This window comes from Rana temporaria, chromosome 7 (genome assembly GCF_905171775.1).
Source record: "Rana temporaria chromosome 7, aRanTem1.1, whole genome shotgun sequence".
Lineage (NCBI taxonomy): Eukaryota > Metazoa > Chordata > Amphibia > Anura > Ranidae > Rana > Rana temporaria.
This window is the reverse complement of record NC_053495.1, coordinates 150,992,096-151,064,184: the sequence shown is the minus strand read 5'-3', so window position 1 is coordinate 151,064,184 and position 72,089 is coordinate 150,992,096. Positions and strand designations below refer to the sequence as shown.

Below are 72,089 nucleotides of genomic sequence, written 5' to 3'. Positions count from 1 at the left end.
GAAATGAGCAGGGAGGCTCTAGCAGCTACGATTATAGTAATTCCGAAGGAAGGTAAAGATGAAATGCTTTGTTCTGGATACAGGCCGATTTCGTTGCTTAATGCAGACACTAAATTGTATGCGAAAGTATTAGCAGAACGAATGAAAGGGCTGATGACCACACTGGTCCATCCGGATCAGGTGGGATTCATCCCTGAAAGAGAGGGGAGGGACAATGGGGTGAGAGCATTGTAACTCCTCAGGAAGTTGAAAGAGAATGGGTCCCCAGGTCTACTCCTGTCGATTGATGCGGAAAAAGCATTCGACAGGGGACTCATGATACAAACTCTGGAAACCATGGGTATTGGACCTAGGATGATCCATTGGATTAAAACATTGTACCACCACCCATAAGCAAGGATAAGAATAAATGCTAGGTTATCCCCAGCATTCGAGATGAAAAACGGTACGAGACAGGGGTCCCCTCTCGCCGCTCTTGTTTGTGTTGTCTCTAGAGACCCTTCTGGCCAGTGTCCGTAATAGCCCCGATGTGAAAGGTATCAAAGTAGATGAAGATGAAAATAAACTTTGCAGATTATGTATTGTTCTACATCGTCACCGCTAGGACTACAATTCTGAATTTATTAAAAATCCTTAAACAGTATGGGGAGATCTCAATTTTTAAAATCAATAAAAAAAAAAAAAAAAATCAATGTAATTAAGACCGAGATCCTAAATGTAAATATCAGCAAATCAGAAGAATGACTCTTAAGGGTGGAGTTTAGGTTTCCTTGGCGGAAGGAACTTAAATACTTAGGAATTAAACTCGCCAATTCAATTAAGAAAGTATATAAAATAAATTATATTCCCCTACTAGACTAAATTAAAACGGAAGTCAAAAGGGTAATAAACAGACCAATTTCATGGCAAGGACGAATTAATATCTTGAAGATGGTCCTCCTTCCAAAAATTCTGTATAAATTTCAGATGATACCAGTAGTATTGCCGCAACCTTATCTTAGAGTACTCAAAACTTTGTTAATGAATTACATTTGAAAGCATAAAAAACACAGAATCTCCTTCCTGGTATTAAAACAGGAAAATAATATGGTGGACTTGCGGTCCCAGACATCAGAAAATATTATAATGCGGTGGTGCTGTCTCGGGTCGTGGAGTGGGGCAGAGATAATCAGGAAAAAAGATGGGTAAAGATAGAAAATGCACTATCTAAGGCAAAATTGGGAGGCATAATTTGGAATACCCCTCAGTTTAGAGCACTGGATGAGAATACTCACGAGTTAACACGTAATGCACTTAAAATATGGGACATGTTGCACAAACAAATAGATAATTCACCTCTCATAGAGTTAAAGGAAAATTAATGATTTGCACCAGGAAAAAAAACAGAGGGTGGAACTGGATAAAAAAAGATAAAGCACAGCTAAGGGATATAATAAAAAAAAAGGGAAAATTACACCATTGCAGGAATTAAAACACAATGAGGAATTAATGGTAATCGATGAGTGGAGATATCGACAGTTGTGCCACTTTGTCCAAAATTTACCCCAACTATTAAGGTCAGGGGAACAGCTTACATCATTGGAAAGGTTATGTACTACGGATAAATCTAAAGGCATTATATCAAGGCTCTATAAAATATTATTGGCAGTGGACGAACTGGAGATGCCCCCATTCTTCAAAAAATGGGAACAGGAGTTAGGAACACAGAAGGATCATTTTCACAGTAGGAACATTTTTAAAACTGACCTACAGTACTCCTCGGCCGTGGACAATAGGACCACAGAAATGAATTATAAGTGTATATCAGATAAATGGGAACATTAGAAGGAATTTAGGAAAACTTGGAGCTATGCAGAAAACCTAAGAACCTAGACCTGAACAGGGGTCAGAGTAGGAAGGAATAATAACGTATGGTTGTAAGAATCAAAATCAGGAGGTAGCAGGGGGCGGAAGGCAAGGGGGGGGGGGATGAGGGTTAAAACAGGGATTTTTCTTAAATGTTCGTATATGGTCATTTATTTGATATTTTTATACTTTGGAATTGCATTGGAGTAATTACGACCAGAATTTTTTGATAATATATAAAAAAAAATAAGAAAAAATAAAAAAAAGGGAAGAAAGGGAAAATGAAAAGTAAAAAGGGGAGAAAAACCCTGCAAATAATGCAAAAACGTAGCAGAGACGACATAAGCAAATAAACTGTGAGTAAGTCTCAAAAGAAAAAGAAGAACAAGTGTCATATAGCGCTGCGTAAACTGGTGGCGCTAAATAAATCCTGTATAATAATAATAAAAAAAAAATAACAGCACAGCAATATTAAATCCTGGAATCTACCATTTTCTCTCTCATTTTCAAACTGACATCACACACCAGTCATGGGCCCCCTGGAGCAGAAAACCGGGCGGTAATGCCACTGAAATTGAGAAGCGGGGGGCTGCCACGAATTGAGAAGCGGGGGGTGCTGCCACCGCAAATTGTAGAGGGGGCTGCCATGGGGACCTCTGGGCCCCTTACAAAAAAAAAGAACAAAAACGAATATATAAAAAATAAAAATTATAAAAAAAGGGGGGGTTGCCATCTGGAGCCCTTGGGACCTCCAGGGCCCTGGAGACCTCTGGGCCCTTTAATAAAAATAAAAAATAAAAAAAAGAAATTAAAAAAATATATACAAAAAATAAATAAAAAGGGGGGATTGCCATCCGGGGCCCTGGGGACCTCTGGGACCTTTAATAAAAAACAAAAAAATATATATTAAAATCTTTTCTTTTTTTTTTTTATAAAAAAAAAGAAAAAAAAGAAGGGAGGCTGACATCTGGGCCCCTTACAAAAAAAAGGCGTTGCTATCCGGGCCCCTGGGGATCTCCGGGCCCCTTACAGGTGTACTGCCTGTATCCCCTGATGGCGGTCCCTGATGACACATATGTTGTTTGCTGCTAGGGTGATCACTAGGCAGTGGAAGAGTCAGGTAGAGCCCAATCCTTCAGAAACGATTGTATACAATAGGAGAGGTAACTGTCAGCGCAGATACAAAGTACATGTATGGATAGGAGTATGGTGATTAGTCCGTTGGAAATAGTAGTAACAGGTAGTTCAATGGTTAAAAATGCAGGTGATGTGGCTGTTCAATGGCGGCTGCTGTCCTCAGAGAGCTGACTCTGTGGTAAACAAAAAAGGGGTAGAGAAAGGAAGCGCCACCTAAGTGCAGTATTAAAGAGGTTCTTTTAATGACACATTGTACAAAACACACTTACAAGAAGGTAAGGAAAGAAGGCTCATCTGTAACATCCTGCAGTCCTCGTCCCGGATCCATGGGCTGCTTTAGAAGTGAAGAAAGCAGAATGTGTGGAGACTTCAGGCCTGTCCTGTGGCCTTCAGAATGAAGTCTGTTCCAGCCTCACAGGTCACGTGACAGGTCACGTGATTACTTCCAAGGAACACTTCCGGGAGGAGGGTCAGACAGGGAGAACAAAGGCTGATTGGGCTACACGCTCGTTGCCACTGCTCCTTCTATTGGCCTGCAGAAACGATTGAGTTGGTTAGGATCAATTTTGTAAATGGACCATTATTAGCCATCTGCAGAGGTAATCACCTAATGTTCTTATCAGCTTGAAACCCATGGATTATTTGGCTTAATAAAAAATGCTGCTAAAAACAGTAAGTAAACATAGTACTCTTCTTTCATATCCCTGATATGCTATGTGGTGCCTACCACTGAAGACCTGTTTTGAACATAGTTGTGAAAAATCCTAATAAAGTGATTGACAAATAAAAAAGAAAGTGTAGTATAACAGCTACCTTTCCGTTATCTAGCTAAGATAATTATTTTATACAAGTCCTAAATGTGTCTGTTGGTGAGCTCATGAGTCTGCATTGGGGCCCTGAACAGCTGAAAAGTAATAGGCAGGGCTTTTTTTCTCTGAGAAAAGGTGCAGGAACTCGACCCCCCTCCTCTAGGCCATTCCCATCTCCATCCCCTACCCACCCATAGAACCGCCCCCTACCCACCCATAGGACCACCCCTTGTCTCCACCCCCACACACCCCCTAGCACCACCCTCTTTAGAGAAAAGGTAACCAAGTATAATTTAGGGGGCTATATAAGTAATTTGTATGTAATTTGTTAATAAAAAGCAATGAAGTAAAATGCACAAAACATTTGAAATATCCAGCACTTACCAAGATAAGCTCAGAGGCACTTCCTTGCGATTTCAACAGGCCCCTATCCTGCAAAGAGACAGCCCCATATTCAGCAAAGGGGCATCCCAATATCCAGTAGAGAGACATCCCCATAGCCAGAAAAGAGGCATCCCCACATCCAGCAAAGTATAGCCCCATATGCAGCAGGAGTCATCCCCATATCCAGGAAAGGGACAAACATATCCAACAAAGAGACATGCCAATATCCAGCAAATAGACATGCCCATATCCAGTAAGAGACATCCCCATATCAAGAAAAGAGACAGGCCCATATCCAGCAAGAGACATCTCTCATATCCAGCAAAGAGACAGGCCCGAATCCAGAAAAGAGGCAGTCCGATGGACTTTTTTCATCAGAGAAAACGATCGTGTGTGGGCCCCAATCAGACTTTTTTCCATCGGTGTATAAAAATAGAACGCGTTTTAAATGTTTCCGATGGGAAATTCTGATCGTCTGTGTGGAATTCCATCGGAGAAAAATCCACGCATGCTCAGAATCAAGTCGATGCATGCTCGGAATCATTGAACTTAATTTTTCTCGGCTCATCGTAGTGTTTTACGTCACCGCATTTTGGACGGTCGGAATTTAGTCTGACAGTGTGTATGCAAGACTGATTAAAGTCAGCTTCATCGAAATTCTGACGGGAAATTCGATCGGATTTTATTCCATCGGAAATCCGATCGTGTGTACGCAGCATAAGTATTCTATCACTCCCTCTTCTTTCTCTTGGTATCTCTTCCAACACCATAAATTTAAGATCCGAATCTCCATATTCTAAAAAGTGTTTAGGTACAGGAAGACCTGACTGTTTTATACAGATAGAACTGCGATGTTGGGAGACCTGATCTTTTATTTTTTGTGTGGTTTCACCCACAGAGATAAGATTGCAAGGACAGATCTATATCTATCACATATGATGATTGGCAGGTGAAAAATTAATTGATGTTATATTTGTATCCCCTTATAGTGTGAATAAAAAAGTCACCTTTATTTAAAGCGGTTGTAAACTCAGATAATGTTACCCCAAATCAGCAATATGCAATTTCATCTTGCTGTTTAGCAGCTATGCGCTACATACGTTATACAAATAGAACGCTCTTACTTGAAAAAAATGACTTTTTATGCTCGCCTTTGCTTGTACTCAGCCGCTGCCATTATGACTCCTGTCTTCCGCGTATCAGTAGTATTTTATTTCCGCCCTCACTCTTCTTCTGTGTCCATAATCCCGCACGTGCGCATTCCTTCCTGAAGCCAAGCCTCGTTTTCGTTTCAGACAGACAGGTTCTGTCCTTGGCTCTGCGCTCCAACCCCTGTGACATAGCGAGTCACATGGGGTTAGAATCAGCTTCTCAGGGAGGGAGTATCGCGGGATCTCAGGGCTGACGTCAGTCAGAGGAAATTACGCAGCCCTGGCAAGTACACAGTTTTCCGGCCAGAAGAAGAGCCGGCCGGAAAAACGGCACTAACTGCGCATGTGCCGATTACGTCATTCATTCAAAGATTACAGATTACACAGAAAGGGATAAGGTAGGAAGCGTTTTACATAGAGCAACTTGTTTATAAGGTAGGAAAGGTTGATAAGGTGGAAATAGCACAGGAAGGGTTTACAACCACTTTAACAGGTTGAAGTCTGCAACTCAAACGTGGAAAAATTCAATTTCTTCTACTACCCAAGAAGGTCATTCTCTCTGCCTGTTTGTTTATTTTGCCTTCAGAATGTATCAGCATATCATAAAGTGTTTATTATTTCTACGAAAAGCTTCCATGAGGGCCTGGTGAAAGGAATCTATTTCTGGATAAGATTTCTGTAAAAGGGGCCCCCGGCCAATGTTTTTTGATTATCCCAAAGATATCTTGACTATAGCTATGGTATTGCATTACAGATGGCAATTGTTTGTTGCAATCTGTACGGCTATGTGGTCTAACCTGTCTGATTGATTTTCCTCACTTCTTGTTGAATGAGATAATTAGGACAGTTAAGATTTTTGAATTTTTGACACAGTTCATTGATCCTCTTTTTACATCACAACTTTTCACCTACAATCCGTTTTAATTCTACAAAATTGTCTACGTATTATGGACTTAAACACATGAGGGGAATAAAAGCTGTTATATAACTGTAATTGATTCCTGTCAGTTATAAACAGATCAGACTCAATCTGTCCATTCTAAAAGTATATGGTTGTGTCTAAATAAGGAACCGATTTTCCCACTATATACAGGAATACCCCACTTTTAAGTACACAATAGGGTTTATTTACTAAAGCTGGAAAGTGCAAAATCAGGCTCACTTCTGCACAAAATACAATGAGCTTCCAGGTTTTATTACCAGGCTTAATTGAACAATCTGGCGTTAGAAGCTCATTGGTTTATATGCAGAAGTGAGCCTGATTTTACACTTTCCAGCTTTAGTAAATAAACCCCAATGTGTACTTAAAAGCCGGGTATGCCTGTATATGTAGCGCCTGGTTACTTCAAAGTAGCGGTGCTATTTAAATTTAGAGGGAGATCAGAGTGTTAGTTAAACTCTGATCTGGTTAATGTGTTCAAATATGGGTCTCTGTCTCAGCTTGGCTGTTCTGTGGGCTCATTCTGTTGTTGGTGGGCTGCTCTTCCCACCCCAGGACAGTAGGTGGCAGCAGTGGAGTCAAAGTTTGGGTGCTCTTCCCCAGCAGCCAATCAGGAGGGTTGGACCTTGCTGGGGGAGGGTATTTATGGGGCAGACGCCATTGGTTCTGGGTCTTCTTCTTTAAGTGCGGCATCCACCTTTAGGGTGTCTACACCACGGCGCCCCGGCGTTATGGCCTACCGGGCCGGGACGTGCATGCCACGCAGAGTTTCTGGTTCTGGGACCATGTTGGTCTGGAACAATTGAGCCATGGTGGGGAGCCCAGTGGTCGACTGGGTTCCCAAATTCTGAAGATCCCAAGCGGTATAGCTGTTCGGTGGGGAGTGAAAAGAGCCAATGAGAGGCTGGCGATCCAATAGGGTCTCGACAAACCACCTGGGATCGAGGTATCCAGACACTGAGAGGCTGGTCACCTGTCAGTCGGTACCTGAAAGCAACTTAAAGAAGATCCAGGTGTAATTCTACCAAGGAGGTTTATCTCCGTAACCACAATCAGGAGTGCCTGTGGCAGGGGTTTCTCTCTGAGTCCATTCCAGGAGGGTCTGTGGCAAAGACTTTTCCCAAAAAGGTTCCAGTCTATTCCAGGAGGGTCTGTGGCAAAGACTTTTCCTTAAAGGTTTGAGCGATACTCTGGCTGCCAGGTCAGTGAGAGAGGCCTGTCCAGGTACGCTATTCCCACTCAAGCAGGAGTGACGCAAGAAGTGTTACACGTGGGAGCAGGATTGTTTGCCTATTGCTACGCCCAAATTTGCTATTCTTCTTCTCCTTTCAACTCTACCTTCCTCGCCACAAGTTTTTTTGTTTTTACCCGGCTGGCCAATAAAGAGCACAGCAAAAGACACCTGTCGTGGACATTCCGTTACTACTGCTATATGCACCATACACCCCTAAGATGGCGGAGGAGCAGTGAGGTAACATGCCACTCAAAACAAACCAGCAGCTCCTTCAGGGGTAGTGCTACATATATATATATATATATATATATATATATACTGAATAGTACTGTACGGTATTCATTCAGGGCCACCATGTGATGCAATGAGTGAGAAGCAATTCATTCATATAGATGTACTTTTTCTTAAAATAATGCATGTAGGTGCAAGTGAATGGCGGAGCCACATTGGAGCCCATTGCAACTCCTCTGAGTTGTAAAAAGAAGCTGTCCTGATACAAAAAGAAATTGTTACTCAAAACAAAATCAAATAATTCCTTGAATAAATTAATCTGTGCCTCTGTGTATAATTCTCTAATGAGTTGAAGAACAGCATTGATACTTTCACCTTGAGGGGTCGAGGTATACAAGCTGTTCACATCCCAAGCGACTAAAACTTAATTTTCCTCACCCAATGGTAAAGAACATATTTTTTGGTAGAAAATCATTAGTAGCCCTGATGTTGGAGGTAGTTTTAGAAACCAAAGGGGATAAGATATTGGCCCAGATTCAAGAAGCTATTGCGCCCGCGCAACCATCGGTTGCGCAGCGCAATAGCTGTTTTGCTCCCGCGTAGCGAATGCCCCTGATTCAGGAACATCGCTACGCGGACTGCAGCCTAGGATATGACAGACATAAGCCTCCTTATGCCTTCATATCTCAGGCTGCATTCTTGCGTTGGCCGCTAGGGGGCGCGGCCATTGTGATCGGCGTATAGTATGCAAATTGCATACTACCACCGATTCACAAAAGTTGCGCGGGCCCTGCGCACGCAAGGTACGGAGTTTCCGTACGGCGACTTTAGCGTAAGGCTGCTCCTTCTCATAGTAGGGGCAGCCAATGCTAAAGTATAGCCGCCCTTCCCGCTCGTGAAATTTAAATTTCACGTCGTTTACGTAAGTGATTCGTGAATGGCGCTGGACGCCATTCACGTTCACTTAGAAGCAAATGACGTCCTTGCGACATCATTTGCCGCAATGCACGTCGGGAAAGTTTCCCGACGGAGCATGCGCTGTTCGCTCGGCGCGGAAGCGCGCCTAATTTAAATGATTCCCGCCCCCGGCGGGATCATTTACATTAGGCGCCCTTACGCAGGGCTAATTAGCATAGTGCCCGGCGCAATTTACGGAGCTACTGCTCCGTGAATCGCGGGCAAATCCAAATATTTGCGTGGGCGCAGAGCAAAATCTTTGCCCACGCAAATATTGCGCGGATCTACCTGAATCTGGGCCATTGTCTATAAATTATGCACCAGGTACAAAGATAGAGTCCCTGCCTGAGACAATAGGACGTCCAGGGGGGGTCCAGGGGGTGTGTGAGCATCTTATGTATCTTAGGTAGTGTGTACAATACAGGGATTTTAGTATGATTTGGTAATAAAAACGGTGATAAGTCCCTAGTAATAGTACCCTCTTATATTGCTTTTTTTAAATAATGGTTTTCAATTTCTTTTGAATATTCTATGTGGGGTCAGATGTTAGTCTCTTATATACTTGTTTGTCTACTAACTGTCTGATAATCTTGTTGTGGTATGACATATCCATAATGACCACAGACCCACTCTTGTCAGCTGGCGTGTAGGGTTGTCCCGATACCGATACTAGTATCGGTATCGGGACCGATTCCGAGTATTTGCGGGAGTACTCGTACTCCCGCAAATACCCCCGATACCGAAATAGAATACTTGCCGCCGCCGTTACGTCGCATCCCGCCGCCGTTACGTCGCATCCCGCCGAATCCGCGCTGCCACCGACTGTTTAACACGCGCGGGGAGTGTAATGATTGGCGCCGCGCCGCGTATAGACACTCCCCCTTGCTCGGGTGAACTGTCCAATCCCGAGCAAGGGGGAGTGTCTGTACGCAGCTCGGCACGAATCATTACAGCTGTAATGATTGGCACCGCGCCGCATATAGACACTCCCCCTTGCTCGGGTGAACTGTCCAATCCCGAGCAAGGGGGAGTGTCTGTACGCAGCGCGGCACCAATCATTACACTACCCGCGCGTGTTAAACAGTCGGCGGCAGCAGCGGATGCAGGTAAGGGGGAGACAATGTCTGCATATGGGAGACAATGGCTGGATATGGGAGACAATGGCTGGATATGGGGGAAGACAATGGCTGGATATGGGAGACAATGGCTGGATATGGGAGACAATGGCTGTATATGGGGGGAGACAAAGGCTGGATATGGGGGGAGACAAAGGCTGGATATGGGGGGAGACAATGGTTGGATATGGTGGGAGACATTGCTGCATGGGGGGAGACAGTGGCTGGATAATGGGGGGAGACAGTGGCTGGATAATGGGGGGAGACAGTGGCTGGATAATGGGGGGAGACAGTGGCTGGATAATGGGGGGAGACAGTGGCTGGATATGGGGGGAGACAGTGGCTGGATGTGGGGGGAGACAATGGCTGGATATGGGGGACATGGCTGCATATGGGGGGAGACAGTGGCTGGATAATGGGGGGAGACAATGGTTGGATATGGTGGGAGACATTGCTGCATGGGGGGAGACAGTGGCTGGATAATGGGGGGAGACAGTGGCTGGATAATGGGGGGAGACAATGGTTGCATATGGGGGGAGACAATGGCTGGATATGGGGGACATGGCTGCATATGGGGGGAGACAGTGGCTGGATAATGGGGGGAGACAATGGTTGGATATGGTGGGAGACATTGCTGCATGGGGGGAGACAGTGGCTGGATAATGGGGGGGGACAGTGGCTGGATAATGGGGGGAGACAATGGTTGCATATGGGGGGAGACAATGGCTGGATATGGGGGACATGGCTGCATATGGGGGGAGACAGTGGCTGGATAATGGGGGGAGACAGTGGCTGGATAATGGGGGGAGACAATGGTTGCATATGGGGGGAGACAATGGCTGCATCTGTGGGGGGACATGGCTGCATATGGAGACACATTTAAAAAAAAGTATCGGTATTCGGTATCGGCGACTACTAAAAAAAAAGTATCGGTACTCGTACTCAGTCCTAAAAAAGTGGTATCGGGACAACCCTATTAAACACAATGTCATTCCGTGTCCTAAGCTCTTATAAAGTTATTTTCTCTGTCTGTGAAAGATTATTGGGTACATGATCACGATAATCCAGTTCAGATACAAAGGACTGTACATCTCTGTACATCTCTTAGGCCCCATACACACGATAGAATCCATCCGCTGAAAAATCCCAGCGAATGGGTTTCAGCGGATAGATCCTATGGTGTGTACACTCCAGCGGATCTGTTTCCGCGGATATTTATCCCCTGGGATGGATTTCCAGCAGATAAATATTTGATGACATGCTATCAAATCTATCCGCTGGAATCCATCCCAACGGATGGATCCGCTGGTCTGTACAGACTCAACGGATCCATCCGTCCGAAGGGATCCCCCGCATGCGTCGTAATGATTCGACGCATGCGTGGAATTCCTTATATGACAGCGTCGCGCACGTCGCCGCGTCATAATCGCGGCAACGGCGCGACACGTCATCGCCAGAGGATTTCGGCGCGGATTTCGATGCGATGGTGAGTACACTCTATCGCATGGAAATCCGCGCAAATCCTCGAGAGGATTTATCCGCGGAAACGGTCCGCTGGACCGTATTCGCGGATAAATCCTCTCGTGTGTATGGGGCCTTCAACTTGGTTTGTGTAGAAAATATACCTTCCATCTGATATTTCTAAAACCTCTGTATAGATCCTGGTCAAGGAGGATCCTATTTAAATGGCCGATAGGACAAAAGATAGTCCCTTGTGGAGAACTCCCATCTTTTCTGTAGTTAGGATCCTCGCAGAAATATTATGGACTAGGTTTCCCAATACCGATGTCTGTTTAACCGTGTATTGTGGCGTGGTTCGGAAATGGAAGCACCCTCCCTGGTTTGATATGATCGTGTCTGCAAGCGTGTAGATAACCCACGTTGGGCGCATGATAAAAAAAAAACAGCAGAGGAGGAATCTGTATCTGTGGCACCAACTGATGGCTGCCAGATTAGTTTCTTCTCATCTGGTTTTCATCGAGATGACCTCGTCGTGTATATGGTTGAGGCCATCTATGCACTTGATTGCGTTGGTAATCCTCACTATCACAGTCAAATTTCTTTCTTTTGCGTGTTTCCAATTTTGTTAGATATTTGGACATGTTCAAGTCCAATGTTTCTTTCAATTTTTTGAACCCTTCAGTAGTCACAGCAGTACTTAAATCTTCCTCAATCTGTTTCACTTGTGCGGAAACCACACTTAACTCTTTATGTATCCTGGAAACAGTTAAGGTGATTAAATCAAAAGAGCATTTATTAAGAATCTGCATACATGTGTTTTTATATTCTTATATTGAATATAATGCATACCCCTGGGTATGCATTATACTCAATGGTACTCTGCTAAGGTAGGTACATGTAATTCCAATGATATCTGCTTCTTCTGTACATTCTCCCATGCACGAGTATTGTGAATTGGTGTATTCTCAATCAGGAATTCTGTCGATCCAGCTACCTGAGACACAATCTGTGCAGATTCCTCTTGTGTGAATGAAAAAGTACTTCCCAAGTTTGATTCCATCTAATTAATGGTGATATACTCACACCGGAGTTTGTATATAAATGTACGTAGTTACCTTCTATGTCTCAAGCTGTGTGGCAGAGATAGTATCGATGGCGGGCTCCTGTTTATCCACCTTGAATCAATATTAAAAAATGAAGAATAATAATTATCTCATTCAACAAGTAGTGAGGAAAATCAATCAGATTCAAACACAGGTTAGACCACATAGACGTACACATAGATGTACAGATTACAACAAACGATTGCCATTTGGAATGCAATACCATAACTATAGTGAAGATATCTTTAGGATAATCAAAAAACAGAGATTTTATCCAGCAATAGATTCCTTTCACCAGGCCCTCATGGAAGCTTTTCGTAGAAATAAAACACTTTATGAACATTCTGAAGTCAAAATAAACAAACAGTGAGAGAGGATGACCTTCTTGGGTAGTAGAAGAAATTAATGTTTTCCATTGAGTTGCACACATTGCAACCTGTTAAATAAAGGTGAATTTTGTATTCACCCTATAAGGCAGTGTTTCTCAATTCCAGTCCTCAAGGTGCCCCAACAGGTCATGTTTTCAGGATTTCCCTCAGATGAAACGGCTGTGGTAATTAAAAAGGCAGTGAAACTGATCAAATCACATGTGCAAAATAATGGAAAGTCTGAAAACATGACCTGTTGGGGCGCCTTGAGGACTGGAGTTGAGAAACACTGCTATAAGGGGATACAAATATAGCATCAAGGGATTTTTCACCTGACAATCATCTTATGTGTCCTTGCAATCTTAACTATGTGGGTGAAACCACACAAAAAATAAAAGATTGTGTCTCCCAACATTGCAGTTCTATCTGTAGAAAACAGCCAGGTCTTCCTGTACCTAAACACTTTTTCAGAATATGGACATTTGTATCTCAAATTTATGGTGTTAGAGATACAGAGGGAAAGATGAGGGGGTGATAGAATGCTTAGACTTAAAGGGGTTGTAAATCCTCATGTTTTTTTCACCTTGATTGGATAGATTGATAGCAGTGCAGCCATTGGTTCCCACTACTGTCAATCAAATCCAATGACGCGGGCGCCGGGGAGCGGGGCTGAGTCTTGCTTTCTGTGTGAATACACGCAGAAGCAGGACTGAGAGCGCGCCCGCACCGCTGTCCACCAAGGAGAGCGCTTTTCTAACGTGGACATCCGATATGTGGAGGAGCTACCAGCACCGCCGGGGGCCCCCAGAAGAGGAGGATCGGGGCCACTCTGTGTAAAACAAACTGCACAGTGGAGGTGAGTATGACGTGTTTGTTATTTTAAAAATAAATAAAAAAACAAGGGTTTACAACCCCTTTAAACAGAGGGAAGTATGGTGGGTTCACGCTTTATATCGACATGGTCTTAACAGGGATTATGATCTATATTTATTTTTATGAATGTATTATCATAATCTGAATTTTGTCATATATTTTTTGCAGGATCAAGCTATTCCTGTAAGAAACATGATACTGACTGTCCAATATACAGCATTTACTATTCACAAATCTACTATGTAGATATTGTAAATATTTAGTGTATACTTATAACTGATGATCAACAAGTCTAACACGCCCCCACTTGAAGTCCCACCACTGCGACCCCTAGAAAAAGTGAATATTACCAATAATGCTGCCACTTTAAATAATTGGGGGTGTATAATAATAAGGGGGCTCTAAAAGTAGGTGATTAATAAATTCCAAATTCTAGCTTGAAACAATATGTTAACTATAAGGTCAACAATACAATAGTGATTTAAAGTGCAAGTGCTTATATGATAACAACATCAAAAAATAAGTGCAAACAGGTCCAAAAAATGCAACAATGGTCACTAAATGATAAGCAATTGGTAAGTCCATGCATCAAATAGTTAACTTGAGAGTAGACACCATCACCACGGAACAGATATCAAACTGGCGACACCCGGTGAGAGGTAGAGGTAAGTGCCTACTTACCAGACCACCATGACCCTTTGTTTTAAAAAAAGGATCAGGTGGAGCTTTAGTACAGTTGGTGGCCTAAGGTCTGTACTGGTACCTGGATCTGACTGGCCAGGAATGGACTCCAACAGAAGAAATTACCATGGATAAAATGAAGAAAAACGGGCCATAGTGAAGTTCCGCGATTTATTGTAAAACAGATTAAAAACAAAAGCCAAATGACCGCATACTTGTGCAAGTGCCGAGACCTTGGCACTAAGGAATCAAGCGTGATGAATCATGGCACAGAGAGGCGGTGGAACGCACGCTACACCTACCCACGAGAGTGAGACACAGTGCAGCCGGTGCTCCACGTCACATCTAGCTGTAACACGCTTGATTCCTTAGTGCCAAGTTCTCAGCACTTGCACAAGTAAGCAGCCATTTGGCTTTTGTTTTTTAATCTGTTTTACAATAAATCACGGAACTTCACTATGGTCCCTTTTTCTTCATTTTACCATGGTAATTTCTTCTGTTGGAGTCCATTCCTGGCCAGTCCCATCCAGGTACCAGTACAGACCTTAGGCCACCAACTGTACTAAAGCTCCACCTGATCCTTTTTTTAAAACAAAGGGTCATGGTGGTCTGGTAAGTAGGCACTTACCTCTCACCGGGTGTCGCCAGTTTGATATCTGTTCCGTGGTGATGGTGTCTACTCTCAAGTTAACTATTTGATGTATGGACTTACCAATTGCTTATCATTTAGTGACCATCGCTGCATTTTTTGGACCTATTTGCACTTATTTTTTTATGTTGTTATCATATAAGAAGACTGAAAAGCCGCGAATCATCTCTCACCAAACTTTTACTAACACGAAATTGGAAAAAGCAGCCCAAAGGGTGGCACCATCTGAATGGAACTTCCCCTTTATAGTGCCGTCGTATGTGTTGTACGTCACCGCGCTTTGCTCGAGATTTTTTTTTCACGATCGTGTGTATGCAAGGCAGGCTTGACACAAATCACGTCGAGAAAAACGTTGTTTTTTCCATGACATTAAAAACGGTCGTGTGTACACGGTATTAAAGCTTTTGGGATGGTTAGTGACATTTATGCATTTTTGTAAGCACTGATGACATTTTTTTTCCCCATTTTGTTACTGGAGGATTTGCCCAATTCAGCTGCAACTTTGCTTTCAACTTTCTTTTTCCTCTTTCTTGCACTATAGGAATACCTATTTTTTCCCTCTGACATCAAGATCAATTCAGGTACTTGTGCTAGTTGTATGTGAAGATGCATTAAATTGTTTCTAAAACATTACACAAAACATTACACAACTGCTTCTAATTGTGTTTTAGGTGTACCTACGTAGACTTCAGCTTCATCTCCATGCTTGGGAAAAGTCGTATAGTAAGAAAAAATAGCACTATCAAGCCACATGATCCTTTTTGCTTGTTGTTCTCAACACACCCAGATCTCAAGACTTGCAATTTGAAAGGGAGGAGCTGGAGCATGATGTAACTTTTAAACGAGGATCAGTAAGCTTCACTTGAGCGTATTCGAATGAGTGTTTGAAGTAAGTACATTGTGAAACAGCGATCTGAGTCAGATGTTTTAGAAAATACAATTTGTGGCTACATAATTACTAATTACTATAGTGCTATGTACATTTCACATTTAGAATTATGTACTTTTTACAAATGCTCTGATGAGTTCTATAGCTTTACTATTTTATGCTACTGACTACATAATTTTGTCTTTATATAAATCACTTTTAGTTACACTATATCAGTAATTATTTGTATATTACAAAACAAATTGGGAATTGTAATACTGAAAATCAGACTATAGAAAATAACTTAGTGGGTAGCAAAACTGACTCTGATTTATATATTTGACAAATGTATACATTTTATATGTTTTATTTAAGTATAGTAATACATAAGTATATAAAGGATGTTTGCATCATTTTATTTTGGAAATATTTTAAGAATTGTATATTTGTTTGTTAGACCTTTTATCTGTTTGTATATGTGTGAGCAAATGGTGGGGTTGATTTACTAAAGACATAGAACATATTCACTTTTCAAAGTGGATTTTCAATTTGCAAAGTAGAAGTTTAGATTAAGGGTGAAACAATTCATTTTACAAAGTTAATTTTGACTTAGTGAATGAGATGAAAGGAAGTGAATTTATTTTTTTGTAAAAAATACCCCCAAAAAAATCATGTGTAGGGAAAAAAAAAACAGGATGTTTACTTGCTAGTGATTAAATGATTAAACTCACAGCTTTACCTCAAGATAAGTTAATTGCACCTAGCTTAGAGAATGGGGGGAAATAAATGAAATGTGAATGAAAGTTCTGCTGGCTTGAAACATCCAAAAAATATGTGAGCAAGAATCTGTTCCGACTTTTTCCTGCAAATGATTGGGTGTTCTTTGGAAAGTAAATGTTTTATTCCATTCACTAGGATAACTGCAAGCTCACTTTGCAAAGTTAACATGCTGTACTCCTTTTAGAAAATCAGGGTTATAGGGGTTTATTTACTAAATTCAAATAGACATGCAAATGCACTCCATAAAGGCATTTGCTCCAGAGCTTAGTTAATGAATTGAAGCTTCACTTTGCAAAGAATACTCCATTGCGTGCAAGGAAAAATAAACAGGGAGTATTTACCGCCTCCAGGCAGAAGGGTCACCAGTGCCACAAGTCTGTTCTGGTTCTATTTAGAGTCAATAATCGGATCGGGTCATACTAGTACATTGTGGGCCCCTGGCCCTACTGTGCCCCACCCATTTTCCCCCGCCCAAGCAATGATTGGGATACAGTAGTACACTGTGGGTGGGGGGGGGGACTGGCTGCCTACGAAGTCGGGGCATAGTAATACACTGTGGCTGAGCACTCACTGGCACAGTGCACCTCCCACCTTTCCTCTCCGCCCCTTTCTGCAAGCAGATGCCATGTCCGGAGAAAGAAACTGGAGTGAAGGAGAAAGTCTGCTGATTAGCTGGTGACCCAGCAGAATGAAGGGGGAGAAGCTCTCACCTTTGTGAGGAGACGTGGAGATAGAGACCCCATGTCAGGAGAGAAGTTACTGGAGGCACATGAAGCCAGACTGAGAGAGCACTGAGAAAGGAGGGGAAATTGACTGGCGCTCAAAGCAAGTGAGTGCCAGTGTCATCATCCCATCCCCCCAACACCATCCCTCTGCCACTAATCCTACCCCCCACAGCTGGCACTGATCCCATCCCCACTGCCTCCCATTCCATTCCCCCCACCACTGCTGCCACTCATCCCATCCCCCACTACCACCACTGCCACTAATCCCACCCCTCCGCCACTGCTACCACTCATACCGTCCCACCACCACTGCTGCCACTAATCCCTTGCCTCCACCACTGCTTTATTTTTTGCTAAATAAATGAAAAAAGACATAAAATGTATTTGTTTCTGTTATAAAATTTGGCAAATAAATAATCTTTCTTCAGAAACTTAGGCCAAAATGTATTCTGCTACATTTCTTTGGTGAAAATAACCCAAATCAGTGTATATTATTTAGTCTGTAGGAAAGTTTTATACTGTCCACAATCTATGGTATATACTGTATCTGAAAATTGATCAATCCTGATGTACCGATGGCCCATCTCATTTCTTCAGGCCTGAAATGTCAGGACAGTACAGATATCCCCTAAATGACCCCATCTTGGAATGTAGACAGTCCAATGTATTTAGTAAGAGGCATGGCAAGTCTTTTGAAGTTGTGACTTTTTTTCATAATTTTTTGGAAAATGAAGAAATTTAAAAAGGGGATTGTGGTTTGTGTAAACTTAAATTATGGGCCTCATGAAATATTTGCCAAACTTCTCAGTGATGGCCCACACCAAGGCTAGAAGATCCAGTATGAATGAATTGTAGTTATGGGGGTTTCCCTCTGAGGGTCGGAGACTGTGATTCGCGTAGGCAGTCGCTCATTTGGATCTGTCCTGTTCCTGTACTAATACAGAACCCAACGCTTGTAGGCTTCCATATACATGTAAACCCAGAGGTGCAGATGTCAATCTCTATTTTAAGGTGTCAAAAGCATGTTGTTGTGGCTCATGCCATTGGGTTCTGATGGAAGGAAAAGATCACCCCTTTTGCTGAGGAGGTTACCTGCTCAGAAACTGAGTAAAAGGGTACCGCATATATGAGTGAATTTAGAGACAAAGCATCTATAGTACCCTACCAGTCCCAAAAAAGAACACAGTTCAGTCAATGTCTTTGGGGCGTTCTAATCTTGCACAGCTTGAACCTTGGCAGGGTCAGGAGATATCCCTCTTGTCCCAAGTATTGGATTCTCTGCCACATCAAGTGAAACTTGCTAGGCTTCAGTGTCAACCCATGCTATGAAAGGAAAGTACAGGCATACCCCACTTTTAAGTGCACAATGGGGTTTATTTACTAAAGCTGGAAAGCGCAAAATCAGACTCACTTCTGCATGGAAACCAATGAGTTTCTAACCCCTGCTTGTTTAATTAAGCTTTGGTAATAAAACCTGGAAGCTCATTGTTTTTTATGCAGAATGAAGCCTGATTTTGCGCTTTCCAGTGATAGTAAAAAAAAAAAAAAACATTGTGTACTTAAAAGTGGGGTATGCCTGTAAACACCCAGTCCAAATGTTGAATGTGGTTTTAGAAAGTTTTAGAAAAGATGATGATATCCTCCGGGTGGATCAGTACTGCTTTAAAGCTGTATCCTCTCAGACATCGCTCCATCAGTTTATGAAAAGTACTGTTTGCCCAAAGAGCATGCAATTGTTTTGTAGAGTCCCAGTGGTGTTATAAAAGCAGTTTTTTGTTCCCTTAGGAGCCACTAGCCAGGTACATGGTGGAGAAAGGTGTCCTAAGGCCATTAAGGATTCCTCTACCCAAGGCAATGGGTAGGCATCCCGATTTGTACAGGCATTAAGTTTCCAATAGACAACACAGAACCACAAGCTGCACTACTACTTGTACTAGAACAGGAGTGATCGAGGGGCTATGGCTCTCCTTCATTACCCTGTTTTGCAGCATATTGCAAATTAAATCCTTAACTTTTTGACACAAAGCAGGCAGTAAGTGCTCTCATCGCTCCCGGACAGGTGTGGCATTCTCTGTGTGGATGGGATGATCTATGGCTTTGGTACATCCATAATCCTCTGGAATAGTAGCAAAAAACAATATGTGTTTTTTCCAGCAGCTGATGGAGAAAGCGCTGCTGGGACAGAGGATAGTCCTGAGAGGGGGTAGACAACTGGTCAAGCAGCTTTTTTGCTTGATAGTGCTCTTTATTAGCATTGCCCTCACTAAAGATGAACACAGAGGTCAGCCAGGGCAGCAGCTTCCAATCGGACCGTTGCTCTCCTGATGACGTCTATGGAGGCTTCAGAGGAACAAAGCTCCTCTCAACCGTCATTCCCCTATACACAGCGGCCAGCTCAACAGTGCCACCAACAGTGGGGAGGATGAACTGCATCTGCCTACAAGCACAACACCCCTCATTTATTAAGCCCTGGAGAAAATGCTCTTCCAGAGTGCAATTGCACTTGGAAAGTGCACAGTCTTGCCTAGCCTTTAGTAAATCAACCCTATAGTGTTTAAAATGGTAGTTTGATGTCTTGCCAATGACCTTTAATGTCGGAGAAATGTGGAGCTAAATGTCTTATTACAGGTACCATTAAGATGAAGGTTGCTGTGATTGGAGCAGGGACCAGTGGGCTTGCATCCATTAAATGCTGTTTAGATGAAGGACTGCAACCTGTTTGTTTTGAAAGAAGTGATGACATTGGTGGACTTTGGAGATACACAGTAAGTTATAGATTTAATATGAAAAGTCGAAAAGGATTTTATAATAAAATATGTTACTTGCACTTTAAAGTGACAATAGAGTAGTAGCATTTTTCAAATAATAATTGCTTCAGTGCTTCATCTATTGCACCTCTCTTCCTTTTGATGGTAATATAGTGATCCTGGAATACACATGCTTGTGATACTTAAACACTCAGCGAAAATGTTGAGAAGTTTTTCATTTGGTAGACATGATCATATTCAACCCTGTGATTAGTAATAGTGATCACTGACTGTAAGGTGCTCTGTTGTGTTTTTTTCATTTTGCATATGTGTTTCCAGAATATTAATAGTGCAATAGAACAACAAAATTGTATGAATACATAAACCTTTTTTTCATATGAACACTTTCTTTTTACTTGTAGCCAAGGAGAGCAGAGAGAGGGAGTAGTTACTTAAGGCTTGGTAGGGATAACAAGAGAATAATTAGGTTAAACACAGGAGACTTTTATTGAAAAAAATTAAATAGTGAATAAAAGTTTTTTTGGCTTTGAAAGAAGTGTTTCGTTTTTATGCTATGAAGGCAGGGCCGATCCTAGGGTCACAGGTGCCTGGGTGCAGAAATACTTCTGGCGCCCCCCACATGGGCGTGGTCATTTTACTAACTCCTCCCCTTTACCAATGTTTCTATGGCAATGACTCAACCACAGAAATGCTCCCCCACGAAGAGTTCATTACCCTGGGATCCTTGCATGATCTCTTAATAATAAACAAAATACAGGAAGAGAAGCAGAGTACTTTATTGGAACCTGGAGGGGGGGCTCTCTGATGGACACAGAGAGGGCTTCTGTTAGAGAGTCTGTTAGAAAGACCCCCAGACATACTACAGACATGATACAGGATATGGTCAGAGACTGCAGACATGATACAGGAGACAGTCAGAGACTGCAGACATGATACAGGATATGGTCAGAGACTGCAGACATGGTGCAGGAGATGATCAGAGACTGCAGACATGATATAGGAGATGGTCAGGGACTGCAGACATGATACAGGAGATGGTCAGAGACTGAAGACATGATATAGGAGATGGTCAGAGACTGCATACAATAGTACAGGAGATTGTCCATTAGACCCCTTCCACACTGGAGGCATTTTTCAGCTGCTTTAGCGTTAAAAATATTGCTCGAAAAAACCTCATCTGTAATCCCAGTGTGGGAGCCCGAGTGCTTTCACACTGGAGCGGTGCGCTGGCAGGACATCCAAAAATGTCCTGCAAGTAGCTTCTTTGAGGCGCTTTAGTGTGTGTATACATCGCTCCTATTGTGCCCCTGCTCATTGAAATTAATGGTCAGTGCCTGCAAAGAGCCTTGGCAGTGGCGATTTGAACCCTTTAGTTGGCCGCTAGTGGGGGTTAAAGGTACCTCTAAAACTATAGAGATTGAGCACTGCCAGAAGGAAGGGAGAACTCTGGCACTTTGGCGCCCCCACCTCTGCAGGCGCCTGGGTGCAAAGCACCCTGCGCACCCTGCCTAGGATTGGCCCTGTATGAAGGGCTCAATTGGAGAGATCTTTGCTTCACTTACAGTCACTGGGGTTGATTTATGAAAACTAGAGAGTGCAAAATCTGGTGCATCTGTGCATGGTAGCCAATCAGCTTTTAACTTCAGTTTTCTCAATTATGCTTTGACCAAAAAAAATAAATGAAAGCTGATTGGTTTCTATGCTGAGCTGCACCCAATTTTACACTCTCTAGTTTTAGTAAATCAACCCCATTGCGACAATGAATTCACCAAGCAGGAATTAAGGGAAAATCTGAAACAGCAGCAATTAAAAGCGAAAAGGAGTTCTAGTCACCTCTTATTCTACAAATTAAAAACATCTATATTTCTGTCTGTGCTGTTGTAAGAAATGTACCCATTCTTTATGTTTGATGATACAATAAGAATATGCAAAGATAAATTTCTCAAAATTTCTCTAACGGGGCACCGGATAGCCATAAAAACCCAACAATGGTTCTAATCCTTCTTCTGTTTTTCAACTGAACAACCATGATTTTGATTTTATAGTGCACCTGTACCTAGATTATGACAAATAAATTATTTACATATTCTTAACAAGCAGGAACAAAATCACAACAAGCCTTCACAGACCTATGTAGCTGCATGTATAATGGAGTAGTTCATCCTCAAGATCACAACAGAGACTACAGAGACTATGGCCACATGTACATGGACAGTTTGGCTTGTCTGCATTCAATCCTGGCATTTATGGGAACCCCAGGGAGCACAGATGCAGCATCTAGTCCCACTGCGGGCAGCTTGTTAAAGCCTATGACAGGCTGAAATATAGTGCATGGAAGTTTGTTGCAGCTGGACGCTGTATCGAGTGGATAATATATCTTCAGTTATTTATGCCCCGAATGCAGGAATTCTTCATTCCTCTATGCCTCTGCTGTTGACTTTGATGATTACTTTTTTTTAAAGTACCAGTGGTTACAGCTGTGAAGGCAACCTTTTTTTTACTGCATGTTAAGAAAATTTTATAACTTTAATTTCCATAAAATGCTTGCATAAACTTAGCAGGCATTTTGCTTTTGGGAGCACTAAAAATACCTTCTTTTTTTTTTAGCATAGTGGACCCAAAAGAATATTATGTAAAAGTATATGCATTTGTTTAATTTTCAGTGTTTGATTTTAAGATCTGCCCAGAGTTCTATTTATCTATGTTTATTACTGGTCAGTGGCAAGTTCAATGTTATTTATTTTTACCTTAGCCAGAGGTGGAAGATGGCAGAGCCAGCATTTATGAGTCTGTTGTTACCAACACCAGTAAAGAAATGATGTGTTACAGTGATTTTCCCTTCCCAGAAGATTATCCTAACTTTTTGCACAACACCAAGGTGGTGGCGTACCACAGACAATATGCTGAGAGGTTTGGCCTACTAAAATACATACAATTCAAGGTATGTAAGTAATATATGCCGTATACAAATTCATATAACTTAAAACCAAATGCAATTTCAAAGCCAATTACTGTACTACTTTTGTTATGCCCCTTAAAATAATATCTCTTTTTCAGAGAGTTAATACAAATATGTCTGATATTATGCTGCATAATGTGGAATTTAATTGTTATTTTCATATATTTCTCACTCTCCTTACATTAAGCAGACCTAATGCCCCGTACACGCGATTGGAATATCCGATGGAAAAAGTCTGATGGACTTTTTCCATTGGATTTTCCGATTGTGTGTAACACCATCTGTTTTTTTTCATCGGAAATTCCGATGAATTCCATTGGAGTTTAGATATAAAACATTGTGATGCATTTGCCTATATGTCTCAGTTTAATGCTCCCTGCTAGCCATATGGGTAGAGGTAGAAAGGAATTTCATGTGTGATTCATTCCTCTAACAGGTTATTGAAGTGCTAATGTCCCCTCACTATTCTAAACGTTAATTGATCTATTGTGTTGTGTGAAGAAGATCTGTGTTTACCCTTAAAAGATGTGTATTGTATCATCAGGCTAAATGATTAGAGAAGTAGTATGTTAATTATTCTGATTGCTTCAGTGTAGTAATTAACTCCACTGATGTCTTTATCTAAAGAAATGTGTCTGCATGGTCGGCTCCGACTTGTCTCCTATAATCTGTATGGGAAACCCCACTGTGTGAGGGGGGCGTTCCTAACAGGTTGTAACCACATATAAGCTGAGTTTTTGTGTCATTAAAGTCTCTTGTTCCAGCATTAAGCCTTGGCATGTGTGGCTTATTATGGCGATTCCAGGAGGGGATGTTCTTGTATGGGGAGAAGGGAATGCTTGACAGGGATATCATTCTAATACCGTCACAAATGGTTGGTAGCAGCGGGATTTTCCCTTCTATTCCCCTTTACACCCGGATTCCAAGCAGACACTGGAAGAACTACTGGAAGTTCGTGGAAGGATTGCTAGCAACAAAACCAAGCGGGTCATCATAGCAGAATTAATGGAGCTAGACCAGGAGGACAGGATTGCAGCAACGCCAGCAGTACAAGAGATGGAGACACCAGTGATTCAGGAGGAGTAATCGCCAGCCAACAAGCTAATGAGAGAGAAGCTAGCTTGGTTCGGTCCCAACCTCAAGAGCAGATGTGGTGCTGAAAGTGATGGACCTGTTAGCGAAGGAGGCTAAACAAATAAGAGACGCAGAGCTACAGTTAAAACTGGCAGCAGTCCAACAAGCAGCCGCACATTCTCCGAACAGTGAGTACAGCACAGCAGACGCAAGGAAGATTCCGTTTAGCGCTTTTAAAGCTTTTGATGAAAAGGACTGTGAGATTGATAACTACCTGGCAGATTTTGAGCGACAATGTAACCTGCACCGAATAGCTAGAGGAGAGTGGGTTGCAATATTGTCAGGCAAACTGTCAGGCAAAGCTTCTGATGCTTTCCGGACCGTGCCAGATCAGGATATCCATAGCTACGCCCGAGTTAAAGAAGTGCTCCTGGCTCGTTATGCAGTAACCCCAGAGTCCCACCGACAGAAGTTCAGGGACTCACGCAAAACCACGAAAGACTCTTACGCGGAATGGGCATGCCAGTTATCCCTTTCGGCCTCTAACTGGGTTAACAGCAGCCAGGCCACCACCGCAGAGGACATTTTGCAACTAATGCTCCTGGAGCAATTTTACAATCACATCCAGACGGATGTCAAAGATTGTGTGAGAGATCGCAGGCCCATGACTCTACCAGAGGCCGCGAAGTTGGCGGATGAATATGCGGATACTCGCAAGACAAACCAGGTCACACCACGGGTACAACCTTCACGACCAACGGTGCCCTCACACCCACCAGCCGCTAGATACCAACCTCCTAACAGACCGATGACATCGAGCCCTCGCTATCCACGCCAGGAGGACAACGAACAACGCTGCTTCCGGTGCAAACAGCTGGGTCACTTCAAGCAGAATTGCCCCATGAACGACAACACCAGGTTAAATTGGTCTCAACCTGGGTACCGCCCACCAGCAGCAGCCCATTGTGTAGACTCGGCTTGGTATCTCCAGGAGCTGGGTCCGGAAGAACCATTGGACACCATTTACGAAGTCCTCACGGTACAATCTGGTATTACGGACAACAGGGAACACCATTGTCAGCTGGTCATGGGCGACAGCCATGAGACGGAGGGGCCCTGGAGGGAGCTGGGCAGAAAGAGGCACCGCCGGCTACCCCCCAAGAAGAAGAGGTCCTGGAAGCCGTATAAAAAGCTGACCTGGGAGGAGAAGAAGCGACTGGAGGAGAGGGAGTCGCAGCGGGCATCCCAGATGCGGGCCGGGATGTTCACCAAGGGCCCACCAGTGGCCCCTTACACCACCACCCGGTTCCTGATGATGAAGGACCACGTGGAGAGCCTGCAGGACATGAGCAAGCAGGAGCTGATCCGTGAGTACATAGAGCTGGAGGAGTGCATAAGCCGCATGGAGGAGGAGAACAACCACCTGAGGTCACAGCAGGCTGACCCCCCCAGGCTCCATGAACTGGAGATGGAGCTGGAGAAGCTCAAAGAGGAGAACCGGCGGCTGCGGAGGGAGCAGAGGGTGGCTGACCCTATGGGGCCCTGATTTCCCCCCCCCCCGAACTCTGAGCACCATTGCTACAGCATTTCAACAAATATAACTTTTTCTTTTATGAATCTCCTGTGATTGTCACTTCAGAGCCATAACCTGCCCCCTCCCATAGCGGGACACCTAGATGGCGGCGCACAGACCCATTCGCCGTCTTCACACTGACTTCTGGTGACTCTGCAGATCACACAAAGACTTGGGGACTGACCGGCGTGTGATCTGACGACCCGGTGACATAACTAAGTCGGAAGCAGTTGCCAAGGGAGGTCAGTTACGCCAAACGGAGTTAACCTCGGACTAAAAGCTCTGAACCCGTCAACCCTACTGGACCAGGAAAGGTCCAACCGGGTTTGCCGGAGCAGGGAGAAAAAGGGGGGCCATTGTGATGCATTTGCCTATATGTCTCAGTTTAATGCTCCCTGCTAGCCATATGGGTAGAGGTAGAAAAGAAATTTCATGTGTGATTCATTCCTCTAACAGGTTATTGAAGTGCTAATGTCCCCTCACTATTCTAAACGTTAATTGATCTATTGTGTTGTGTGAAGAAGATCTGTGTTTACCCTTAAAAGATGTGTATTGTATCATCAGGCTAAATGATTAGAGAAGTAGTATGTTAATTATTCTGATTGCTTCAGTGTAGTAATTAACTCCACTGATGTCTTTATCTAAAGAAATGTGTCTGCATGGTCGGTTCCGACTTGTCTCCTATAATCTGTATGGGAAACCCCACTGTGTGAGGGGGGCGTTCCTAACAGGTTGTAACCACATATAAGCTGAGTTTTTGTGTCATTAAAGTCTCTTGTTCCAGCATTAAGCCTTGGCATGTGTGGCTTATTATGGCGATTCCAGGAAGGGATGTTCTTGTATGGGGAGAAGGGAATGCTTGACGGGGATATCATTCTAATACCGTCACAAACATGTTCTATATTTTTCTGATGGAATTCCGTCAGAATTCCAATGTGATTTGGCCAGGCAAAAGCCTGATCGTGTGTACGCAGCATAAGTTTCCATTTTTCACCCTTGCTGCCTTCCAATATCTTAACAACGAAATATTCAGCCAATCCAAAGTTGTGCCTGAACACACTTCCTTGATCATATTAGCACATATTTGTTTATTAACAAAGCCCTGTGGTCACCACGTCTGTGCCAAGATGGAGATCACATGGTTTTGATGGTCTCCAAAGCCATTAATTACCATGTCTGCCCTGTAAGATGACCACGTGGCATTGTTGATGAGCAGCAAATGGCTTTGTTTATAAATGGAGCCATGTCAAGGGCAGCTGTCACTGTATTTTCAAAATGCATTTCTTAAAAAAAAAGATAAAACTGTTAAAAATAAAAATTGTTACAATAAGAGACTTTTTTTTCTATTTTTATTTTGTCCATTTGCATGAAAGAGTTGGGGTTCTTCTGTTTTTGAATATCTAACCTCACATCTCCAGCTAATGCGTGGCCACTTTTTAAACACAAGAACAGGTCTAGAATAGTTTAAAGGAGCTAATCTAACCCACCATTTAGGATCCATTGCACCAATTAAAACACCATTACATAGATTTACTAAAACTGATGTACTGTAATCAGAAGCTGGTGCAGCTTTTGCATGGTAGCCAATGAGCTTCTAACCTTGTTCAATTAAGATTTGGCAATAAAACCTGGGAGCTGATTGGTTTCTTTGAAGTGAGGCAGATTTTGCACTCTACAGCTTTAGTAAATAAGTCCCCATGTCTCCTTACCTATTGATGCCTAGAGCAGATGTTAAGTGAGTCTAGCAACCACGTTTGTTGCAGGTAACTTTTAGGAATAGAGTTGGTGGAAAAGGTTGAAAAAAAATGGACTGGGGAAAAATGTTAGTCCTGATTTAAAGCCAAGAATGAAATGTAAAATGTTGCAGCTTACCAGTCCTTAGATGTTATGGCCACATTACCTTCTTTTTTACAAGTTTATTTTTTTTCCTCATTTTCATTTCTGAAATGACAACACTCATGCCCTGCACACACGATCGGTTCATCTGATGAAAACGGTTTGATGGATTTTTTCATCAGATATCCGATGAAGCTGACTTTCATCAGTCTTGCCTACACACCACCATCAGTTAAAAACCGATCGTGTCAGAACACGGTGATGTAAAACACAACGACGTGCTGAGAAAAATGAAGTTCAATGCTTCCGAGCATGCGCCGACTTGATTCTGAGAATGCATTGATTTTTAACCGATGGATTTACCCACAGACGATCTTTTTTTTAACCATCAGATCATTTTAAAACAGGTTCTACGTTTTTTCACCGATTGGGCCCACACATGATCGGTTCGTCTGTTGAAAACGGACTGTTTTCATCAGACGAACCGATCGTGTGTACGCGGCATCACTTACCCTACTGTATTTATGGAGAGAAGCAGCATTGTTACCCTGGAAAAGGCTATAGAAGCCTATTATTTTTGTCATGATACAGAGGGGCGAGGTTCTGTAGCCCCTAAAGGTTTCTAGGAAGAATGTAACCAATAGGACTGCAGCACATACCGAGAGCACAGGAAGTTATCAGCTGCCAAGATTATTGCCTAGATCAACATGATTTTCACCTGTCAAACAAATATGCCAAAATACTTTTAATGCTATATTTGCCAGGGCAAAAAAGAACATTGTTAGACTTTATAGTAACCTTAAATTCTGTGTAAAGCTGACCTACTTTTACCATGGCTCTTATTTCTACCCTGCTATTCTTTAAAGTCTGGGGCCTGTTTGTTGTAAAGATTTAAATGAAATCATATGTGAAAGAAACATTGGAAGAACCAGTTTGGCGGTGAAATTACCTATTGGCACTACTATATTTCATAATAACTGTGCAAATAAGGATTTATTGTTCAAAAGGTGTGTCTGTCCTAAATAGTTGGAACTATCTCTCCCTCTTAAATCTGGCTGAAACTAGTTTGTCTGTAGATAGCATATATTACTATCCAACACGGCCTATGGAAAGTGTATTTTTACCTTACAAAATATTGCAAACGATTTGATGACAGACCAAAGTGTTTCGTTTTTGATGTTCAGAAAGAGATTGGGTTATGCCAACCCTATAAGTTAAAGCATATGTCCAAACATTATACAAATTTACCCTCAAGCCTCTTATTCCCCCTCTAAATCATGTACCATCATTTTTCCTTTAGTGAGAAATAAACTTTTATCACTCCCAGTCACATCATCAACAAGCTTGTACACATCTTGCAGAGGCAGTGGCTCAGCTTCTACTGATGGAGGAACACAAGAATAAGTAGCTTTATTTTAGTCATCTGACTGTTTTTTTCAAATCTCATTGGACTTAAAGCAGAGCTCCAGGCTCCTTCAGAATTGTTTTTAACCACTTAAGGACCGGACCAATATGCTGCTAAATGACCCAAGGGGTTTTTACAATTCGGCACTGCGTCACTTTAACAGACAATTGCGCGGTCGTGCGACGTGGCTCACAAACAAAATTGGCGTCCTTTTTTCCCCACAAATAGAGCTTTCTTTTGGTGGCATTTGATCACCTCTGCGGTTTTTATTTTTTGCGCTATAAACAAAAATAGAGCGACAATTTTGAAAAAAATGCAATATTTTTTACTTTTTGCTATAATAATTATCCCCCAAAAATATATCTAAAAAAAATGTTTTCCCTCAGTTTAGGCCAATACATATGTGTCTACCTATTTTTGGTAAAAAAAATAGCAAATAAGCGTTTATCGATTGGTTTGCGCAAAATTTATAGCGTTTACAAAATAGGGGATAGTTTTATTGCATTTTTATAAAAAACATTTTTTTTTACTACTAATGGCGGCGATCAGCGATTTTTTTTGTGACTGCGACATTATGGCGGATACTTCGGACAATTTTGACACATTTTTGGGACCATTGTCATTTTCACAGCAAAAAATGCATTTAAATTGCATTGTTTATTGTGAAAATGACAGTTGCAGTTTGGGAGTTAACCACAGGTGGCGCTGTAGGAGTTAGTGTTCACTTGTAGGGGGGTGTGGCTGTAGGACTAACGTCATCGATCGAGTCTCCCTATAAAAGGGATCACTCGATCGATACGCCGCCACAGTGAAGCACGGGGAAGCCGTGTTTACATACGGCTTTCCCCGTTCTTCAGCTCCGGGGAGTGATCGCGACAGAGCGGCTATAAACGTACGTTGATGTGCCTGTCCGTGCCATTCTGCCGACGTAAATGTACATGCGGCGGTCGGGAAGTGGTTAAAGTCAACAGCTACAAATACTGTAGCTGCTGACTTCTAATATTAGGACACTTACTTGTCCACAAATACAGCAATGTCTTAACCTGAGCTGATTTTTCAAACGGCTATCGGGTGCTTCCGCCACTATCTCAGCTAAGAGGTAACCGGCAGTGAACCCTTGCGACTTCACAGACAGTTCCCTACTGCTCCAACGGCGAGGAAAGGGGAGGGGAGACGAACTTCTGGCTGAGGTTGCTGCGACCAGAGGCGGGACTGGCTCCCTTTGAAACCAGGTACTTGCTCACTCCCCCACCCCCCCCAGAAAGGTGCTAAATTTGGCAGTGGAGGGGGAGGGGGAAAACATTTGTAGCTTTCCCATTTGGATGGAGCTACGCTTTAACTGAAAATAACTGTAATTGTTTTGTTATATAGGTATCCTTATCCTTGCATAATTTGCTTTATAAATTTAGTTACTACTGTGTGGGCATGTTCTGGGGGAGTCAAGGCAACATCATTGTTTTCTATGGAAGAAATACATGTATGCATGTGTATTGGGACATAAAGTGTGAATGGTGGGGCCCTGTAATCCACCAGGTAGGGTGGACAACCCCAGTAAAGATTTCAGTTTATAAAAGTTGAGAAAAGTGGAAAAACAGCACTGAACCCATAGGGTCATCTCACCAGTATTGATATCTTAAAGTCAAAATAGGGAAAGCCATCAACTCCATGTCCATATCCAAATGTAAACGTTTATTGGTACATGTAAAATGATACAAGAACTGATGCATTTCGTCACACCGCCTTGGTCACAGCATTTTTTCTGTTATCTTAAAGTATTGGTGGCAATGTAAATGATCTGGTTGCCAGACAGGCAGCTTCTACTCCAGCAGATCTCCACAGTGTCCTTGGCTTATCGTGTATTGTGTAAATAATTGAAAATTGTGCTGGCAGGACCAGAAGTGGTTCATGCCAGGAATGGTGTTGTGCGATAATGGCACTAACCTTCTGTCCGCCCTTTAACAGGGAAAGTTGACACATGTGCTGTGCCTGGAACATGTCCTCAATTTGGTGGTGTAACGTTTCTTAAGCAGGTACCCAGGTTTGCAAGATCTTCTAATGCAGACCAAAAGAGTCTGTAGCCATTTCAGGCGGTCATACACAGCCAGTGTTCCATAGGCTGAGATTCAGTGGGAATTCCACCTGCCTGCAAACTGCCTGATTTATGACATGCCCACCAAGTGGAACTCAACTTTAGCAATGCTGCAGCAGCTGCACATGCAGCAGAGGGCCATCAATGAGTACCTGTGTGAGTAAGGACAGGCTTAGGGAAGCTTGGCTTTTTTTTCCATGCCAATGCCTGCTGATAAAGAATGCATGCACTGTAATGTCATGAGGAGGCGACAAGGATGGTGAGCCGTGACAATCCCTGCATCAGTGACACTATACCTCTTCTGTTCCTGCTGGAGCATACTCTGCGTGGCATTGTGGACAGGAAACTTGAGGCAGAGCAGCGGGAGGAAGAGGAGGAACTTCTTTTCTCTCAAGGCCCACTTTATGCAGATACCATTATTGCCATGCCACAGAACACAAAAGAGGAGAGGGAGGAGGATTATGGCAGTTTTAGAGGCATTGAAGCAGAAGAAGATGTATGTCAATCTTTAGGAGAGGGTTTTCAGTCCCCAGAAACTGGGAGCAATATGTGGCTGGAAGGAGACTGTTCCAGATAGTGTAATCTTCAGTGACCCCAAAGACTCTGCTTCTCACGCCTCCACAAACTTGCTGTGCATGGGCTCCTTTATTCTTTAAAGCCTGTGAAAGGACCCAAGAATTCACGTGTCATTATTGGTTGGCAACTCTCCTTGACCATCATTACAAGGGGGAAGTCTCTGAACTCATCCTGCCCTCACAGAGGAAGCATAAGATGAAATATCTTAAAGCCACCTTAAAGATAAGTTTATGTAACACCTGTTCTCCTCAGTAAACTTCTTCTTGCCTGAATCTTGCCCAGGTTGTTTCAATTAGGTTACCAACTGATAGGTGGCTAACTTCCACCCCTCAGTGTCCGGTTACCTCGATCCCCGGTGGATTGTCTAGGCCCTGTTGGACCGCCAGCCTCTCATTGGCGCTCCTCAGACGGACTCCCCACCGAACAGCTATCTCGCTTGGGATCTCCTCAGAATTGGGGACCCAGTCGAACCACTGGGGCCCCCTGCCACAGCTTCAGATGTTCAGGGCCAACATGGGCCCGGAATCGGGAACACTGTGTGACACGCGCATCCCGGCCTGGTAGGCCGCATCGCCAGGGGCCATGATGTGTGGTCACCCTGAAGGTGGGTGCCACACCCGGAACAAAAAAGCCCCTGCCTAATGGAATCTGCTCCAGAAGTAACTTCACCCAGCATTCCCCCCGTGAGGGAAAAACCCTCCTGATTGGCTGCTGGCAAGAGGCACCCCAGCCTGAACTCCACTGCTGCCACCTGCCGCCCCGGGGTGGAAAAGCACCTCAGGAACACAGAATGAACCGACAGTACAGCCCAGCTGAAACAGAGGCCTAATTTGTACAAATCACCTGGATGAGAGCTAACTAACTCTCTCATCCCCCTTAAATTTAGAATAGGACCTGTACTGAAAGTACACAGGCGCTACATATATATATATATATATATATATATATATATATATATATATATATATATATATATATATATATATATATATATATATATATATATATATATATATATATAGTATATACACAGTATCTAACAAAAGTGAGTACACCCCTAACATTTTTGTAAATATTTTATTATATCTTTACATGTGACAACACTGAAGAACTGACAATTTTCTTCATTGTAAAGTAGTGAGTGTACAGCTTGCATAACAGTGTAAATTTACTGTCCCCTCAAAATAAATCAACACACATCCATTAATGTCTAAACCACTGGCAACAAAAGTGAGTACACCCCTAAGTGAAAATGTCCAAATTATGTTAAATTTGGTGTTATTGCTCTCACGCTCTCATACTGGTCACTGGAAGTTCGACATGGCACTTCATGGCAAAGAACTCAGAGGAGCTAAAAAAAATAATTGTTGCTCTACATAAAGATGGCCTAGGCTATAAGAAGATTGCCAAGACCCTAAAACTGAGATGCAGCCCGGTGGCCAAGAATGGTCGACCAAAGAAGTTGAGTGCACATGCTCAGCGTCAATTCCAGATGTTGTCTTTAGAAAATAGATGTATGAGTGCTGCCAATATTGTTGCAGAGGTTGGAGGGGTAGGGGATCAGACTGCCAGTGTGCAGATCATACGCTGAATACTGCATCAAATTGGTCTGCATGGCTGTTGTCCCAGAAGGAAGCCTCTTCTAAAGATGAAGTAACAAAACGCCTGCAAACAGTTTGCTGAGGACAAGCAGACTAAGGACATGGATTACTAGAACCATGTCCTTTGGTCTGATGAGACCAAGATAAATGTATTTGGTTAAGATGGTGTCAAGCGTGTGTAGCACCCTCTACCATAGGTAGTTGCTAGAGTGAGGATTTTTGTGAGAAAAGCTGTCAGTGCAGGTAAATTTAGGCAGGCGTATGCTTCAGGCTAGGCCTGCTTGTTTTAAACTGGGGGCAGGGAGTGGTTAGTGTAGCAGTGGGTGTGACCACCTGTGCTTCAGTGCTTGGGTGCCTCCCCTGCTTCCAGGGAGAGTGTTCTGGAAGACAGGCAGGGTCATGAGCTGGAGTGACAGGCAGCTAATGTGAGGAACCCTGATCAATCCCCACTTGGTATTGGCAGGGGGCAGGCCTCCCATATAAGCTGAGGTAAAAGCTCACTGGGGAGGAGTTGTCTGCCAATAGATGTGGAGAGTCCTAGATAGCAGCAGGGGCCCCATCCCCATCCCCATTTGGGAGGGGGGTGCGAGGCCCAGCAGAGGAGCCTGGGAGAGCAGGGGGGAGCCTCATCCTTACACAGTCATGGAGGAGGTGTCTTGGAACAGAGGGGCTGCAGAAGCTATTGGAACGGATGTCCAGTTAAAGTTCTCCATCATGGACTCGGGGCAGGTGAAGGTCGGCGAATGTGACACAGTGGATGTTCTGGAAGAGACTTGCCAGGGGAGCTGGGTGCAAGGCCAGAGGAGAGACTGTGGGATTTGTGTCAAATCGATACGGCCTGCGGACGTAGGATTTGCAGGTCGGGCTAGCTGGGATAAGTAGTCCTTCAACTAGAGCTGCTAAATTACTAGGCCGCCGGGAAGAGGTACTGCAGACCTCTGACCTAGTAACTACACAGCAAATTACAACCAAGTACAACTTATTACAGCCAGCAATCTGGGATTATTCAGAGTGATCCCTTTTTTCAAGTGAAGATGAAGGGACAGGAAGACTGACAGATTACATTGGAAGTTTTGTGCAGGAGGAGAGAAGTCCTGGGAGCAACAGTCTGCAGGAGTTAATGCAGAGGAGGAGCAATAGTTTGCATGGGTTATGCAGGGAAGTGATTGTAAATGTTATGCCGCGTACACACGATCATTTTTCAGCATGAAAAAAAGGTTGTTTTTCAGCATGTTGAAAAAACGAAGTTTTTTCCAACTTCATCATTAAAACGATGTTGCCTACACACCATCGTATTTAAAAAATCTAGCAAAGCGCGGTGACGTACATCACGTACGACGGCACTATAAAGGGGAAGTTCCATTCGCCTTTGGGCTGCTTTAGCTGATTCCGTGTTAGTAAAAGACGGTTCGCGCTTTTATGTCTGTTACAGCGTGATGAATGTGCTTACTCCATTATGAATGGTAGTTTTACCAGAACGAGCACTCCCGTCTCATAACTTGCTTCTGAGCATGCACAGGTTTTTTACGTTGTTTTAGCCCACACACGATCATTTTTCACAACCCGAAAAACAACATAGTTTAAAACGACATTAAAAAATGCAGCATGTTCGATTTTTTTTTTGTCGTTTTTCAGAACCTGAAAAATTATGTGAAGCCCACACACGATCATTTTAAATGACGTTTTTGAAAAACGACGCCGAAAAATGATTGTGTGTACGCCGCATTAGAGTTCATCAGTTCTTCTAGGCTCAATCTATTTGTTCAATTACTTAAATATGATGGCAAAGCAACTTGTTCTATGGGCATCACATACTTCCTTTCTCCCAACCAAGTTATATCCTCCAATAAACAACAACAAAACAATGCAAATGACTGTTCATTGTCTCTGAGGTGATAGATGGATGTCTGGTAGCAGGGTGATATGGTGGATGTTAGTAACTAGTAGTTTCACTTAGGGGTGTACTTACTTTTGTTGCCAGCGGTTTAGACATTAATGGCTGTGCGTTTAGTTATTTTGAGGGGATAGCAAAATTGCACTGTTAAACAAGGTGTACATCCACTACTTAGGAGCACATACTTCACTGTCCATCTTTAGTCTCCTGTCACACATCAGCGTGACTAGGCCTCACTCTGAATAAGTCCTAGTGTCCTTTCTTATAAGCCCTTTGTGGGCCAGGGTCTGCAGTACCCCTCTGGGGTAGCAACTGATTTGATAGAGAAGAATACATGTAGATGGACTACTGATCCCAGCAAATCCGATTGCAAATCCTGTCCGCCCTCCTGATTGGAGTGACTTGACACAAAACTCCCAAAGTCTCTCCCTCTGGCTCTAGATCCAGCTCCCCTGGCATGTCTCCTCTAGAGCTTTCCACTGTGCTTTTCACTCACCGACACCTGTCCTGGATCATTCCTGAATGACTTTACTCCAGATGTGCTGACCAACTGTCCTTCCAGCTCCTGTTCCTGGACACCTCTCCATGACCGTGTAAGGAGAGGCTCCCTCCCAGCTCCCGAGCTCCCCGCCAGAGGTACACCCCCCCAGAAAGGGGGATCCCTCAGACAGTCTAACACTCCATCATCCAGTTCACCCAGCTGACAACTCTCCCCCCAGCAGGCTGACCAAGGGTATATATAGGAGGCCTGCCCCCTGCCAATCCTAGTTGGGGATTGGTCAGGGCTCCCACATGCACCCCATGTCACCCCATGTCACTCCAGCTCTCTGCCCTGCCCCTTTTCCAGAACCTTCTCCCTGGAAACAGAGGAAGCTCCCAAGAGCTGAGGCACATGTCAGTCACCTACTGTTGCACTAAACCACTCCCCTGCCCCCAGATCAAAACAAATAGGCCTTGCTCACAGCATAGGCCTGCCTAAATTTACCTGTGCTGGCAGCTTACACAAAAACCTAAACTAGCACCTACCTACCAAAGGTAGAGGGTGCTATACATGCATGGGGAATACTGCATTTAGTCATCATCCAGGGGGTCCAACGGGGGTGGCGCTACACTTATAGAACTGAAGTTTCAGTCTTCATATGTTTAGTGAACACAGTAGGCTAATGCCCATTGGTATTGTAAAAAATCAAAAATGCCAGCCTTTTTAATCTATTAAACTAAAATAATGTATACAGTGATGAGGACTCATTACTTAATTGATATCCTGAAAAACTCAGGGGTAAACATTTCTGCCGGCTGATTTCAAAATCGATATATATACATAAGGTGAAACAAATGCTATCAAAATCAGACTACATGATGCTCACCTTCCAACGTTCAACGGCCAAGAGGATGGCTGCCGTATGAGCAGCTGCCTTTATTTTTAGCATACAAGCACAAAATGCATTTTCATTGGTTCACAATTAAACAGAAACACCCATTTCACCCACCCCCTGTGAGTCCATCATTGGCATGAAGCCTCTCATTGGCCAGTTCATAGAAGGGATGGTTTCAAATCTCACAAGTCCATTTCATGTTCTTCTTGAAAAATCCATACGTGTCATTCAAGCATAAGAAAGTTCCTTGTCAGCTCAGCAAAGCAGACCAGTTTACATAGAACACAGTTTACATAACATTCCTTTGGTGGGCTGCAGACAGGATGTGGGGGGGGAAGGGCAAAGTCAGTTTCCTATAGAGAATCCACAATTGCTTCTCCAATATGAAACATCCAGGAAAGGCTTAGAGTGGAGAGTGGAAGAGGATTACATCTGTTCTTAATAACATGTCCTTGTATGGTCAACCTTAAGTTCCAAGATGTACTTATAACTTTAAAACACCTATCTCTTCATTTCATTCCTGATATGACAAAATCGTTATCAAGGAAAATAGGTACTAATATGATTTCATTCATGCATATACATAGAAAAACCCAATTCAAAAACATCAATATAAACAATAAAGAAAATATCAAACATTATTAGTGGTTCTGATAACAAAAAGAATAAGCTCATCTTATCAAATAGGCATTATTACCAAAATCTATCACAATCCCCCCTATAAGGTCTATTTGAGAAGTAACGTCCCTACATTCTCTTTGTTATTCTTAACAGACAAGGACGGTAATGGAGGACACGGTCAATATAACAAAACATTATCATAACCAATATAAACAGAAACAAAATTGCTATACTTGAGCACAAATGTGTTATCACCCAAAATATTGTCCGCAGGTGTAATTCCAGATGCACCCCCCTTGTTTACTAATATCATGTATAAGGCCATCATTTTATACAAAGTCATTTGTGAAGTGGCCTCTAGGTGTTCAGTAATATACTGGAATGCATTCTTGTTTATAGTTAACAAACCTCTATTGACCATTGCAACCATAATTTATCCAATCTACATTTACATTACTAAGTTAAATTTCAGAAAAGCATCCGTTCCCACCAAATTACTATATTTCCCTTCATTAGCATTTTAATTTTATATTGGGCTCTGTCCTAAATATTTTATTTCCTAAAGAAACTTTATTTATTACATTACACTAGTTTTCAGGACTGATCATGCAGCATGAATATTCTTGTCGCATGTCTGTTTAAACAAACATAGCAGCCTTTGGTTCAGTCTTAAAGATTCACTGTATCTCATAGGGATCCTTCTACAAAACACAACTTCCCTCTCTGACTGAACACCTTCGTCACTCCAAAACCTGGAAGATGACCCTTTAATCCATAAATATGGCTGTATCATACCGCATAATCTATCCATGTATTTTATTTTTAAACTATTTTAACTTTTTTTAACTTGACTTTTCTTAAGCTATGCAGATTAACACCATATTTCATTCTCTTTAATATGACACCCTCAAAGTAAGGTATTCTTCAAACCAAATGGTGCAAAAACCCACAGTTTAGTAACATATGAGAGAAAGAAAGAATGAGAGAGAAAGAAAGAAAGAAAGAAAGAAAGAAAGAGAGAAGGAGAGAGAGAGAGAAAGAAAGAAAGGAAAAGAAAGAGAGAAAAATAATATTTTATTAATAAGGGCTTTCTTTCAGATCTTCTAATGATTGTGTACAAATTACCTTTTATTATAAAAGAAAGATTTACCCTATAATAGGCTTTATAGTCTACTTAACATAAACTCTGATATTTATTTATTTTTCCCTTCAAACTTGGCAAAGAGCCATTGTAAAGCACAGCAGCTGAGGATGCTTAAACTGGGTGTCGGATTTCAAGCTAGCACTCACTCCTGTAAACCACCACAGCCTGTAACCTGATCTGCTGTTAATGACCTCTAAGGGAAAACATCTGTCCCCCCCCATGCTTGGAGCAGATTGTACAAGTTTTAGACCATATACAATCCAATCGAATTGCATCGTTTTTCTCATTTTTAACTCTTTTTCAAAAATTTTAAAACATATTTGGTTTGTACATCTGCCAAAAATCATGTACACCACATTATAACATGACATTCCTTAACTTCCAATAGCGACAAAAGATCGCTTAGAGGACAAATCTCATGAAATCCACTGACCAGTCCCTGCGCATGAACCGACCATTGTTTTCTACTGATAAAGTCACTCATAATTACTCACAATCTATATTTTATCAGAAATGTCATTTTATAATAACTTTTAACACTTGTTTATTTTTTAATTTTATTTTTACAATTTTTATAATAATATTTTTTATAAAGTTTTTTAGATTGAACATAACTTTCATATTTTAATATTTTTCTCTGGGGAACCTTATAATAAACCAAACCCAAGTTTAGAATCTGTTGTAAACATTGCTCAAACCTCAACTTATTAATTCTTACAACCAGATCTGTAGGATTTCAGTTAAACATAAAATACCATGTTGTTTACCATTTACTGAATTGTATACAATTCTTCACACAATCTCAATCAACAATTTTCCCATTAAACCTTTGTTCTAATCCCATGCATGTTTTGACATGTCATAATACATTTTCAGTTGTTGGGGTAAACATATTCATAAACATTTACAGGCAGAATTAAACTTAATTATCTCATTAGAGAACTTCTTTACACTCTGACATTATTTAACTAATTACCCCATGTAACCGGGACCCCCCTTTGAGATATTCCAACCCACAAACCCCAGTGGTCACAATCCCATGTATTTGAAAAAAGATATATAATTTCAATCAGATTTGGGCGGCACAATCCATAATATCACTCATCTTCCAGAGAATATTTTCGAAGGAACCTTTTAATCATCACCCAGGGGATATTGGTAATTATCGGTACCTACATCAGAAATGCAAGAAAAAAACTCGTACAGGGATATTAGTTACCTATTTTCAAAAGCGGTCACATAATCATAGCTCATAACAATCTAATCTAGAGACTGTCTCAAACAAGATTTCAGAAAGGGATAATGTATTGAATGCTCCCCCCTTGGGGCCACTTACCCACTTAACCCTGAGGATGGCATGGCACAGCATGTGGAATAAAACCATTTAAATGTACTATGTAAAATGTTCTACTGTTCCAATGTGATACCCAGAATCTCATCATCCCTCATTTGTGACTTGTGAACACAGCTTCTGTAGTCATGAACGCCAGGATTTACACACTCTCTCTACCGCTTTTGGGCACCCCATGGGGTCAAGGCATTGAGGTCGGGGCACACAGGACAGCAAATGAGCGGATTCTACCTTCAGGTAGGTCTGCCACTCCCATCTACATCATTCTCCTCCCTTACGTGTCTGTCCAGCGAAGTGGCATTGTAGTTACCCCCCCCTGGACAGACTAAGGAGGGCATGAAGAAGAAGGCCCGTGGGCCGGAGGGCACAGAATCCAGTATGGGCAGCGGGCAGGAGGCGACACCATCTGCGTTCAGAACGAGGCAAAGCCTTCAGCAGGGAAGAGCATCCGGGCAGGCCCATGCTTCCTCCAGCGGGGCATACAGTTGGGCAGAACGTGAGGGGAAAGAAGGGGCACGGCCTCAAGCAGTCGGGCGGGGCCCATGCTTCCAGCAGGCATCGTGGGCAGAACATGAGGGAAACGAAAAGACAATAACAGGCCCTGGGTATCACATTACAACAACCAAACTGGCAAAAAGCCCTCTATGTATCAAGTCAAAATACAGTGCATGGCATCGTCAGTGTAAGTGGGCAACCCCAATTAAAAAGGATAAAAAAAACAGGACGGGCTGCTAAACTAAGCCCAGCACCATTAGGAACAATTGCTTATTATGTGTATCAAATGTCTGTTCCATATTTTTTAAACCTCAGGAGAAATATCCCATTATTTACTGATTACCGTTTATTAATTGCGACAAAGCAACTGAAATCGTACAATCTAATGGACATAGACAGTGCAATATCCCAAGGCAACCTTTTGTTAAAAAAAACTCTGTCTTACAAAAAAAACTGTCTCCTAGGTTGTCGTCCCTGGGGGGGGGAAGAGGGGGGCTATCCTCCAACTTGCAAATGTGGCAGAGCTCAGGGCGGGCAGGATACGGGGGGTCTGGACCTCCCACATTCCTCACACACCCAGTTCTATCCCCCCACCAGGGAGGGGGCAGGAGTATATATTATATCAGGGAGGCATCCCAGAAATATAAAAAAAAAACAGCAAAAATAATAAGCCCCACTGTACACATAGATTCGGATATAAAAATAGTCTGCGTTATCCCAAAAACCCCAAACTTCTGCGAATCAAAAAGATACACCAGCAGCTGCTGAGATTTTGAAACAGACAAACCACGACATATATACACACATATCTCACAGTGTTCCTCTCAGACTGGCAGCAAGGAGAGGGGGGGGGGGAATTAAAGAGAAATCCTGCCCAGCAGGGAAAGAGTTAAAGGGGGGGGGAGAGGGGAGGGGGCCATCACTGCCTGGTTACTCCAGCAGAGAAATCTGAAACTCCAAAAAAAAAGTCTGCTGATAAAACTCCACACAGCCAGGTTACGCTGGAGAGGGGGGGGAAGGAGGGTGGGAGGGAAAAAGGTAAAAAAAAACTGGCTGCAGAGCGTGTGTGCTCGTCTCCCATTTAAAGTGGGCTGCTAACAGCCCTCAGAACAAGAATGCATGTAAAAAAAACGCACGGACAAACAATGAAACAACACAGAACACACAAAACACACGGCTCGTTCAGCCCCCCTGTCTGCAGGACGCTAATTCTTAACCCCTAACCCCAAAAATATGTAGCAACCCCCAATTTAACCCCAATTTCACAGAGTGGGCTGGCATCTGGGACACATCCGGGTCCCCCTCATTACCACACCCTGTTTTCTTAACCCCTAACCCCAAAAATGTGTTTCACAGAGTGGGCTGGCATCTGGGACACACCCGGGTCCCCCTCAGTACCGCACCCTGCTTCCAGCCCCGGTCCCCCCAAGGTAACCCCAATTTAGGTAAAATAAAAAAAAAGAAGAATCCCATAAAGTTTAACCCCAAAAATTAACCCCAATTTCACAGAGTGGGCTGGCATCTGGGACACATCCGGGTCCCCCTCATTACCGCACCCTGTACCCCTTAAAAAAACTCCGCCTTGAACTGCCCTAGTCAAGGATCTCGGCTCACCAAGCCAAGCAACTTACTGATACACCCCAATTTGAATCCCCCCAAAAATACTAGCGACCCCCAATTTTTCTCAAGCCAAAAGCCAGCGCTACTCGCTTAGGCCAAAGCAACCCCCCAAGTTAATTCCAGTCCCCCCTCAGTCAACGCTCGTCTTAGTGACTGACACACCCTGTACCCCTTAAAAAGGAACCCCCTTAAAAAAAACTCTGCCTTGAACTACCTTAGTCAAGGAACCCCCCAAATCCTGACCAACCGTGCCAGGCCAAATCTCGACTCACCAAGCAAAAGCAACCCCCCATTACTTAGCTAACCCCAAAAACCTCTTCATTCAGACCAGACATATGGACATGGGCATACTGCCACCCTATCCAGGGACAGTCATGCACACATAAACATCTCCACCCCAAGACACGCTTACCATGTGTCACCGGCTCAGGACCCCTGAAAGAAAAATACTGTCCGCCCACAGCCTACAGACATAGACCCCTGAAACAGTCACATTCAAACTAACACAACACTTAAAACAGAAAAACACAAACGTCAAAGAAAGACATTAAACAGAAAACAAACGTCAAACCAAGACATTAAACAAACGTCAAACCGGCAGAAAGGGACATAGATGGGTTATCTATTTTTGCTCAAGAAATCTTTCCCCCATCTTTGATTGGGTGAGGCGCAGCACGACCGAAAGAATGAAGTGCGTCTGCACGGAAGTAGAGCGCTGCAAAAAAACGCAGCCATGGAGGTGATCAGTCACCATCCGTACAGACGTACCCCACCACATCCCGGGGTGCTGCATCTTCCCAATAGAGCAAAACAAACGTTGGGCGGCCAACTGATGAGGACTCATTACTTAATTGATATCCTGAAAAACTCAGGGGTAAACATTTCTGCCGGCTGATTTCAAAATCGATATATATACATAAGGTGAAACAAATGCTATCAAAATCAGACTACATGATGCTCACCTTCCAACGTTCAACGGCCAAGAGGATGGCTGCCGTATGAGCAGCTGCCTTTATTTTTAGCATACAAGCACAAAATGCATTTTCATTGGTTCACAATTAAACAGAAACACCCATTTCACCCACCCCCTGTGAGTCCATCATTGGCATGAAGCCTCTCATTGGCCAGTTGATAGAAGGGATGGTTTCAAATCTCACAAGTCCATTTCATGTTCTTCTTGAAAAATCCATACGTGTCATTCAAGCATAAGAAAGTTCCTTGTCAGCTCAGCAAAGCAGACCAGTTTACATAGAACACAGTTTACATAACATTCCTTTGGTGGGCTGCAGACAGGATGTGGGGGGGGAAGGGCAAAGTCAGTTTCCTATAGAGAATCCACAATTGCTTCTCCAATATGAAACATCCAGGAAAGGCTTAGAGTGGAGAGTGGAAGAGGATTACATCTGTTCTTAATAACATGTCCTTGTATGGTCAACCTTAAGTTCCAAGATGTACTTATAACTTTAAAACACCTATCTCTTCATTTCATTCCTGATATGACAAAATCGTTATCAAGGAAAATAGGTACTAATATGATTTCATTCATGCATATACATAGAAAAACCCAATTCAAAAACATCAATATAAACAATAAAGAAAATATCAAACATTATTAGTGGTTCTGATAACAAAAAGAATAAGCTCATCTTATCAAATAGGCATTATTACCAAAATCTATCACAACAGTATTTACTACAGCAGGTGGAGTTCTAAGCTTGCTACAGAAATCAGCTATTGTGTTACAGAAAACAATAACTCAGAGCAGGTACACTCCTACCCTTCTACTAGCAGAAATGACAATGCCTTAAATAGTCTAATTCAGATTGAAATAATATATGTACCGTATTTGCCGGCGTATAAGACGACTGGGCGTATAAGACGACCCCCTAAATTTCCAGGAAAAATGTTGGTTTTGGGATATACTCGCCATATAAAACTACCCCCTTCCTACCAGTCTTTCTGGAAGCTGAGGGGTGGCTACCTCTGACAGAAACAGGCTTTTTTCAAATCTCACTGTGCCATTACATTACATTACATGCCTCACTGTGCCATTACATCACTTGCCCCCACTGTGCCATCACTTGCCCCCACTGTGCCATCACTTACCCCCACTGTGTCATCACTTGCCCCCACTGTGTCATCACTTGCCCCCACTGTGCCATCACTTGCCCCCACTGTGCCATCACTTGCCTCCACTGTGCCATCACTTGCCTCCACTGTGCCATCACTTGCCCCCACTGTGCCATCACTTTTCCCCACTGTGCCATCACTTGCCCCCACTGTGCCATCACTTTCCCCCCACTGTGCCATCACTTTCCCCCACTGTGCCAACAGTGCCATCACTCACGTTTTGCTGATTTGACTTCCAGGCCGGTGACAGCCTCCGTCTGCTGCGAGCGTCCATGATTTGAAAGCTGCTCCTTCTCCTCAGACTGTCCTGTGATAGGCGGAACACAAATTTTCCAAGCAGCGCATCTGTTCTGTGTTCCGCCTATCACGGACGTCCTCTCGTCCGAGAATGAGAAGGCATCTGTGATAGGAGGAACACAGAACAGAGGCGCTGCAAGGAAGATTTGTGTTCCGCCTATCACAGGACACGCTGAGGAGAAGGAGCGTCTTTTAAATCATGGACGCTCGCAGCAGACGGAGACTGTCACCGGCGTATAAGACGACCCCCGACTTTGGATGCATTTTTTTGCATCCAAAAAGTTGTCTTATACGCCGGAAAATACGGTAGTGCTCTGTTTTTTTTTTTGTTTGTTTTTTACCTTGAAGATTAACATGCTTTGCCAACCTTGTAATGTAGGAATGTACACCCTGTAATAAATATTTAGCTTGCAACATAAATAATATGCACAAGAAAATGTGAAACCACTTTCAGAAAAAAAGTGTTAAAATAAAATTGATCAAATGTTACTAGTTTTATTGCTAAATCCTTCAGTACAGTGTTTTGATTGTGTTTTTAGACATTGGTTTGCAGTGTGAAAAAACATCCCGATTTTCCCAGGACTGGTCAGTGGGAAGTTGTGACAGAAAAAGATGGAAAGAAGCAGGCAAGCACTTTTGAGGCCGTCATGGTCTGCAATGGACACCATACAGACCCACACTATCCATTGGAAATTTTTCCTGGTGAGCAATATTTCTATCAGTTCTACTAAACTACTGGGCAATCCTTCAAGTTAATTTTTTTATATACAAGAAGGAAGAGTTAAGGTCTGAGCCTGTAAATACAAGCTAAATGTCTGCATTGGTAACTCACACAGATGTATAATATACGTATTCTGAAAAATGAATAATTCAATAATTTCAGCAGGCTATCCATTGAATCCTTATAGTAGAACCAAAATCTCCAGTAGGGTTGCACCAGTACAGTCAAGTACTCGCCCAATATGGAGTACGATACATATGCGGTGCGATTTGAACCCATACAAAATGAACGGGCTCAAATCACACGGCAAAGAATCGTATGTGATTTGAACAGGAGTGCAGTGTGATTCCTGTCCGAATCGTATGCAGTTTCCGTCACCGCTCCTGTGTGAACCCAGGCTGAAGTCACTATGACAAACCTAGGTTCATACAGAAGTGGTGGGAAAAAACACATGTGATTCCGACAGGAATCGCACTGCATTCCTGTTCAAATCAAATGCGATTCTTTGCAGTGCGATATGAGCCTATTCATTTTGTATGGACTCAATTGGACTCAAATAATTTTCAGGTATCGGGGAAATTGGATAAGTACTTGTGCAAATGCTTAATATCGGAATAGGTGCTACCCTAGTCTTCAGTAACACAGCTGTGAGCAGGGAGGCTCTTTATTGCATAAGAGACATGCAATGTTCTATCTGAAATAAAATTAACATATACAAATAGGAACAGCGCTTCTATAATGCACTAGAAGCTCCAGTTTTTCACCAACAGGAAAGACCCTTGAAATAATTTTAGACTCACTGGACTACCATCCATTTAAGGGTTGAATAAAGCTCACATATTATAACAGAGCAGGGAAGTGTTATGTACTGTAGTTCAGAGGTGACCTGAGCAGAGCTGATAACACTACCTGCAGAGTGATGGGAGATTAGAAGCTCGATGGATTTATGGCAGAATCAGTAGATACGTTTTTTGCACGTATTCAACAGATATTACAACATGCTTAATATGTTTAAAGATAAAAAAAAAAAAAAAATTCTGACTGACCATTGAGTCACCCGGGCACTGCCCGAGGGCCCCATGTCACTAGGAGGCCCCATCAGGGTTGCCAGGCTCAGTAAAACCAGGGACAGTATGTAAAAATCGCTGTTTTTTTTACATCTGTCCCTGATATGTCCGAAACCAACATGCTTCTGATGTAAAAAATCCCGAGATTTTAGCTGCCCCGCCTCTGCACTGCCTCCTGGCATGGTGGCCATCTGTAAGCCCAGGGGCCCCATAGTCTTCTATTGCCCAGGGGCCCCATGAGTCTGCCCCTGCTTCTGCCTTTACAACCCCTTTAAAGGTCTGTATGCAGGCCCGGACTGGCCATCGGGCAAACCGGGCATTCGCCCGGTGGGCCGCGGCCACCGAGAGGCCACCAGGCTGCAAGTCTTAGTAGCGGGGCACAAGGCTCTTTAAGCCTGCGCCGCTCATCTAGCCTCTACACGGCCGCCCGGGGGAACATAAACACAGAGGGGGTGGAGCTACATGAGAAGTCTTCGGCCACTCCATGGCCGGGGGACATGACTGCGAGGGGGGAGAAGCCAGAGCAGACACCTGCTGCTGAGTGACAACTTGAAGCCATCTGGATAGCAGAAAACGTGAGTGCAACTCCCCCTCCTGTAACCTGGATAGGAGGAGCAGTGGGGGCGGCTGCATATAAAACAATCATTTTCTCCATCTCCCTTCTGCAATATCGGAATGCCTGAGGCTGCGAGAGGTAGAGGAAAAGCAGGCATTCCAATACTGCAGAAGGGAGATGGAGAAAATGATTGCTTTTTATGCAGCCGCCCCCACTGCTCCTCCTACACCACCCATACTCTTTGCCTCCTCGTGATCTCAACCTCCCCCCAGTGCTCTCTGCCACCCCCCAGTGATCTCCACCTCCCCCCAGTGGTCTCTGCCACCCCCCAGTGATCTCCACCTCCCCCCAGTTCTCTCTGCCACCCCCCAGTGATCTCCACCTCCCCCCAGTGATCTCCACCTCCCCCCAGTGCTCTCTGCCACCCCCCAGTGATCTCCACCTCCCCCCAGTGATCTCCACCTCCCCCCAGTGTTGGTTCACTTCCTTTTTCTTTGATTTCCCTTCTAAAGGTTTTTTCTTTGTCTGAATTTCTCACTTCCTGTTTCTCCTCAGTAAGCTGTTCAGTAAGCTGTTCTGACTGACTAAACACAGCTCAGATGATGGTATCAAGTTTACTGGGAAGGAACAGGAAGTGAGAAATTCAGGCAAATAAAAAAAACATTTAGAAAGGAAATGTAAGGAAAAGGTAAGTGAACCAACAATGCACTAGCAAAACCACTTAAGACCCGGACCTTTAGGCAGCTAAAGGACCTGGCCAGTTTTTGCGATTTGGCACTGCGTCGCTTTACCTGACAATTGCGCGGTCGTCCGACGTGGCTCCCAAACAAAATTGTCATCCTTTTTTCCCCACAAATCGAGCTTTCTTTTGGTGGTATTTGATCACCTCTGCGGTTTTTATTTTTTGCGCTATAAACAAAAATAGAGCGACAATTTTGAAAAAAATGCAATATTTTTTACTTTTTGCTATAATAAATATCCCCCAAAAATATATATAAAAAAAATTTCCTCAGTTTAGGCCGATACGTATTCTTCTACCTATTTTTGGTAAAAAAAAAATTGCAATAAGCGTTTATCGATTGGTTTGCGCAAAATGTATAGTGTTTGCAAAATAGGGGATAGTTTTATTGCATTTTTATTATTATTTTTTCTTTTACTACTAATGGCAGCGATCAGCGATCAGCAGTTTGGGAGTTAACCACAAGGGGGCGCTGAAGGGGTTAAGTGTGACCTCATTTGTGTTTCTAACTGTAGTGGGGGTGTGGCTGTAGGTGTGATGTCATTGATTGTGTTTCCCTATAAAAGGGAACACACAATCAATGACGGCGCCACAGTGAAGAACTGGGAAGCTGTGTTTACACACAGCTCTCCCCGTTCTTCAGCTCCGGAGACCGATCGCGGGACTCCAGCAGCGATCGGGTCCGCGGGTCACAGAGCTTCGGACCTGGTCGCGGGCGCACGTCCGTGACCCAAGGCTGGGCACTTAAAGAGGATGTACCTGTACATGCTTGTGCCCAGCCGTGCCATTCTGACGACGTATTTGTGTGCAGGAGGCAGTCCTTAAGTGGTTAAAGGAGCCTATTTAGAAAATAAAATCTAACCTTTAAAACCCCCTTTAATTACATTTTTTTTAAACATAAACATGGGTACAGGTCCTGTGCTGCATGAAAGGCACTACTGTCTGGGTGGTGACCTGGGTTGATGATTGGCTCCAAGCACTTGAACAAGCTGATCAAGGACACCGAGGAAGGCCTGGTTGAAGGTAGCCAACTGCTCCCGGGCAATTTCTGCCTCCTGGCGCATAGCTTCCTGTGCATCCTGACGCAGTGCCTGAAACCGTCTCTCAGAAAGGTTATCCATTCTTTCCAGCTGCCTTTCTTCTGCTGCCCGCATATCCTCCATGACTGTGCGCAGATCCAACTGCAACCGTCTCCTTTCTACTGTAATATACAAAAGACCAAAATATTGTTTTTGGTAACACCTGTCAAACCACTACTGTAAGCCCCATCCACACAACGAACATTTAATACATAGACCTCATTGTTAGCACTAAACTGATAGCACTATCTAAATTGTAAGGTATACATTACTGACCCCTTGGTATGATGTCCTTTCCAGTACCGGGAGAGGGAGCTTTAACCACATAGTAACGACACAACACGGGTGTAAGTTAAAACTCTCTCTAATTTTACTGTAACTCGTTTCTTCCATTTTATAGGGCATACACAACAAAAGGAAATGCATATACATGTCATAACATCAGCCCTCAAAATTTCCACTCGCCTACTAGCATTTGGCGAGTGGATTTAAGCTGGGGGCGAGTGATGACAAGGCTGCATGACCAATCTCCCTCCAATCTGTGCCTACACTTAGAGTTCCAATGATATTGGCGGCCGAAGAGGAAAGGTGCATGCTCGGGAAAAGTAGTCTGGTGAGCCGCGCACAGGCAGAGCAGTACACAGGTCCTCTCCTTACAATTCTCATTAAGCCATGGGACCTAACAGTATGACCTCTCTGAGCCTTCCCCCCTCCCCCGGGCCCCGGCCAATGTAGCTGGAGAGCAGAAAGTAATGAGTGAGGTGGAGGATTGCAAAAATTACCACTCCGGTGCAGCGCTCACTGAAAGTTGCCCTGACATGAGAGCGGCAGCCTTCTAGTTTGTGCAGTTTTTTCTCTTTGTGTTCTATGTAAGTGTCCAAAAGTTTAGCCTGGGCACTGTGAACAGACTGGTCTCAATGTGTGCTGTGCGCTGTGCTATGGTGTCAATGGTTGTGAAGTTGTGTGGATTGTACTCCCTCCCGCTGTGCTGCAGCTCCTCTCCTCTCTGCCAGCCTGAAAAAAAGGGGGAAGTGGGGACATGCAAGCGTGGAGCCGCACACACAGGCTCCTGATGATGAGATGAATGGGAGAGAGAGAGAGGATGGATGGGAGTTGCAGAGGAGACAGCAAGAGAATGGGGAAGAGACCCAGTTCTAGTGCCCTGTCCCTCTGGTCTGCCCCCAGTGCCCTGTCCCTCTGGTCTGCCCCCAGTGCCCTGTCCCATTTTGTTAAAGTTTTTGTTGGTAATATTTAATTTTGTAACTTGATTCTGCATAAAACATTGTCATTCCATGAGATAATCTACGAGGGCGTGTTTACGGGTGCAATTAGGCGCAGGGCAGTGTATGAATTAGGTGGGGCAACTGGTGGCGAGTAACTCTTGAGGCCTGGCTAGTAGCTCAGGACTTGAAATTTTGAGCCCTGATAACATCATTGGTTAATACACTGTTACTGGGCGGGCGCCCCCCTTTCGGGCGTTGCTGCTAGAATATCATTGGATAACTAAAAGTTACCGTTACTTGCTGTTTTGACTTAAAACTCGTGATTAAGGCTGGTATATGTGTCAACCGCCACAAACTGGTATTTCTAAACATAGATGTCACAAGGCTCACATGGGATATTCAAACTGACTATTACAAGACTTACTTATGTCATTCTGATACTTACACAGTACCATCTCAATCAATGTGTTAACCCTTTAACATCTCTTCACTCATAGTGAGTCACTACAAAAGACATAAAAAAAAAAAAATAACACATTGGGGGGGGGGGGGGGATTTAATAAATTTTGTGCACATAGAATCTGGTGCAGCTGTGCATAGAAACCAATCAGCTTCTATTGTGAAAGCTTAATTGAACAAGCTGAAGTTAGAAGTTGATTGGTGTTGATATGCACAGCTGCACCAGATTCTGAGTGCTCTGGTTTTAGTAAATCTCCCATCCATTGTCATTTTCCAATTGCCACATGTCATAGAAAAATATTTGGTTTCAAGTAAACATTGTCAAGTTTTTTATTTTGTAGGAATAAATACATTTAAAGGAAAATACTTCCATAGTAGAGAGTATAAAACATCCAACGGTTTTAAAGGGAAGCGGATTCTTGTTGTAGGATTGGGAAATTCTGGAGCAGATATAGCTGTGGAACTTAGTCGTACTGCATCTCAGGTAGGATAAAATATTTTCTATGAATTAAATGAAATAATGTCATAAATATTATATTTGTATTTGTTGTTTCCATTAGCTTCTTTTATGAACCTTGTATATACATAAGGCCTCTTGTACATGGAAATTTGGAACACTAACAAAAAAATTCTCAGCATTTTCCCAGGCCTGTACTTGGTGCGTACAGCCGACTATAGAAGTGAATCGCTCTATGCCATTGTACTCATGTACATAGGCGTGCGCATGGGGTGTGACAAGTGTGCCTGACCACACCTTAATCACTAAGGGCCAGATCCACGTACCTCAGCGCATCTTTCCGTCCGGCGTAGCGTATCTCTGATACGCTACGCCGCCATAACTTACAGCGTATTTTCTGTATCCTGAAAGAATTTTCGCCGTAAGTTATAGCGGCGGAGTGTAACTTTGTCGGCGTAAGGGCGCGCAATTCAAATGGATGAGATGGGGGTGTTTTATGTGAATACGTCTTGACCCAACGTAAATTAGTTTTTTTTTTAACGGCGCATGCGCCGTCCATGGGGGTATCCCAGTGCGCATGCTCCAAATTAACCTGCAACAAGCCAATGCTTTCGACGTGAACGTAATTCTACGCAATCCCTATTTGCGAACGACTTACGCAAACGACGTAAAATTTTCAAAATTCGACGCGGGAACGACGTCCATACTTAACATTGAGTACGCCTCATATAGCAGGGGTAACTTTACACCGAAAAAAGCCTTGCGGAAACGACGTAAAAAATGGCCGGACGTACGTTTGTGGATTCGTGTATCTAGCTAATTTGCATACTCGACGCGGAAATCGGCGGAAGCGCCACCTAGCGGCCAGCGTAAATATGCACCTTAGATCCGACGGCGTACTGAGACGTACGCCAGTCGGATCTAGCCCAGCTTCAGGCGTATCTTGTTTTGTGGATACAAAACAAAGATACGCCGGAGCAACGTCGTAAGCACATTTGTACTTACGACGGTGTATCTCGAGATACGTCGGCGTAAGTGCTTTGTAAATCCGGGCCTATCTGTTTTCTCTTTGCATATGATGGTCATTTTTAGGACTCAACTAGATTTGGTATCAAATAATCTAAAACCGTAGATATCAGTATTTTACTCTCTGCAGGTATATCTTAGCACTCGGAGAGGTTGCTGGGTTATGAGCCGAGTATTTGACCAAGGTTATCCATGGGATATCTGTTATGACACACGGTTTCAGACTCTGTTGAGGAACAAACTGCCAACTTCCACTTCTATATGGCTGACTGAGAAGAAAATCAATGAATGGTTTAACCATGCTCACTATGGTCTTCAGCTTAGAGACAGGTATCATTTTGCTGGGTTATGTTTATTTTACTGATGATTTATTAAAGCAATATTAAACCCAAAAGCAAACATTTATTATATTGCAGCTTACCAATTCTTAAAGGAGTTGTAAAGGTTTGTTTTTTATTTTCTAAATAGGTTCCTTTAAGTTAGTGCATTGTTGGTTCACTTACCCTTTCCTTCCATTTCCCTTCTAAATGTTTTTTTTCTTTGTCTGAATTTCTCACTTCCTGTTCCTCCTCAGTAAGCCAACAATGCACTAGCTTAAAGGAACCTATTCAAAAAATAAAAAACGAACCTTTATAACCCCTTTACATGTGATGTGCCTGTATTTGTTTTTTAGGCTTTCTTTTTGCCTTAACAAAAAGATAAACAAATGCAGCTGCCATATTTATGGCTTGGTAAGCTGCAATATATTACATTTTTGGTTTGGGGTTTAATACCACTTTAAGGCCCTGAAACTATATTTGATTTATATTAGTTTTCTATGGACTATTTTATGATTTTATATTTCTCAGTGCTTTTGCCTGGTTGAGTCAGCAAGGAAACCTAAACGTAGACATGAAAAGAAATGTATTAATGCAAAACAAAGATATCTTCTATATATTTTTTACATATTAACGCAGTAAAACAGTAGTGTGCGCAAAATATTTTACATGCAGATGTGAAATTCACATGTAATGTAGGCTGCAGGCAGATGCAGTCTATTTTCTCCACTGCAGGTGGCGCTCATCCGCAGTGACAAAGAAGGTGAAGGAGGAAGTTGGGAGGAACATAGATCCTCTAGGGCAGGGATATGCAATTAGCAGACCTCGAGCTGTTGCAGAACTACAATTCCCATGAGACATAACAAGACTCTGACAGCCACAAGCATGACACCCAAAGGCAAAAGCATGATGGGACTTATAGTTTTGCAACAGCTGGAGGTCCGCTAATTGCATATCCCTGCTCTAGGGTCTCCTTGATCACAAAGAGGCAGCATCCAATTGGATGCTGGCATCCCAGTTGACTTTGGTGGCCATCTTGGGTCAGGCAGAGTCTATTTAAGACCATGGCTCCCATGTTTGGTGTGCATTTCCGTTAGTGGTGTGCTAGAGTAGGGACAGATCCCCCATCTGTCAGAGGCAGTGCTTAGCGTCAGGTAGAGGTTCTGGATGAGTAGGGAAAGTGCAGGGACATGCTATCCATCCTAGGAGCCTCCCCATCTGGATATGGACCGGCCAGGCCACATTCCACCCCTCAAGAAAGACGATGTCAGCACACCTCAGATCTAATGCTACTATTTATTGCTTTACATCCTGTGTGTGTGCCTGGTGGGGTCCCCCCCAGGCTTGTTGGTCGTAACTACTAACTACTATTTCAATATAGTTCTGTTTTCTACAACTGGAATCTGAGTGTATATAGCCCCAAAGCTGAGCTGACACAAACAGTATAGCTTGGCATCAGTCCCTCCTTACAGGATTTGATTGACAGCATCCCAGTGCTGCCTCTGTGCCTGTGTGAAAAGGGAGTGAGAGCAGAGGTGGGTATTAGGGAAGCTGAGAGGGTGATGCGCTTACTGTGACATTTTTACCCTTAATGCAGAAATGCTTTAATTTAAGAATGTCTTGGTAATCGTCCTGTCGAATATATTTTATTTCCCAATGGTTAATTTTATAGCCCGCGGTACAGCAATATACCGTATTTGCCGGCGTATAAGACGACCCCCTATTTTTCCAGGAAAAATGTTGGTTTTGGGATATACTTGCTGTATAAGACTACCCCCTTCCTACTAGTCTGTCTGGAAGCTGAGGGGTTGCCAGAACAACCACTGACAGGAACAACCGCTGACAGAAACAGGCATTTTTCAAATCTCACTGTGCCATTACATTACATTACATGCCTCACTGTGCCATTACATTACATGCACCACTGTGCCATTAAATTACATGCCCCACTGTGCCATTTTATTACATGGCCCACTGTGCCGTGCCATTACATGCCCCACTGTGCCATTCCATGCCCCCATTGTGCCATTCCATGCCCCCATTGTGCCATTCCATGCCTCCACTGTGCCATTACATGCCTCCACTGTGCCATTCCATGCCTCCACTGTGCCATCACATGCCTCCACTGTCCATCACATGCCTCCACTGTCCATCACATGCCTCCACTGTCCATCACATGCCTCTACTGTGCCGGCCAAGACGATCTCCCTACCTTATTTTTTTGCTGCTGACATCCATGTTTCAGGCTGCGGGCATCCATGATTTAAAAGCCACGCCTCCTCCTCAGACTGTTCCGTGATAGGCGGAACACTAATTTTCCCAGCGGGGCCTCTGTTCTGTTTTCCGTCTATCACGGATGTCCGAGGATGAGAAGGCATCCGTGATAGGCGGAACACTGAACAGAGGCCCTGCTGGGAAAATGAGTGTTCCGCCTATCACGGAACAGTCTGAGGGGGAGGCGCGGCTTTAATGCCCGCAGCCTAAAACATGGATGTCCATAGCCTGACGGAGACAGATCCGGCATATAAGACGACCCCCGACTTTGGATGCATTTTTTTGCTGCCAAAAGGTCATCTTATACGCCGGCAAATACGGTATTTCTAGCTATGAAAATCAATGATTAATTTAGGTCAGATTACAAAGTGATAGGTGACTCAATTGTGATGGGTGTCCATGGGGGACCTGAACTGCAGAAAAAGTGTCTCATCTCTTTTGATTTTTATACTAATCATCTATTGGTTGCATTTTTTCAAAGTAATCACTTTAAAGAACCTTTTGTTAATGATGAACTGCCGAGTCGTATCATCTGTGGATATGTGGTGGTGAAGCCCACGGTGACAGAGTTCACTGAAACGTCTGTGAAGTTCGATGATGGGAGCATTGAGGAAAACATTGATGTTGTTGTCTTTGCTACGGGATATCACTACTCATTTCCATTCCTTGATGAATCCATTATAAAGGTTGATGACAACGTAAATTTGTACAAAAGTGTCTTCCCTAAAAACTTGGAAAAGGCAACACTGGGTGTCATTGGTCTTATTCAGCCTATTGGTGCGATCATGACAGTTTCAGAAATGCAGGCTAGATGGATAACAAGAGTCTTTAAAGGTAAGACTGTATAAATGTGTTGAAAAAGTACTACCTTTAGTAGTACTGATATGCTTTTATTATTATTATTATTTACGTACAGTACTTATATAGCGCCGTCAATTTACGCATCGCTTTACATATGCAATGTACATTCACATCATACCCTCAAGGAGCTTACAATCTAAGGTCCCTAACTCACATTCATATACTAGGGACAATTTTAGGCAGAAGCCAATTAACCTACCGTACTTTTATTCCTGGATACTTCCCAAATGGATGAAGATTTCAAGTGCTCTGGGCCAAAACCAGCACCAACATTTTTGTGCATGCTAGACAAGATTACTGTTGTGTTAGTTTACTCCCAGGTCTGTATGTCCTGCACATAAGTATGATTGTGTACTTTACTTCCTTTGATAGAGGAAAAGACACATATACAGGAGAGATGACTGCACACCCCGATATGCAAAAACAAAAATGGGAAGGGTCCCCCATGGGGTTTTCTAGCAGCAATAGTGTAGCAAAATCTAAATATATAAAAAGTATTCTTTTATTGAAAAGTACAATGTTAAATTACAATAAAAATAGATTAGAGGCTATAAAGTACAATACATACTCCAAAATTTGGCAATGCAAACATAGATATACACAGCATTACATTACATAATGTTTGGACTATATGGCAACCCCGACACGTTTTGACCTGTGCATGTATGGTCTTCTTCAGGGATATATTTGCTCACTGAAGAGTGGAGCGGGTGATCTCATAGCAAAGACAATTGTTTTAAAAACAGATGAGTGATCCGGAAGGCTTTATAGTGGTTCCCACCTCCCCACAGGAAAGGAACTCAGCTCAAAAGGACTTGCAAAGAGCCACACAGGACACCCCCAATAGGAAACGGAAAAGGGGGGAGGGGGAGAGGACCAAGACATGGAACCGTGCTCATATGGTTAACCATCCATTCAGACATGCATGGGGTCAAGGCGTGTACTCTACTTCCAGGCTTTCTCTTTCACTGCACATATAGGGGATTATTTACGAAGGGCAAAGAATTGTTTCAGTTTGCAAGTGAAGTTGCACTTTGCAAAATAACTTTTTCCAGAGCTTAGTGAATGAGGTAACATTTTACTGACTACCATGTTCCACTCATAGCTGTCTGCTTCAAGTGAGTGGAAACATCATTAATTAGGTTATTGGGTGATGACAATGCCACAAATGGTATTAAAGTCTTGGTACACTACTTTGCAAGCTTATTTTTATATAACTGCTACTTACCAATTTTATTTTTCCCTTCTGAAACCCACTTGTCATTTATTATTTAGGTGGTCACCTAATTGCATCTTTATTGGTCCATACTTTCCTAAAAGATCACTAGAGTCTATGGTATAGTTTCCTGTTGCAGCACTCAAATTTCTGTCACCACTGCATCACACGGGAGCGAGCCCACAAGCTAACCCCCTTGGGAGAGCGCTTCCCAGAATGGGGTTAGCTGATGCGGGGAGGAGCCGAGACAGCCGCCGAGGGACCCCAGAAGACGAGGATTGGGTACACTCCGTGCAAAACGAACTGCACAGTGGAGGTAAATATGGTATGTTTGTTATTTTTAAAAAAAATTAACCCTTACAACCACTTTAAGCCGGATACACACGACCAAATGTCGGGAGACATTTGCCGGTTAAAAAAAAACTTCCGACATTCAAGCTGTGTGTATGTTGGTCTGTCTGTCTGACAGAAGCCAGCAGCCGACTGATTCCTTATCAGTTAGGGAAAGGGAGTAATCGCTCATGATGGATGTGCTTGGTAATAAGCCTCCTCTCAGAAACCACGGGTGCTGGCAATATGCAGAGCATGAGACAAGAAAATATGTAAAAACTTTTGGTTGCCTTTATGAAGTGCGGCTGTCTATACATATTTTCTTGTCTCATGATTCCTAATCAGTGCTCTCAGCCAATGGCAGAGAGTGCTGATCGAAGTTTTCAGGCAGGGTGCTTGTCCCCCTGTCAGAACACAACAGCTCAGTGGGAGATTGCTATACTAACTTTGCATAGTTAGTATAGCGGCTCTGACCGGAGCTGACAGTTTATTTTTTCGATTAACCCGCTGGGTTGAATAGGAAAAAAAAATGTTTATATCAGGCTTTATTCTGTCCTCAATGTTTTATAGGAATTCTTTGGTCTCAAAGTTCCTGTATATTTACCTTTATCTCTTTACTTGTTTGAATCCTGTTTTTTCTCTGCCCTCTAGACCCTGTTGCTTCCCTAAACCTTTAATCTTTGATCTTACTGACGAGATTATTGGCTTTTATTTTCTAACTACAATGATAATTGGCTACTTACATTGATTACTTCCCCATTCTTAGCTCACCCTTGCCAAAGAGTGACCTCCTGTTAAGATCAAATATTTCCGCACTTATGTTTCTGGGTGCATCAAAGTACCAGTACACATTAGGCATCCGTGAAAGGTGGCTAGTGAAGGTGACTTATGCCACAGCAGACCCTGGGCTAAGCATTGAACTATTGTGTTGTGTTATAACACACCACAACAGACTAAAAATCTGATATGCAGCATTTTTTGGCAGATCAGCGAACTGCAATGCACATTAGTATCACTGGCTGCACTGTAGTACAACACAAGTGTGTTAGGAAACCATTCAGAATGAATAGTATTGAATTGCACCAACACGCATAACTAGTGTTAATGCAGTGCAATGGTGTGAACAGGCCCTAACATAAGAAATATATATATATATATATATATATATATATATATATATATATATATATATATATATAGTATATTTGAAAATAACAAATAAAGACTACAACAAATAATGGAGAATGAAATATATGTTCATGTTCTAATGTTTTTAAATTTTTAGGTTTGTGCAAATTGCCGTCACAAGATGGAATCCAGAAGGATATTGAACTAAAACAGAAAATCTGTTTGAAAAGGTATATATCTTTTTTTCTAAATAGGAGCCTTTGCTGCAATGCCTGTCTTCATATTAAACTGTCCCCAGAGTAATACCTTCTGCCACTAGATGTCCTCAATCTTCTTGAATCATGGTCAGCTTAATTTAACCCACTTTCTTTAAAGCACAAGCTGTCTTGGGCCCGTTGCTTGGGAAAGCAACAACCCTCAGCCTGGGCTATTAAAATTATTGCACTGAACAATGCTCACTCATCATTATGTGAGAGTTGTTCAGTTCAGCAGTAAGAACGTCCCACTGCCTCCAGAGATAAGAGGAAGGATCTAAGAAGTAATTGGTCCAGCCAAAAGACCCTTGGAAAAGGTATGTGGATGTAGGGTAATAGATTTCCACTTTGATAAAGACATGCCAATAACAGCTGCACTGTATTCTACTGAATGGCGCAGTGAAGCTATGGATAAGTTCCCCAATTTTTATGAAATTCCCTAAATGTCTATTAGCCTGTTTGAGTTTAGACTTGAACACAGCCAATCATAGTATTTTAGATTTATACCCCTTTAGTGTAAAAAAAAAAAAATTGTGACAGGAGGGCCCATGGAACCCAGAATCCCTTGGAGAGGATGGGAAACACTTGTTTCAGCTCCCCATGCACCTCTTATGTCTAAGTCACCCTGTGCCATCCTGGCACAGGGTGACTGAGAAAATATGTCTTGGATTACTTAAAATGGGACAGTAATATTTATCTACAATATCTCCCAGGATATATGTACAGACTATTCTTAGTTTAATTCTGAACAATACATTATCATTGAAAGAGCTGATCACATTGACCTCCGGAGACGGACCGTCTGGTCACTTGGGCTGCCTTAAAGGGTCACTAAAGGATTTTTTTTTTTTAGCTAAATAGCTTCCTTTACCTGGTTTCATGTCCTCATTGCTTGTTTTTGCTCTGATGTTGCTGTAATTCTTCTCTGTTCTGGACACTTCCTGGTTGTCTGTTTCCTGAGGACCACAGTACTGGGAGATTCTAGTTTTATTTTCCAAACCATCACTGCTCTATGGCTCTGTGCATGCACAGAGGCAGGATAACATGCAAAAACGAAACTAGATGCAAAAACAAAACTAGATGCAAAAACAAAACTAGAGGTACATTATATGATTGATTTTTATCTATTTTTAATCAATTTTAAAAGGAATCTGTTAACTATTATGTCTCTATACCCTGTAAACAGTCATTTCAGCAAAAAAAAATGTTTTCCTTTACAACTCCTTTAAGTTCTGTGTTAATTAATATGCTAATTACATAGTTGTCTGGCAAGCTGTTTCTAGAGGGGAGTGGGGAGTATCCAGAAGCCAGCCCTAACTTGTTATCTAACCCATTGTGTTAAAAGTGTATAAAAAGTTTTGTAGTCTGGTTCAAATAAACAGTCCATGTTCAGCAGACAAACAAGTGTCGTCTTGTTGTGTGCTTGTGAGCCGTTGGAATATCTGATATCTATATCCACACTGGAAGGAAGTGGTATATGACAAAATCACTCAAGCGGAGTGTGGGGCATTTCATTACAAACATAATGTGAAAAGCTTGCTTTATTGTCTCCGTGGCATGCTCTCATGAAGTGTTACCCCATCTTTTCTGGAGTTGTGATTTTTTTTTTTCTTAGTCCTGCCAGTAAAATTGTAATCTCTTCAAACAGAATTGTTTGCCTATTTTGGCAGGTGGTTGAAGTATTCTGTGCGGTTGATTAAATAAAACTGAAAAGTGCAAAATTGGTGCAGCTGTGCCTGGTAGCCAATCAACTTCTAACTTTAGTTTGTTCAATTAAACTTTGACCAAAAAACCTGGAAGCTGAGATTGGTTTCTAGTCCCAGTTTTAGCAAATCGGCCTAACTGCAATCTGTAAGCAATGTTGTGTCTATGCAAACATTTCATTGTCTTAATGATAATGACAGGCCTAAAGTGCCTTGAAAAAGTATTCATACCCCTTGAAATTTTTCACATTTTGTCATGTTACAGCCAAATGTAAATGTATTTTATTGGGATTTAATGCTGTTAGTCCAACACAAAGTGGCACATAATTGTGACTTGGAAGTAAAATAATAAATGGTTTCCATTTTGTTTTCCAAATAAATATCTGAAAACTGTGGTGTGCATTTGTATTCAGCCCCCTTTACTCTGATACCCCTAACTAAAATCCAGTGGAACCAATTACCTTCAGAAATCACCTACCGTATTTATCGGCGTAAACCGCGCACTTTTTTTCCCTAAAAATCAGGGCAAAATCGTGGGTGCGCGATATACGCCGATACTCGCTTCCCGCGCTGTGTTTGTACCACTGCGCGGACATATACCGAGCGCAGTACACTCGGGTATACTCGGGCAGGCTCGGCTCCGCTCGCGGTCACGTCCTGTGCGTCCTGTACGTCCTTTACGCGAGAGGAGCCGAGCCTGTCCGAGTATACTCCAGTGTACTGCGCTCGGTATATGTCGGCGGAGTGGTTCAAACACAGCGCGGGAAGCGGGGATTAGACTCAGAGACATCGCGGGAGGACACCACGGACACCACGATGGCCGCAGAAGGACAAGGCCGCCGATGGACGCCCTTGCAAGACACCAAAACTGTAAGTATAAAACATTTTTTTACAGGAATTTCAGGGCTACATTAGGGGTAATACGGTAATTAGTAAATAGAGTACACCTGTGTGTAATATAATCTTAGTATAAATACAGATGTTCTGTGAAGCCCTCTGAGGTTTGTTAGGAAACCCTAGAGAACAACAAGCATCATGAAGGCCAAGGAACACACCAGACAGGTCATTGATAAAGCTGTGGAGAAGTTTAAAGCAGGGTTAGGTTCTAAAAAAATATCCCAAGCTTTGAACATCTCACGAAGCACTGTTCAATCCATCATCTGAAAATTACCTGAGACTGGGGCAGAGGTTCGCCTTCAAGCATGACAACAACCTTAAAAGTCAGAGCTACAAATGAATGGTTTAGATCAAAGCATATACTGTACTAACAACTACTTACAACTACTTACAAAGCCATCCACACTCTGCCCCCAGCTACATCACCAACCTAATCATTCTCTTTGTTCTTCTTAAGACCTCCTGCTCTCTCGCTCCCTCATCAACTCCTCCCATGCTCGCCCCCAAGACTTTTTCAGGGCCTCTCCAATCCTATGGAACTTCTTACCCCAATCTGTCCGATTATCTCCAACTCTATTAGCTTTTAGACGATCCCTGAAAACCCTCCTTTTCAGAGAAGCCTATCCATCCCACACCTAACAACTGTATTTTAATTTTCTCCATCTGATCATCCCCCCACCACTGTTACCTTTTGTTCCACTTGACCCTTCCTTCTGGATTGTAAGCTCTAACGAGCAGGGCTCTCAGATCCCTCCTGTATTGAATTGTATCATAACTGTACTGTTTGACCCATGTTGTAAAGCGATGGGCAAACTGTTGGTTCTATATAAATCATGTATAACAATAATACTAATATTAATAATGTGCTAGAATGACCCAGTCAAAGTCAAAGACCTAAATCTAATTGAGAATATGTGGCAAGACTTGAAAAATTGCTGTTCACAGGCGCTCTCCATCCAATCTGACAAAGCTTCTATTTTGCAAAGATGAATGGGCAACATTTTCACTCTCTAGATGTACAAAGCTGGTAGAGACATACCCAAAAAGACCTGCAGCTGTAATTGCAGCAAAAGGTGGTTCTACAAAGTATTGACTAGGAGGCTGAATACAAATACACACCACAATTTTCACATATTTATTTGTAAAAAAAATTAAAAACCATTTATCATTTTCCTTCCACTTCACAATTATGTGGCACTTTGTGTTGGCCTATCACATAAAATCCCAATAAAATACATTTAGTTTTTGGTTGTAACATGACAAAATGTGAAAAATCTCAAGGTATATGAATACTTTTTCAAGGCATTGTATGTATATGATTGCCCTACTATTCATAATTTCAAGTTTATCAAAAAGTTGTATTGTGCTCACTTTGTCCGAAATATTCTGTGAAATTATTATATAATAGGTGATCTTGTAAATTTTTGCTTATTACAGGTTTGGTAAAGACTACAGTCTTGAGTTGGATTACATTGAATATCTGGAGGAACTAGCCCAGGAAATAGGCTGTAAGCCTAATATTCTAGGACTGCTTGTAACAGATCCTGTTCTAGCTTTCAAACTAGTCTTTGGACCATGCACGCCAGCACATTACCGCTTGAGAGGACCAGGGAAATGGTCAATGGCCAGGAAGCAAATTATGACTACATATGATCGGGTACTAAAACCTACTAGGACCCGCGTGGTTGGGACCCATGAAAATAAATCATTGTCAATAGTTTATGGCCTGGGGGCACTGTGTATTCTTTCTCTGTTGTTAGCTTTGGCTATGTACACAAAATAAAAGGAATATTAATATTGTTGCATTATTTTTTAATCTCTTGCCCCCCCTCTAAACTGTAATTTTTTTTTTGAATCTGCCACTTCCTGTATGCGCTCTCTAAACAGACCACGATAACCAGGGCTGTCCTGCCCTGATCACCGTGGTCAAAGTGCCTCCCTCCATGATAGGCTGCTCTGCTCTGCTCTCCTCTCTCCCCCCTTACCCCCTCTCTGTCTGTGTCCAGCCCGGCCCGGCCCCGCCCCGCCCCCCGTCTCTATTATTTTAATTATTAAATCTTAAATTTGTCACTGCCAGCCCCCGTATTAGAGGCTTGCATAGCACATTGTGTATGTCATTTTTAGGGTTATCTGTCTTCACCCTATAGACAGAACTGGGCTCTGCATCATCTTTTTTGTCTGTTTATGTGTTGTCAGTGTTCTCAACATAATAATTGTTTGTCTTCCACTTTGTGCTGTCTCTTCCTGTTATGCCCTTTGATCTCTTCGATGCGTTCCAATGTGTAGTGTAGCCTTTACTACCAATAATGACAATTTTTTCATACATATATATATATTTTTTGTCAAAAAAACGAATTTATATTTTTTGAATACCTTGTGACTTGTGTCGTCACTTAATTAACCAAGTCCTCCCAATTTAAAGTCCCACTGAGGAAACACACTCCTTGGAGTGTATACAGATAGTTTATTTTTAAAAACGAGCACTGTAAATACTACATTTCAGCTGTTTTCAGGTCGGTCACGTGAATTGCGGACGCTTTTCAGCTCCAAAGGGTGGCTTCTGCGGAGGAAACGAGTGGTCACGTGATCTCCCCAGCTGACGTCAGAGGGAGATCATGGCCCCTACTGCAGAAGACATCAATCTGAGCTGGAAAGCGGACGCGAGTCACGTGACCGGCCTGAAAACAGCTGAAATTCAGTATTTACAGCGTTCGTTTTAAAAAACAACTTACACAGTGTCTTATGCCAGCCTCTAATAGAGGGACTGGCATAGACTTATATTATTGCCGTAACAAACACTTTAATCAAATCTTTCAATTCTTTAAGTCTTGTAAAGCGCAGAAATAGTTATTAAAACAAGCCCCCAAGAGTTTGCATATAGCTGTCAGTAGTTTATATTGCAAATAGCACTGCAGAATACATACAATATGTTTTAATCTGACTTTTTTAATCAGATTTTTTTTTTCCTTTTCAAATCCTGTGTCATGTTTATCCTCATTCTCATACTGATAGTGATGGGGTTCCTCTGAATATACCAGAGGGAAAGAGGAGGCCATATTACACTACTCTCCTTTTTCCTAGATCAGAAATCTGTTAGTAATGTTGTACTTGATTGGCTCCACATGATCATTTCACCAGTTAAAGGATTGTCAAGATGATATTATTAAAACATTCTATATCTATTTAATTTTTTTAAGATAAAGTTGTTGTACTTTAGTGACAATAGAATTTTAATGATTACTTGATTGGTGAGTTCCATCCAAATCTATATTTAAATATGGCAAAACAATTCCATCCATTTAAATCAATGCACACATAATGCCAAAATGCAAATATGCTTAACTGTATTTACCACTAACTAGCGCTTTCTAATAATGTCAAGATATGCAAGATTGAGTGAACTTTTTGTACCATGTGTTGTCCATATTTTGTACAATTAGTTTACAAATTCGCCTGTATTAAACTGTATTAAAATAAACCTGCTTTGCTTAAAGGGGTTTGAAAGTCTTGTTTTTTTTTTTAAATAACAAACATGTCATACTTACCTCATCTGTGCAAGGGTTTCACACAGAGTGGCCCCGATCCTCCTCCTCTGGGGTCCCCCAGCGGCGCTCCTCCCACACACCAAGTGCCCCGACAGAGAAGTGCTTTCCCTGCTGTGCTTTGACAGAGACATGAGGACTCTGCCCCGCCCCCCGTCTCCAGCTTCATTGGATTTGATTGACAGCATTAAGGTGAAAAACCTTGAGGGTTTACAACTCCTTTAAGGAGAACCTTAGTGTTAAGAATATAGGGCCAGATTCACAAAAGAGATACAACGGCGTATCTCCGGATACGTCGTCGTATCTCTGTGTTAGGGCCGTCCTAACTATGCGACTGATTCATAGAATCAGTTACGCATAGCTAGCCCTAAGATCCGACAGGTGTAATTGAATTACACTGTCGGATCTTAAGGATGCAATTCTAGGCCGGCCGCTAGGTGGCGAGGCCATTGCGGTCGGCGTAGAACATGCAAATGAATAGTTACGGCGATCCCCGAAGGTCGGCGCTGCCCGTCGATCTAACTTTACGTTGTTTCCGGCGAGTTACGCCGCGTAAAATTAGGGCTGAGCCCTAGTTGTCCTAAGCCATGTTAAGTATGGCCGTCGTTCCCGCGTCAACATTTAAAAAACAACGTTGTTTGCGTAAGTCGTCCGTGAATGGCGCTGGACGCCATTTACGTTCACGTCTAAACAAATGACGTCCGTGCGACGTCATTTAGCGCAATGCACGTCGGATAATTTACCCGACGGAGCATGCGCAGTACGTTCGGCGCGGGAACGCGCCTAATTTAAATGGTGCCCGCCCCATTTGAATTGGGCGGCCTTGCGCCCAGCGCATTTACGTTACACCGCCGCAAGTTTACAGGTAAGAGTTCTGAGAATCAGGCACTTACGCTGTAAACCTGCGGCGGTGTAACGTAAATCACATACATTACGCTGCAGTGGAGCAACGTAATTCTACAAGAATCTGGCCCATAATTACTTATATATCCAATTTAAAAATATGATGATAATTAAATGTGTATATCATTTACTAATGACCTTAAAGTGTATGTTACCCCAAAAATGTATTTCACATACAGTACGTGTCTGTGTTTTCATATTGTTGTGTGTAAATGTAGCATGGTGATCCTGACAGATTCTGTCGCCAGACGTCAGTCTGATGGCCAACATTATGCAACCATTATGCAACCCTCTTTCCCTGGACAATAAAAGGAGAAACAGCACAGTAATACATTAATTTCTTACTGTTTTCTCTTTTATCCTTGTCACATGAACTGGTTGGCTCCTTGTACTGCTTCCTTTTCTCATACTACAGCTCCACTATACAAAGACTTCAAGAGGTTGATACTAGGTCACATTCATGTACCCTCACTGCCTGCATTTAATAAAAAAAATGCATTTATTGTTGTATTCATGATTACAGAGCTGAGTTATTTTGTACCTTTTATGTCTGCGTAGAAAAGCAAATATTGTAGTATTGCTCCATGATGAGCATGTGGTGATGTTAAAGTGGGGACTATACAGGCAGGGGATCACTGTGCCTGATAATACAGTCCTGATTAAAAGTTTAAGACCACTTGAAAAATGGCAAAAAATCATATTTGACATTGTTGGATCTTAACAAGGTTCCAAGTAGAGCTTCAACATGCAACAAGAAGAAATGAGAGTGAGACAAAACATTTGTTGAGCATTCAATTTAATGAAAACAACGAATAAACAGGCTGTTTTTCAGCTGATCAAAAGTTTAGGACCACATGCCTTTAAAAGGCCAAATCTGTGCAAAGATGTGGATTCATTGTCATTTTCTGTCAGGTAGTCACACGTTGTGATGGCAAAGGCAAAAAAACTCTCCCTTTTTGAACGTGGTCGGGTTGCTGAACTGCATAAGCAGGGTCTCTCATCAAGACACTGGACGATCCTCGACCCAAATTAAGGCCCTTACTGGTGCTGACTGCAGCCCCATAACCATCAGACGGCATCTGAGACTGAAGGGCTTCAAAAACAAAAATTCGTCTTCAAAAACCTTGTCTCCTTGAACGCCACAGAACTGCTTGTTTGGACTTTGCAAGAGAGCACCAAACATGAGACATTCAAAGGTGGAAGAAAGTTTTATTCTCTGATGAGAAAAAATGTAACCTTGATGGTCCTGATGGTTTCCAACGTTACTGGCATGACAAGCAGATCCCACCTAAGATAATTTCTACGTGCCACAGTGGAGGGGGCACCATAATGGTCTGGGGTGCTTTTTTCTTCAGTGGAACAATGGAGCTTCAGGAAGTGCAGGGGCGTCAAACGGCCGCTGGCTATGTCCAGATGTTGCAGAGAGCATTCCTCATGACTGAGGGCCCTCGTCTGTGTGGTAACGACTGGGTTTTTCAACAGGACAACGCTACAGTACACAATGCCCGCAGGACATCACTCTTTTAGCCCATCCTGCATGTTCCCCTGATCTAAATCCAATTGAGAACCTTTGGGGATGGATGGCAAGGGAAGTTTACAAAAATGGACAACAGTTCCAGACAGTAGATGGCCTTCGTGCGGCTGTCTTCACCACTTGGAGAAATGTTCCCACTCACCTCATGGAACCGCTTGCATCAAGCATGCCGAAACAAATTTTTTAAGTGATCAACAATAACGGCGGAGCTACTCATTACTGAGTTCGTGTTTGGAAGTTGGATTTCTGTTTTGGGGGGGTTTAGTTTTTTTTTGGAGGTGTGGTCCTAAACTTTTGATCAGCAGAAAAACAGCCTGTTTCAGTTTATTCGTTGTTTTCATTAAATTGAATGCTCAAAAAATGTTTTGTCTCACTTTCATTTCTTCTTGTTGCATGTTAAAAGCTCTACTTGGAACCTTGTTAAGATCCAACAATGTAAAATATGATTTTTTGACATTTTTCAAGTGGTCTTAAACTTTTGATCAGGACTGTATAATCTTTACTGAGTTGTGCTAACAATTATAAGTGTCCATAATGAATCAAATAAATATCAAAAAATGAAATAAAACAAAACAAAATCCACCTATGTTGAAATAGTAAGGTCCTTGATTGAAAAAGCTAAAGACTCTGTTGGTATGAGTTGCATGAAAAATAGGTAAAGTGTACCATCATCCAATTGAAAGGCAAAAAAGGACTGGGGTTCGATCCCCACTCATTTTCACACGTTTGATGAGGGACAACTTTTAACAGTACAACTTAAACAGCATCCACTCAAAATTTTATAAAAATACAATTTTTTATTCATACAAAAAAGCTTAAAAACATAGGATATCCAAGTACTTAATGATAGACATCATAGGAATATGCAATAACAATCCATGTATATCACTAGCATTCATGTCCTCTATTGTGGAGGATCAGGATATGATGGATTCCCATGGATATCGTTGTTCTCAACATGTTTCGTGGCATTTTACCGCTTTATCAGGAGAATATCTGTAATCAATCATTGGGATAATAAATACCAGATATTACAGTGTAACAATGTGTAAGATAAATGTATATATAAAGGAAAGAAAGAAGAGAGGGGGTAAAAAGAGCAATGTCGCTTACCTGGGACCCAAGCCTGGTTGGAGTCAAAGCACCACCGAAAGACCCCGTGCAAAAAATGGACGGAGGTCTGAGATGAATAATGACAATATAAGTATAATCAATATACCCAGGACAGCCAATTGGAAAACAGGAACAAGAAAGGAAAAAGGAGAAGAAAAACATAAAAACAGACAGAGAGAAGATTAAAACATAAAGACCAAAGGGGGAAGAAAGGGCAGTAAAAAAAAAAAAAAGTGAGAAGGGAGGGAAAAGGAAAGTAAAGTTAAATAAATAGGGAGAGAAAAAAAAGAGAAAAAAAGGAAAAAGGGAAGAGAAGGAAAGAATAACTTGGTTGTGAAAAATAGCTGACCTGAAAAATTTTAATGAAGCAAAATTATTAAGGCCACTTAACTGTGCCTCAATTGATGTGTAGAACTGGTAAGCTGGTAGGTGGTCAAGATAGGGGAAAATAACCTCCTTTGCCATAAGACCTATAAAAGAAAAAAGAAAGAGGGAACTGGCTACGCAAAATGGAAAACCAATAACCAGTCAGCATAGGGATCAATGTAATATACAGCATAAGGGGGATGATGCATGCTTACTTGTGATGAAAGGATGAGATGATGAAAGTCCCCCCTGGGTCCCGCGTCCATTGCTTATTAGTCATTAAGCAGCCTGGGCTGTTTAAAAAGTCCCCAACCCGCAGCCATCAGCAGCGTGTGACGTCACCAGGTCAGGTCACCTGCAAGACGCATGTTAGATGGAATCGCACATGCGCACAAATCATAGGGCCAAGGGGCTGGAAGCCCAAGCCATGACACATGCAAGTAGGGAGGACGGTCCCAAGCCAATTAAGGTTCGGCCTCCATTACCAAGGAGACCACATAGCCGCCAAGAGAGGAAATAGGAAGGCGAAGGTGACACGGTGTCAAGGGAAGCATACCCAGCAAGCGACAGAGCTCTCATTGGAGAAAAATACACATGGGAAGAAGCACAATTGTATGGATTAAATACAGAGGAGTAGTAACAAAATCAAGTACTACATAAAGTATCGATCAAGAGGGTTTCGCATTGCAAGAGAAATGAAGAGGAATTACTTTTTTTTGTCCAGGGAAAGAGATTTGCATAGAGAGTTGCATAATGTTGGCCATCAGACTGATGACATCTGGTGGCAGAATCAGAAATACCACGAGGAAAATCTCTGGACTGAAGCTGAATGTTATAGCAAGAGCTAGTTTTCTTATTTTACATTGTAATAGGAAATGTATTTTTATCTTGCTATTTTTGGATAGAGCTCTGCTTGAATAATAAGGGTTAGTGGCCACTATGTAGTATTTTGCCTATTTTTTATATGAATGAATAACACTCAACATGTAGATGAAATAGCCTGAGCACTTTACATTTTGCTTCATTCACTCAGAACAAATGTAAAAGCACTTTTGCTGCAACATTAGCTAAGCATTTACTTTTATTTTTATAAGCATACACTTATGTTTACTACTGGAGTTTAGGAGTACAGAATCATCTCCCCACCAGGGGCGTCGGTAGGGGGTGGCTAGGGGGGCTGAAGCCCCGAATGTGACCCCGAAAAGCCAGAGTTTTATGGCTGCAGGTCTCCATTATTAATCTTGAGCGAGCGGCGAGCGCCGGGACCGATCTGATCCAGAGCACCGCTGAATGTGGCCAAATGTGGCCGAGTGCTGCCAAGTGCCATAGCAGCAGGTCCTGCCTTCTGGAGCCAGCGCAACGCCTATGATGGATGTCCCACTGGTCCAATGCTGGGTCCACGGGACGTGTGACATCCATCAAAGGCACTGCAGAGCTCCAGAAGGCGGGAATTACAATTCCGACGCGTGGGTACCGCACTGATAGATGGAGGCCTTATCGTTCAGCTCCTCCACCATCCAGGGGATAACGGCGCAGCGCCGCTCAGCAGACTGCCTGCAGTGCACGGAGTGTCCGGGTACCCACGGACATGGCAAGCGCCTTGAGCTTCTAACAACAAGAAGCTGCCTGCCACACTTCTTCTTCCCTCCCTCGGAGCAGTCGAATCCACAAGATGGCGCCGGCAGCAGCTCGTGAGCTTCTAATAGCGGCTCCTTCCGCTCTGCACACAACCCTCCACAGCATGGAACCTCCAAGTCCAAAGCTTCCCAGCCACGATCGCCTGCAGTCTCCACACCGCTGTGGCGGAGCCCTGCAATAAGCAAACCAAGGCTGTCGGCGACTGCATCTCCGAGTCCTGAAGTAAGCCTTTTAATTACTAATGCAATACCTACCTCTAACACCACTCGGGACTTGGCTGACAACATTCAGCTCTTTTCCTGCCACAAACCAGCCTGTGTCAGAATTCAGAAACAACCCCCCTGAAAGTCGACATGCTAGTGTCCCTAAGAGCTTCCTTACATGCTGATCTCATGGAATGTGTAACTGACATACATACACACACTGACTTACACACACTGACTTACAGTACATGTAAGTGTGTGTATTTATGTCAGTGTGTGTGTATGTCAGTGTGTGTCAGTGTGTGTATGTCAGTGTATGTATGTCAGTGTATGTATGTCAGTGTGTGTATGTATGTCAGTGTGTGTATGTATGTCAGTGTGTGTATGTCAGTATGTGTATGTCAGTGTGTGTGTACTGACATATACACATACTGACATACACACACTAACATACATGCTGATATACATGCTGACATACACACTGACATACATACACACTGACATACATACACACTGACATACATACACTGACATTTAGGTCAGTGTATGTAGGTCAGGGTATGTGTGTCAGGTAGGTCACACAACCCCACTGCCCAGCCAAAAAAACCTGCGCCACTCCACCGCGCCCGAGGAACTCTTGAAAAAAATTTAAGGTCTTGTGAAACCCCTGCTAAAACCAATAACTTGGTGAGTCAGTGTGAAAAATGCTCCTTACATTAGTGGGACTGTGGGAAGAATGCCTCACTTATAGTGGTGGTTAGATGGCCACCATTATAGGCCTTTCACACGGGACGGATCCGTGATGATCTGCCCCGTGAACCTCCGCTTGCTCAGCAGGGATCGCTCCTCTGATCCCCGCTGAGCCGGCGGATGGGGGGATCAGATGAACACGGACCGTCTGTCCGTGTTCACCCGATCCGATCTGCAGACGGATGGAATTTTTTTTTTTCTGTCTGCAGAATCGGAGGATTGCGGACCCGGATGAGATCAGGTGTCAGCGGATGTTCATCCACTGACACCCGCTATCTCATAGGGATCAATGTTTGTCCCTTTTTCATCCGTAAACGGATGGATGAAAAAGCGGACATACGGTCCGCATGTGTGAAAGGGGCCTTAGACAGCTGAAAAGATCATTGGAGTCATGCTGCTGGCTCTGCCAAGTAGTGTTGGCCCTTAACTAGTTGCCGACCAGCCGCCGTTGTTTTACGGCGGCAGGTCGGCTCCCCTGCGTGAGAGCCCAAAGCTCGACGTCGGCTCTCTCGCAGGCCACTAGGGACGCGTGCGCTCGCCCCCGACTCCCGTGCGCGTGCCCGGCGGGTGCGATCGCCGCCGGGCACATGCGATCGCTCGTTACAGAGTCCTGTCAGGGAGAGAAATGCTGATCTTCTGTTCATACAATGTATGAACAGAAGATCAGTCATTTACCCTAGTGAGTCCACCCCCCTACAGTTAGAACACACCCAGGAAACATACTTAACCCCTTCCCCGCCCCCTAGTGTTAACCCCTTCACTGCCAGTGGCATTTTTATAGTAATCCAATAAATTTTTATAGCACTGATCGCTATAAAAATGCCAATGGTCCCAAAAATGTGTCAAAAGTGTTCGAAATGTCCGCCATAATGTTGCTGATCACCGACATTACTAGTAAAAAAATGCTATAACTTTTGCGCAAACCAATCAATAAACGCTTATTGTGATTTTCTTTTACAAAAAATATGTAGAAGAATACGTATCGGCCTAAACAGTGGTCTCAAAGTTTTAATTAAAAAATAAGACAACAGTAAAGTTATCCCCATTTTTTTTAATATTATGAAAGATAATGTTATGCCGAAGAAATTCATTCCCAATATGTCACGCTTCAAAATTGCGTCCGCTTGTGGAATGCAGACAAACTATTAAAATCTTCATAGGCGACGTTTAAAAAAATCTACAGGTTGCATGTTTTAAGTTACAGAGGAGGTCTAGTGCTAGAATTATTGCTCTCGCTCTACCAATCGCGGCGATACCTCACATGTGTGGTTTGAACACCGTTTACATATGCGGGCGCTGCTCACGTATGTGTTCGCTTCTGCACGCAAGCTCGTCGGGACGGGGTGCGTTTTCTGGCTCCTAACTTTTTTAGCTGGCTCCTAGATTCCAAGCAAATTTGTCAAACCCTGACTTACACCAGTGCTGGTGGTAATAATGCGCTCGCTGACACCAGTACTATTGTTTTTGAAGTTTGAAAGTTTGCATGCGGTCCCCCATGGCATATGAAAACTTGTCTTGTGGCCCTCAGGTAATTTGAGTTTGAGACCCCTGGCCTAAACTGAGGACATTTTTTATTATATATTTTTGGGGGATATTTATTATAGCAAATAGTA

At 42.8% G+C, this 72,089-nt stretch overlaps 1 protein-coding gene across 2 annotated transcripts; it reads left to right on the top strand.

Moving 5' to 3' along the window:
- The first annotated feature begins 15,604 nt into the window (after window positions 1-15,604).
- LOC120945764 (dimethylaniline monooxygenase [N-oxide-forming] 2-like) lies at window positions 15,605-62,446 on the top strand. Of its 2 annotated transcripts, XM_040360145.1 has the most exons (9): window positions 15,605-15,827; window positions 19,940-20,076; window positions 22,832-23,020; window positions 44,660-44,822; window positions 50,306-50,448; window positions 51,578-51,777; window positions 54,520-54,872; window positions 57,731-57,803; window positions 61,865-62,446. In XM_040360145.1, exons 2-9 carry the CDS (start codon window positions 19,951-19,953, stop codon window positions 62,208-62,210), a joined length of 1,593 nt encoding a protein of 530 aa, XP_040216079.1. In that variant the 5' UTR covers window positions 15,605-15,827; window positions 19,940-19,950; the 3' UTR covers window positions 62,211-62,446. The 2 variants fall into 2 exon arrangements, with proteins under 2 accessions (XP_040216079.1, XP_040216078.1); XM_040360144.1 differs by lacking the exon at window positions 15,605-15,827 and having other exon boundaries at window positions 18,861-20,076.
- The last annotated feature ends 9,643 nt before the right edge of the window (window positions 62,447-72,089 follow it).

Excerpts from the sequence above, each read along its gene's own strand:
- LOC120945764 (XM_040360144.1), top strand. The coding sequence starts at position 19,903 with ATGTCGGAGAAATGTGGAGCTAAATGTCTTATTACAGGTACCATTAAG. Across the intron at positions 44,823-50,305 it reads TCCATTGGAAATTTTTCCTG|GAATAAATACATTTAAAGGA; the intron begins GTGAGCAATATT and ends TTTATTTTGTAG. Across the intron at positions 57,804-61,864 it reads CAGAAAATCTGTTTGAAAAG|GTTTGGTAAAGACTACAGTC; the intron begins GTATATATCTTT and ends TGCTTATTACAG.